Raw genomic sequence first — 72,089 nt, 5'->3', positions numbered from 1 at the left:
TGTTCAAAAGAAAAAAAATAAACGAAGGAGGGGCTTCGTCCTCATCTCCTTCTCCACGCATGGACGACAGCGAGGTGGCGTGCTCCCTTTCTCCCTCTCGCTGGCGGCCTGCCCTTGCTCGATGGTATGGCGTGGCGTGCTCCACCGCGCAGTATAAAACCCTGGACGAACCCTAGCTGCTCGTTTCTTCCTCCTCGTCACAATTTTCCCCATCCCGGAACCCTGGCTCCGCCAGACTTCATTACCGCCGGCGAGCGAGGCCTTCCCTATCCATGCCAAGCACACCACCGTGACCACCGTCCTCGACAAGCTCAGCCCACGGAAGGAATCGAGCTGAGGTGCCCGAGATCGACGCCGACGCCATCGTCTTCTCCGACACCGGCAACACCAAATTCCGGCAAGCCGGACTCCCCCGAGCTTCGCCGACCATACCGTCGCATTCCTGGTGAGCCTGTGGTGGGTTAGAGCTTCATTTCGCATCCGTTAGGCCCCTGTAGCCCATAATCCATCGATGGCCGGAGCCCGTCGCCGCAGGTGGTGATCTCCGGCGATGTTCCGGTGGTCTTCTGACAAGATCACCACCACCATCGTACTCACCACGTCGAGGGGAGTCAATTAGTGTTAGCCGCGCGTCCAGGGGAGCCAAAAATCGACGGCGCCGCCGCGCATAGACTCGCCGGCGTTTAAACGTCGGTAGGGGTCAACCCCACAGTCAACACCGATCTAGTCGTGCTCACGTGGCAGCCGACGTGGACTCGTCCACGGTCGATGACACGGGTAGAGGCCCAACCGGTACGAATAGTAATTCTAGTTATTTTAAAATTCCAGAAAATTGCTGCAACTTCAAATAATTGTAGAAAAATCATATTAACTCAGAAAAATAAATATAAGATATCAAAATGATCCTAAAAATAAAATCTATCCAATAAAAATATAATATGAAATTTTTATTTTTAATAAAAATTTAATTGTTTTAAACTTAATAATTAAGTCTTTTCTTTTAATTCTAAATACAATTAAAATTCAATAATTAGGAAAATCTTCCAAATTAAATAAAAAACAATAAATAAATAAAGAAAAACATGAAAAATAATTTTCTTTATTTATTATTTGTTCAATCATTATTAGAGAGATTTAAACCCTAATTAATAATTACCTTAATTATTAATTCATTAAAAATAATATAATGCCAAATTCAATATTATTTTTAATTCCAAGTTACTAATAACTTCAACTTTAAAATGAAGTTATTAAACAAACAACTACATGGTAAATAGCAAACCCTAATTCCATATTGAATGATAGTACAACCCTATCATTTCATGTGAAATCCTAAAACCCTAAATTAATTAGGAACCCTAGTTCCATTATTACATGTGAACCCTAAACTGCTTCTAAACTAAACCCTAGGTTAGAACATGTGATCATGGTACCTTTCTTCCAAATCATAGAACCATAGTAGCAACTAAATACTTGTCTTGTACACATAAAATGTAGAAGACCTATCACTAATATATGGGTATCCCATGTGTTCATTTTCATCAGACCTAAATAATCAAGTAGGGTTAATCAAGTAAAAACCCTAGATCCTATTACCAAATCCACCATCATTATTTATCCCTATTTCGCATCACACCATTGTGATGAACCCTAATAGCAACCATACCTACTATTTTACATTACATAACCCTGATCCATTAAACCCTACTAGTGTGTGATACTTATGAACCATCCTATTTAGGAACCAACTATTCTCTACTTAGAGATCCAATAGCTAATACAAGACAACCTCAACCCTAATTGATATACTTCTTATTATTTAAGAAGTATGTTCTTCAAAAGTTATTCCTTTAAAGAAAATAAGGAATCATCACCAACCCTGCTTATAAGAACCTATAAACCCTAGCTAGCAATCACCAGCCAGATGAATCAACCTTGATAGCAACTATGTATAAATACTTGCTTAGGATGCCTAGGCTTAACTCAGTCTTACCAGCCCTAGGTATTGATGAATCAAACTAGGTTGTGATCCATCTAATACTTACTCCAGAAACTAGATTAAACCATAGTCAACCATAGAACCCCACCAATCTAATTATCATACTTTCTTTATTCAAGAACATGTTCTTCAAAAGTTATTCTTTTGAAGTATATGATAATTAATCATTAACCATACCATATAATGCTAAAACCAACAATTGTTCTTTACATGTTAACATTATACCAAATGTTATAGTTGTGTACTATTAATATTATTGTTATGACATGTTGCAAAGACTCGTTTATGATACCATGTAACCACACCTGAATAAGAACCTTGTATGAAAATCATTCTAAAAGTGCAACACACCCTGAACTAATCATTACCACTCACTAATCCTAAATCATCGGGGTTAGGTCACGCTTAGAACGATTGCATCTCATACTTATGCATTATTGCATCCTTGCCAATCTTTTAAACATCGTCCTTACCGGACGATGATGCTATTTCAGAATTTGGAGTTATTGCGTATCGAAGACCTTGTCTGCATAATCTTGCAGTCAAGAAAGGCAAGTTCATCACTTGCTCATGTCATTTGAGTATTTCTATCAAATTACTTGCAAAGTACTATGGTTATCACTATTGCATAAAAACCAAAACCACTACTTTCATAACTATGAATATGACTATGTGATGGGCAATGGAACCATGGATTGTGTGGATATGGTGGAGGTTCCATTGCAAGGGTTTATATCCATCTAGGATTAAACAACAAATGTCGCCAGTGATTATTGTGCCGTAATACCCGTGTTAACCATAAGATCCGGAGTGGGACGGAGTAGTCAAAAGTGTTTCCACCTCTCGTTCATCAACGGATGCGCTTTACCGTAGACACTTGTATCTGTCGGTGGCAAGCGGTAGGCTGGGGAAGCCTTAAGTCCCCACGGCATAGTCCGTAGACACTTGTCGCTCGAAGAACAAGCGGTAGGCTGGGGAAGCCTTAAGTCCCCACGGTATTGAGGTCTATGATGGGTTGCAGCTACCGGCGTAGGAGTGTATGGTAGAGCCCAGCACTGTCGTCGTGGTCGGGGTCCACCTTGAAATCTACAGGAATAATGGGACCGGCGTGGACCCAGGGTCGGGGCATGCAACAACGGGTGGGTGTTCGAGGTAGCGGAGGAACATGATTGGCTAGACCTTATACCGGGCCTCACACCATAGGAAGTGTGGACAGGAATGTACACCTGGTTGGCACCAAGGTTAAGATCTCTTATGGGTAAAGCAACACACCTCTGCAGAGTGTAAAGAACCGTGACCTGTCACTCCCTGTTCCGGGATATGGAACTGCGAACGCTGCCGGAAAGGAGCTCAATGAAGTTCTAGTAAACCGGTGAAGGCTGACGGACATAGTTCTTCTGAATAAAAGCAACCTTTTGAAGAAATGGTTATGAAAACTTGCATTGGTATTAGACTTTCTGGTCTAATGCCGTAGCTAGTGCATTAAACACCTCTTTCCTATAATGAACTTGTTGAGTACGCTCGTACTCATCCCACTCTTAAATCCCCTGCTTAGATATGGAGGCATCGAAGGAGGGTCTACTGTGCAACTCGTAGAACGAGGAGTCAACAACTACTTCAAGATACAGGACCCTGTCAGAGGAGTCAGATACCACATCCATCAAGGAGAAAACCTAGTTTAGCCTTAGAAGGGAACTAGCTTCCTAAACCTAGCTCCTAATTAGCTAGAATCTATTCTTAGCCTCTGTAACTAGTTAAATACTCTACAAATAGAGTTCGTGATAAGATTAGACTACGAGACGTTCTTCTGGAGTTTATTTGCAGTTTTACCTCATTGTAAAGTAGGAGGCTGTGATGATCTTATGTAACAGAGTCGATGTTGTAATTCTATAGACAAACCTTGGACCCGCATATGTTTCTGTTGTACCACTCTGAGCGATATAATACTAGTGGAACGGTGTTTCATTGGTGTCATATCAGACTTGCATACTACACCATGCAGTGGTATGCCGGGTCTCCACAATATGCTTAGCGAAGCTCCGCCGGAGATCTCCATCGACACCGCCACCACGCCGTCGTGATGCCGGAATTCCGAGGAGGATCTACTACTTCCGCTGCCCGCTGGAACGGGGAGAAGGACGTCGTCATCAACACCGAACGTGTGACCGAGTACAGAGGTGCTGCCCGATTGTGGCACCGTCAAGATCTTCTACGCGCTTTTGAAAGCGGCAAGTGATCGTCTACCGCGGCAACGAGATCCTCCTCTTGTAGGCTTTGGAATTCTTCAAGGGTTAGTCTCGTTCATCCCCTCGTTGTTCCTATCTTCTAGATTGCATCTTATATGAATTGCATGTGATGTTAATCCTTTATGCATCTTATTTTGCTTAGATTGCGACTGTAGCATTATAAGATGATCCCTCACATTAATATCAAGATAATAAAGTGTTCTCCCCTCGTATGCACTGATACGTCCAAAACGTATCTACTTTCCCGAACACTTTTGCTATTGATTTGCCTCTAATTTGTGTATTTTGGATGCAACTAACACGGACTAACGCTGTTTTCAGCGTAATCGATTCGGTGTCTCGTTTTTGTGCAGAAATCCAACTTTCGGGAAAATCCTCGGAATTTATGCGAGAAGGCCCTATTTTCCCAGAATACGACGGAGCGTAAGGACAAGTAAGGTGGAGGCCCGAGGGCCCCACACCATAAGGCGGCGCGGCCTAGGGGGGGGGCCCGCGCGGCCCTATGGTGTGGCCCCCTCGGCCGGCCTCCGACGCCCTCCTTCGGACTATATAATGCCTTCGACCTAAAAACGCACGGGGAGAAGTCGAAGTCGCCAGAAAGCCTCCAGAACGCCGCCACATCGCGAAACTCCATCGCGGGAGCCAGAAGTCTCCGTTCTGGCACTCCGCCGGGACGGGGAATTGGAGGAGATCATCACCATCATCACCGCCAACGCCTCTCCATCAACCAGCCATGCTTCTCCCATCCATGTGTGAGTAATTCCCCCGCTGTAGGCCGAAGGGGATGGTAGGGATTGGATGAGATTGGTCATGTAATAGCATAAGATTGTTAGGGCATAGTGCCTAGTGTCCGTAATTGGTACTTTGATGATATTGTTGCAACTTGTTATGCTTAATGCTTGTCACTAGGGCCCGAGTGCCATGATCTCAGATCTGAACATGTTATTGTTTCATCATGATATTCATTGTTTATTGATCTTACCTGCAAGTTGTATACACATGTCGCTGTCCGGAACCGATGGCCCCGAAGTGACAGAAATCGGGACAACCGGAGGGAATGGTAGTGATGTGAGGATCACATGTGTTCACGGAGTGTTAATGCTTTGCTCCGGTACTCTATTAAAAGGAGTACCTTAATATCCAGTAGTTTCCCTTGAGGCCCGGCTGCCACCGGCTGGTAGAACAAAAGATGTTGTGCAAGTTTCTCATTGCGAGCACGTACGACTATAATTGGAACACATGCCTATTGATTGCTTTGTACTTGGACACCGTTTTATTATTATCTGCAAATGCCCTGCTATGATTGTTACATGAGTTTCTCTCATCCATGCAACGCCCGTCATCCGTCCCCGTGCCTACAGTATTTTAATCCTGCTGTTTACTATAATCACTACTGCTGTCTTTGTTACTCTGTTACTGTTATTTCACTACTGCTACTGCTATAAAACTGTTAATACTGATAAACTCTTGCGAGCAAGTCTGTTTCCAGGTGCAGCTGAATTGACAACTCCGCTGTTAAGGCTTCCAAGTGTTCTTTGTCTCCCCTTGTGTCGAATCAATAAATTGGGTTATACTACCCTCGAAGACTGCTGCGATCCCCTATACTTGTGGGTTATCAAGACCGTTTTCTGGCGCCGTTGCCGGGGAGCATAGCTTTATTTGGAAGTTCACTTGGATTGATATTGTTCGCTGCAAATTCTCCATCATGGGTAAAGCTCGCGATTCTAAAGTCGCCATATTACCATCCACTACAAGAAAAGGTACAACTGTGAGTACCTCTGCTACACTTGATTCACCATCTGTGATAAGTCAACTTGTTTCACCGCCACAAGCTGGTACGTCTGCTGAATCTAAAAATTCTCATAATATTGACAATGTTTCTGCTGTGCTTGATGATAGTGGTTCATTGGGATCCTTTCTAGATGCTACAATTGCTAGGTCTAGACAAATTGAAAATGCTGAAACTCCTGATGAAAATGCCACTACACCTGTTAATTCACCTGAACTTGATTATTCTAGTGATGATCCTGATGAAGATTATGTGGAGCTTAATGATGATTTTATTGATAAATGCAATTCTATTACTGATGCAAGAAACATTAAAAAGTTTCTCGCACAATATACTGTTAAACATAAGCTATCTCCTGATCTTAAATTTGCCACATCTCCTAAATGCATTAAGGATAAAGATTATGATTTTTCTCTTGATCTATCTCATATAGCTATTGTAGAGAAAGCACCCTTTTGTGGTACTGAAAAAGAAAGTGCTGTAGAACACATGAATGAACTTTCTTCTATGAGTAGTTTGTTTTCTGATGATATCAAGATGCGTACTTACTTTGTCATTAAAATTTTTCCTTTCTCATTAAAGGATGATGCTAAAACTTGGTATAATAATTTTCCTCCTGGTTCTATTAAAAGTCCAACTGATTTGCGTGATGTTTTCTTTCGAAAATACTTTCCTGCTAGTGCTCAACATGCTGCTTTACAGAGAATTTATAGGTTTGACCAAGGAGATGAAGAGAAATTGCCTGTGGCATGGGCAAGATTTTGTTCTCTTATCAGAGCTCGACCTGGACATGATTTAGAAAAGAATGATCTACTTGATATATTTTATAGTGGACTAACCATTGAATCTAGAGCATATTTGGATAGTTGTGCTGGTTGTGTTTTCAGGAAAAGAACTCAGACAGTGAAGAATTATTGGCTAGCATAAGCCGGAATCATGATGATTGGGAAACACCTGAACCAACTCCAACGCCAATATTGAAGAAGAGGGGTTTAATTGAATTGAATGATGAAGATATGCGGGAAGCTAAGAAGTCTCTCAAGGAGAAAGGTATTAAATCCGAAGATGTGAAGAATCTACCTCCCATAGAAGATATATGTGAGATAATTCCCCCTTCACCCATGATTGAGGTAAACTCCCTTCAACGCTTTACTAGGGAAGATATTCTGTATTCAAAACCTCCTGCGCAATGCTTAGATGAGTTTGATAATTATATTGTTAAGCAAGAAAATTTTAATATGAGAGTAGAGAATCATCTAATGGAAAATTCTCAAGCTATTAGCAATTTGCATGATATTGTGGAGAGAACCTCCAATGATGTTAAGGTGCTTGTTAAACATTTTCAAATGATTCAAACTCAAATTGATCAACTCACTAAAGTGCAAAATGACTTGCTAAATAATAATTCTAAAGAGAAACATGCTTATGAAGTAACAACTAGAGGTGGTGTCTCTACCCAGGATCCTCTATATCCTGAAGGGCACCCCAAAAGAATTGAACAAGATTCTCAACGCATTGAACCTAGTGCTCCTGCTAAGAAGGAAAAGAAGAAGAAACATAAAAATGTTGTAGAATCCTCTGAACCTGTTAATGATCCTAATAGTATTTCTATTTCCGATGCTGAAACTAAAAGTGGTAATGAACATGATAATGATAATGATAATAATAAGAATGATGCTTCTGATAAAGAAGAGGTAGAAGATGAACCTGAAAAGCATGATAAAAATAAAAAGTATACTAAAGAAGATTTTATTGCTAAGAAACATGGTAATGAAAGAGAACCTTGGGTGCAAAAGCAAATGCCTTTTCCTGCTAAGAAATTAAAATCAAAGGAAGAAGAACACTATAATAAATTTTGCGATTGGATGAAACCTTTATTCTTGTAAATCCCTTTGACTGATGCTATTAAACTGCCTCCTTATTCAAAGTATATGAAAGATATTGTTACTAACAAAAGGAAAATCCCCAATGAGGAAATTTCCACTATGCTTGCTAATTACTCTTTCAATGGCAAAGTGCCAAAGAAGTTGGGCGACCCAGGTATACCTACTATTCCTTGTTCTATTAAGAATAATTATGTTAAAACTGCTCTATGTGACTTGGGAGCCGGTGTTAGTGTTATGCCTTTTTCTCTTTATAAGAGACTTTACTTAGATAAGTTGATACCTACTGATATATCTTTGCAAATGGCTAATAAATCTACTGCTATTCCTGTTGGTATATGTGAGGATGTTCCTGTTCAAGTTACTACTAAGTGCTTGATATTAACTGATTTTGTTGTGTTGGAAATGCCTGAAGATGATAATATGTCTATTATTCTTGGGAGACCTTTTCTTAACACCGCAGGGGCTGTTATTGATTGCAATAAAGGAAAGGTTACTTTCAATGTTGATGATAAGGAGCATATTGTCTATTTCCCCAAGAAGATTGATAAAGTATGTGGAGTCAATACTATTTCTAATGTGAGAACTATCAAAGTTGGAACTATTGATTGTCCTATATATGAGCCTAAAGAAGGTTATCAAAATCTTATGATTGGATCCATATCAATACAATTCAAGGTAACATGATTGATTTGAGGTTTATTTCTTCTTATGCTATGTAAAAATTATTCGGTGGCAAGACTTGATCAACCTTGTTAACGAATACTTTTTATATGCATAGAGGCGGTAAACAACATCTCTTTCTCACTCCACTTGTCTTACTTGCTGTAGCACTTTTGATTTGCAAAGTTCCTTACTTAATTAGAGTTTTCAAAAAATTTCCTGGCCAGTAATAATAAACTTAATACCCAGAAATGTGCATTTTTCAAAGTTTTCAAAAATTCACAAAAATTATACCGTTGGTCCTATTTTTCGAAGAGGCACCTGGGAGCACCAGAGGATGACCTGTGGGGCACCCCAGGGTGCCACACCACCAGCCGGCGCGGCCAAGGAGGGGGGGGCGCCACCCTGTGGTGTGGGCCCCTCCTTGCCCCACTACTTCATCTCTTTCTCCCAGCATCTTCTCTCTCCTGAAAAAACTCGAACCAGCTTTCTCTCACTCGCGTTTTTGCTCAAGAGCTCAGGATTTTTCGATCTCTTTGCTCAGCCCAGATTTCTGTCTGAAATTTGGCACATTTGCTCTCCGGTATGTGACTCCTCCGATTATCCAAATAGAATTTTGTTTGGTTGAGTATATCTTGAATATTTTGCTGTTGTAGGTAACATGTTTAGTGAGCTTGCATGCTTGTTCTAAGTTGTATAAACTAGTTTTGATGCATGACTAGTACTCTAGCAAGTTCCTATAGTAGTTCCCCTTGATTATATGTCACCAAATCAAATTTTATATTGTTTGTTGAAAATTTCAGAAAATGGAGTGGAATAGATATCAACTAAACCAACAAGAATTGGAGGTCGAACAAGTCATGAGAGTGAACCGTGAAGAGGGAGTATACCCCTCTTACTACCCGTGCGCAGATTTCATGAGAAGCGCAGGAATATTGGAAGATGTTCAAAGTCTAATTTCTCGTGCAGGGCTGAGTGATTTTGTTGATGGAGAACCAAACCAATATGCAAAACTAACTATGTCTGTTGTGCAGGAATTTAAGTTCAACTGGTCGCGATCTAACCCCACGGTTCAGTATAAGATTTATAATAAAGCTGTCAACTTGCCATTCAGTGATTTTTGTGCAGCAATTTGAGTACCGCAATGGGGATCATGCGAGAAGATAAGGGGATCGCCGCAAGAACTCTTAAGCCTCTTCAAGATGATTTGCTATGGAAGGAGTTTCTCAGAGGATAGTGGTAAAATTACTAGCATTCAGCTCTCGGCTATCCGCTACTTTGCTTATTTCATTACTAAATGCGTTCTTGATAGAAGGATTGGTGGTAAACTATCTATCCCGGATTTAGCTTTTCTAGCTGCGGCACTGCAAAGTAGTAGGACTTATAATTTGGGGGCATTGATAGCTTATAGACTTGCTACTAACCGTGAGAAAGGTGGAATTTGTGGAGGTCTCATCGCCTCTCGTTTACTAGCTTTTCATAATGTAGAACCTCATCATCTTGATATTCCACTTTCCATAGAAAAACTTGACATAGCTTCTATGATTAAACATGAATTTGTTTCTGATTCCTCCAACTTGGGTAACCTGTTTTACAAGATGACATTTTATAAGAAAGTCTGGAGAATAACTAAGAAAACTGAGAAACTAGTAAGATTGCCTGCGCCTGTTCTGTCTAACCTTGATTCCAGGGAGGATTGGTCGGTCACAGAAGGTGCACTGGATGCACACATAGAGGGAGGAGGCCATCATGCAAGAGACAACGCGGAGGAGGCCGAGGAACACCTCGACTCATCATCCGATGCAGCAAGTTTCTCGCATCAACATGTTGGGTATGTGGAGCCTCCACGTTTTTCTTCTGCACAGGAACCTTACTATGACTACGCCATGCATTATCCACCGGCGAGGAACAGCGACCCTCGTTGGGGTTGAACTCCACTTAGGCCAAAAGCCTAAGCTTGGGGGGAGGTATACCGGCATCACTCATTCTTTGCATATTATGATTGCTGGATACTTGTATATACTTGTTTTATTTGTTTGAGTGGTTTTCTAATGAGAGGAAGATGATATTTGGGGAAGTGCTGCCTGAAAACAGATTCTGGACTGTTACCGAAAAAATTCCCAAAAATAGCCAGAACTGTATTTTGTGAAGCCAATTTTTGTGCATGTTCCCCAGGTTGTTATCTAACTTTCATTAGTTGAACACTTTTCTATTTGAGCATTGGAAGAATTTATTAAAAATCGGGTACTGTACTGCTATCAAGTTTGACGAATTTCTGCTGCTTTGTGTTTATGTGACTTTTCTAGTTTGCCGTTTCTTGTTTTTGCTTTGTTTCCTTCCCAAAACACAAAAAGAACAAAAATATTTCTGTTGTTTCTCTTCACCATTTGTTTGCTTTGGTTTCTTGCATTTGTTTCGCTTTATTTGCTATTGCTAGTTTGCTATAAGAAAACCCAAAAAGATTTTGCTTTGTTTGCTTGTTTCCTTTTGTTCTTGTTTCTAATTTGAAAACACCAAAAATATTTGTTGTTCTTCTTTGGGTTGTAAAGTTCATTATGAGTTCAATGGTCTTCGGTGGCTAGAGCGTGGTTTTCATTTCATATTATCCAAGCTACACAAGTGAAAGGCAATAATGACGATCTACGACAATTGGATTGTGGTGAGAGGCTGGTATGAACTCTATTTGTTTTAATTTTTGTACATATACTCATCCATGTGAGCATGCTTAGTTGGTTCATGTGAGGTATATGTTATTTGAGAAAGTCTAGTAGTTTATGATCTCTCATGTTTAGCTCCAATTTATTAATATGAGTAGCATGTCATGGATGTTTGCTTGCATTGTTTTATTCATAAGTAAGTATGGCATTGTGGTATCCTCCTCTGAATAATTCATTTATATCGACTTGGCACATGCTCACGCATGCATATGACTGAACCAAAGTCAATTAAGCCTCGATGATTTATATTGCTTCAGAGTTCTTGTATCACTTTTATGCCTCCGTTAATTTATTTTGCCGCAAGCATGATTATGACAGTTACTGCTCTCTTGATTTGTCGCTCCCTAGTCTTTTGCTAGCCTTCACTTGTACTGAGCGGGAACGCTGCTCGTGCTTCCAAACACCTGAAAACCAAGTTGTTCCAAAGTGTCCACTATAAATACCTATGCATGGCATTTCAAACCATTCCAAGTAAATTCTCATGCGCTACCTTTAAAACCTTCAAAATGCTTCTCAATTTGTGTTTATGTTTCATAGCTCATGAGGAAGTATGTGGTGTTTAGCTTTCAACCTTGTCATTTACTTTTGACGGACTCTCATATGGACTAGTGGCACATCCGCTTATCCAATAATTTTGCAAAAAGAGCTGGCAACGGGATTCCCAGTCCCAAATTAATTAACCTAAATAGACACTCCTCCATGGTTTGTGATTGTTGGACGGCACCCGAAGGATTCGGTTAGCCATGGCTTGTGTAAGCAAAGGTTGGGGGGAGTGTCATCATCATAATAAAACTAAAATAAAAAGGCACTCCTTCATGGTATGAGATTGTTGGCAGGCACCCGAGGATTCGGTTAGCCATGGTTTGTGTAAGAAAGGTTGGAAGGAGTGCCACATAAACATGCAAATAATTCATGGGAGCCGCTCTTGGGAGTCCGGTTGGCGATGTAGTTAGTGTACCCATTACCATTCGTTGACAACAACAAACACCTCTCAAAATAATTTTACTCCTGTTTTAAAAATGAAAAGCTCTAGCGCATGTTAATCCCTGCTTCCCTCTGCGAAGGGTCAATCTTTTACTTTTATGTTGTGTCTCCATTATTTCTTTGAGCACTATCTTGAGAGCACAACTGTCATTCTTAGTATAATATGCTTGTCTCAAAATATGATTGATTGTGGTATAACTTTGATGCTTTTATCTTTGACAATCACTACTTCTAGTCTTTCTATGAACTCCAGAGGTGCCTGGGCATTTATGTTTTGCCGATCAAATACGGGCAAGCGAGATACCACTTTATCATACTCTCTTATGAACATTGCAATCCTGCTTATATACATGATTCATGATGCTTATTATTAATTGTTGGTACCTCTCCATGATTGACATAGCTGTTAGATGATCTTATTTGCATGTATCTCATTATGAACTGCTTAAGTATTAGCCATAGCATGAGAATATATACATCATATGAGCAAATGTGTTCGTGAAAGTTCTTTTATCGCTCAGTTGTTAACTGAATTGCTTGAGGACAAGCAATAAGCTAAGCTTGGGGGGAGTAGATACGTCCAAAACGTATCTACTTTCCCGAACACTTTTGCTATTGATTTGCCTCTAATTTGTGTATTTTGGATGCAACTAACACGGACTAACGCTGTTTTCAGCAGAACTGTTCTGGTGTCTCGTTTTTGTGCAGAAATCCAACTTTCGGGAAAATCCTCGGAATTTATGCAGAAGGCCCTATTTTCCCAGAATACTGACGGAGCCAGAAGGACAAGTAAGGTGGAGGCCCGAGGGCCCCACACCATAAGGCAGCGCGGCCTAGGGGGGCCCGCGCGACCCTATGGTGTGGCCCCTGATACGTCTCCGACGTATCGATAATTTCTTATGTTCCATGCCACATTATTGATGATATCTACATGTTTTATGCATACTTTATATCATTTTTATGCGTTTTCCGGAACTAACCTATTGACGAGATGCCGAAGGGCCAGTTGCTGTTTTCTGCTGTTTTTGGTTTCAGAAATCCTAGTAAGGAAATATTCTCGGAATCGGACGAAATCAACGCCAAAGATCTTAGAATCCCCGGAAGCATCCAGAACACCCGAGAGTCGCCAGAGGGGGGCCACAGGCCCACCAGACCATAGGCCGGCGCGGCCTAGGGGTGGCCCGCGCCCCCCTATAGTGTCGTCGCCCCGTTGACCTTCTGACGCCGCCTCTTCGCCTATTTAAGCCCCCTCGACCTAAAACCTCGATACGGAAAAACCACGGTACGAGAAACCTTCCAGAGCCACCGCCATCGCGAAGCCAAGATCTGGGGGACAGGAGTCTCTGTTCCGGCACGCCGCCGGGACGGGGAAGTGCCCCCGGAAGGCTTCTCCATCGACACCACCGCCATCTCCATCAACGCTGCTGTCTCCCATGAGGAGGGAGTAGTTCTCCATCGAGGCTCGGGGCTGTACCGGTAGCTATGTGGTTCATCTCTCTCCTATGTACTTCAATACAATAATCTCATGAGCTGCCTTACATGATTGAGATTCATATGATGATGCTTGTAATCTAGATGTCGTTATGCTATTCAAGTGGATTTTACTTATGTGATCTCCGGAGACTCCTTGTCCCACGTGTGTAAAGGTGACAGTGTGTGCACCGTGTGGGTCTCTTAGGCTATATTTCACAGAATACTTATTCACTGTTATGAATGGCATAGTGAAGTGCTTATTTATATCTCTTTATGATTGCAATGTGTTTTGTATCACAATATATCTACATGCTACTCTAGTGATGTTATTAAAGTAGTTTATTCCTCCTGCACGGTGTAATGGTGACAGTGTGTGCATCCGTGTTAGTACTTGGCGTAGGCTATGATTATGATCTCTTGTAGATTATGAAGTTAACTATTGCTATGATAGTATTGATGTGATCTATTCCTCCTTTCATAGCGTGAAGGTGACAGTGTGCATGCTATGTTAGTACTTGGTTTAGTTGTGTTGATCTATCTTGCACTCTAAGGTTATTTAAATATGAACATTGAATATTGTGGAGCTTGTTAACTCCGGCATTGAGGGTTCGTGTAATCCTACACAGTTAGTGGTGTTCATCATCCAACAAGAGGGTGTAGAGTATGCATTTATCTATTCTGTTATGTGATCAAAGTTGAGAGTGTCCACTAGTGAAAGTCTAATCCCTAGGCCTTGTTCCTAAATACTGCTATCGCTGCTTGTTTCATCGTTTCTTTGCGTTACTACTGCTGCGTTACTACTGCTTGTTTACTGTCCTGGGCAAAGCACTTTTCTGGTGTCGTTGCTACTACTTATTTATACCACCTATATTTCACTATCTCTTCGCCAAACTAGTGCACCTATTAGGTGTGTTGGGGACACAAGAGACTTCTTGCTTTGTGGTTGCAGGGTTGCATGAGAGGGATATCTTTGACCTCTTCCTCCCTGAGTTCGATAAACCTTGGGTGATCCACTTAAGGGAAAACTTGCTGCTGTTCTACAAACCTCTGCTCTTGGAGGCCCAACACTGTCTACAGGAAAAGGAGGGGGGCGTAGACATCAAGCTATTTTCTGGCGCCGTTGCCGGGGAGGAATGGTAAAAGGCACTCATACTCCGGTTCAGTGTACGCATTTTCTCGGCGCCATTGTGTTTGTGCTCGAAGCTATTTCCTTTAGATCCTGCAATTGCATCTTTTTGTTTCTTGTTTACACTAGTTAGGCATAATGGAAAACAACAAAAATATGAGAGATCTTTATGAACTTTATCTTGAATTAGGACATGATGTGTTTGAAGAGAGAATTAAAAAACCCATGGAAATTCCTATGCATGCTAATGGGAATGTTATTAATATGAATGCTTTGAACACTATTGTTGCTAATGCTATGGAAAATTCTAAGCTTGGGGAAGCTGGTTTTGATGAGCATGATCTTTTTAGTCCCCCAAGCATTGAGGAGAAAATTTACTTTGATGATACTTTGCCTCCTATTTATGATGATTATAATGATAGTGGTCTTTTGGTGCCGCCTGTTATGGAGGATAAATTTGATTATGATTACCATATGCCTCCTATATTTGATGATGAGAATAATAATAATAGCTACTTTGTTGAATTTGCTCCCACTACAACTAATAAAATAGACTATGCCTATGTGGAGAGTAATAATTTTATTCATGAGACTCATGATAAGAATACTTTATGTGATAGTTATATTGTTGAGTTTGCTCATGATGCTACTGAAAGTTATTATGAGAGAGGAAAATATGGTTGTAGAAATTTTCATGTTACTAAAACACCTCTCTATGTGCTGAAATTTTTGAAGCTACACTTGTTTTATCTTCCTATGCTTGTCACTTTGCTCTTCATGAACTTGTTTACTTACAAGATTCCTTTTCATAGGAAGCATGTTAGACTTAAATGTGTTTTGAATTTGCTTCTTGATGCTCTCTTTTGCTTCAAATACTATTTCTTGCGAGTGCATCATTAAAACTGCTGAGCCCATCTTAATGGCTATAAAGAAAGAACTTCTTGGGAGATAACCCATGTGTTTATTTTGCTACAGTACTTTATTTTATATTTGTGTCTTGGAAGTTGTTTACTACTGTAGCAACCTCTCCTTATCTTAGTTTTGTGTTTTGTTGTGCCAAGTAAAGTCGTTGATAGTAAGGTTCATACTAGATTTGGATTACTGCGCAGAAACAGATTTCTTTGTTATCACGAATCTGGGCAAAATTCTCTGTAGGTAACTCAGAAAATTATGCCAATTTACGTGAGTGATCCTCTGATATGTACGCAACTTTCATTCAATTTGAGCAAGTCTGGTGCCTCAATAAAATTCGTCTTTACGGACTGTTCTGTTTTGACAGATTCTGCCTTTTATTTCGCATTGCTTCTTTTGCTATGTGGGATGGATTTCTTTGTTCCATTGACTTTCAGTAGCTTTGAGCAATGTCCAGAAGTGTTAAGAATGATTGTGTCACCTCTGAACATGTGAATTTTTGATTATGCACTAACCCTCTAATGAGTTTGTTTCGAGTTTGGTGTGAAGGAAGTTTTCAAGGGTCAAGAGAGGAGGATGATATACTATGATCAAGAAGAGTGAAAAGTCTAAGCTTGGGGATGCCCCGGTGGTTCATCACTGCATATTTCAAGAAGACTCAAGCATCTAAGCTTGGGGATGCCCAAGGCATCCCCTTCTTCATCAACAAATTATCAGGTTCCTTCTCTTGAAACTATATTTTTATTCGGTCACATCTTATGTGCTTTACTTGGAGCGTCTGTGTGCTTTTGTTTTTGTTTTAGTTTGAATAAATGCTTGTGTGGGAGAGAGACACACTCCGCTGGTTCATATGAACACATGTGTTCTTAGCTTTTAATTTTCATGGCGAAGGTTGAAACTGCTTCGTTAAATTGTTATATGGTTGGAATTGGAAAATGATACATGTAGTAATTGCTAAAATATCTTGGATAATGTGATACTTGGCAATTGTTGTGCTCATGTTTAAGCTCTTGCATCATATACTTCGCACCTATTAATGAAGAAATACATAGAGCATGCTAAAATTTGGTTTGCATATTTGGTCTCTCTAAAGTCTAGATAATTTCTAGTATTGAGTTTGAACAACAAGGAAGACGGTGTAGAGTATTATAATGTTTACAATATGTCTTTTATGTGAGTTTTGCTGCACCGGTTCATCCTTGTGTTTGCTTCAAACAACCTTGCTAGCCTAAACCTTGTATCGAGAGGGAATACTTCTCATGCATCCAAAATACTTGAGCCAACCACTATGCCATTTGTGTCCACCATACCTACCTACTACATGGTATTTCTCCGCCATTCCAAAGTAAATTGCTTGAGTGCTACCTTTAAATTTCCATTCTCCACCTTTACAATATATAGCTCATGGGACAAATAGCCTAAAAACTATTGTGGTATTGAATATGTACTTATGCACTTTATCTCTTATTAAGTTGCTCGTTGTGCGATAACCATGTTCCTGGGAACGCCATCAACTACTCTTTGTTGAATATCATGTGAGTTGCTATGCATGTTCGTCTTGTCTGAAGTAAGGGAGATCTACCACCTAATGGTTAGAGCATGCATATTGTTAGAGAAGAACATTGGGCCGCTAACTAAAGCCATGATCCATGGTGGAAGTTTCAGTTTTGGACAAATATCCTCAATCTCATATGAGAAAATTAATTGTTGCTACATGCTTATGCATAAAAGAGGAGTCCATTATCTGTTGTCTATGTTGTCCCGGTATGGATGTCTAAGTTGAGAATAATCAATAGCGAGAAATCCAATGCGAGCTTTCTCCTTAGACCTTTGTACAGGCGGCATAGAGGTACCCCTTTGTGACACTTGGTTAAAACATGTGCATTGCGATAATCCCGGTAATCCAAGCTAATTAGGACAAGGTGCAGGCACTATTAGTATACTATGCATGAGGCTTGCAACTTGTAAGATATAATTTACATGATACATATGCTTTATTACTACCGTTGACAAAATTGTTTCTTGTTTTCAAAATCAAAGCTCTAGCATAAATATAGCAATCGATGCTTTCCTCTGCGAAGGGCCCCTTTCTTTTACTTTTATTGTTGAGTCAGTTCACCTATTTCTCTCCACCTCAAGAAGCAAACACTTGTGTGAACTGTGCATTGATTCCTACATACTTGCATATTGCACTTGTTATATTACTTTGCATTGACAAATATCCATGAGATATATATGTTACAAGTTGAAAGCAACCGCTGAAACTTCATCTTCCTTTGTGTTGCTTCAATACCTCTACTATGAATTTATTGCTTTATGAGTTAACTCTTATGCAAGACTTATTGATGCTTGTCTTGAAGTACTATTCATGAAAAGTCTTTGCTTTATGATTCAATTGTTTACTCATTGCATTACCATTGTTTTGATCGCTGCATTCATTACATATGCTTACAATAGTATGATCAAGGTTATGATGGCATGTCACTCCAGAAATTATCTTTGTTATCGTTTTACTCGCTTCGGGACGAGCAGGAACTAAGCTTGGGGATGCTGATACGTCTCCGACGTATCGATAATTTCTTATGTTCCATGCCACATTATTGATGATATCTACATGTTTTATGCATACTTTATATCGTTTTTATGCGTTTTCCGGAACTAACCTATTGACGAGATGCCGAAGGGCCAGTTGCTGTTTTCTGCTGTTTTTGGTTTCAGAAATCCTAGTAAAGAAATATTCTCGGAATCGGACGAAATCAACGCCAAAGATCTTAGAATCCCCGGAAGCATCCAGAACACCCGAGAGTCGCCAGAGGGGGGCCACAGGCCCACCAGACCATAGGCCGGCGTGGCCTAGGGGTGGCCCGCGCCCCCCTATAGTGTCGTCGCCCCGTTGACCTTCTGACGCCGCCTCTTCGCCTATTTAAGCCCCCTCGACCTAAAATCTCGATACGGAAAAGCCACGGTACGAGAAACCTTCCAGAGCCGCCGCCATCGCGAAGCCAAGATCTGGGGGTCAGGAGTCTCTATTCTGGCACGCCGCCGGGACGGGGAAGTGCCCCCGGAAGGCTTCTCCATCAACACCACCGCCATCTCCATCAACGCTGCTGTCTCCCATGAGGAGGGAGTAGTTCTCCATCGAGGCTCGGGGCTGTACCGGTAGCTATGTGGTTCATCTCTCTCCTATGTACTTCAATACAATAATCTCATGAGCTGCCTTACATGATTGAGATTCATATGATGATGCTTGTAATCTAGATGTCGTTATGCTAGTCAAGTGAATTTTACTTATGTGATCTCCGGAGACTCCTTGTCCCACGTGTGTAAAGGTGACAGTGTGTGCACCGTGTGGGTCTCTTAGGCTATATTTCACAGAATACTTATTCACTGTTATGAATGGCATAGTGAAGTGCTTATTTATATCTCTTTATGATTGCAATGTGTTTTGTATCACAATATATCTACATGCTACTCTAGTGATGTTATTAAAGTAGTTTATTCCTCCTGCACGGTGTAATGGTGACAGTGTGTGCATCCGTGTTAGTACTTGGCGTAGGCTATGATTATGATCTCTTGTAGATTATGAAGTTAGCTATTGCTATGATAGTATTGATGTGATCTATTCCTCCTTTCATAGCGTGAAGGTGACAGTATGCATGCTATGTTAGTACTTGGTTTAGTTGTGTTGATCTATCTTGCACTCTAAGGTTATTTAAATATGAACATTGAATATTGTGGAGCTTGTTAACTCCGGCATTGAGGGTTCGTGTAATCCTACACAGTTAGTGGTGTTCATCATCCAACAAGAGGGTGTAGAGTATGCATTTATCTATTCTGTTATGTGATCAAAGTTGAGAGTGTCCACTAGTGAAAGTCTAATCCCTAGGCCTTGTTCCTAAATACTGCTATCGCTGCTTATTTACTGTTTTACTGCGTTACTACTGCTTGTTTACTGTCCTGGGCAAAGCACTTTTTTGGTGCCGTTGCTACTACTTATTTATACCACCTGTATTTCACTATCTCTTCGCCGAACTAGTGCACCTATTAGGTGTGTTGGGGACACAAGAGACTTCTTGCTTTGTGGTTGCAGGGTTGCATGAGAGGGATATCTTTGACCTCTTCCTCCCTGAGTTCGATAAACCTTGGGTGATCCACTTAAGGGAAAACTTGATGCTGTTCTACAAACCTCTGCTCTTGGAGGCCCAACACTGTCTACAGGAAAAGGAGGGGGGCGTAGACATCAGCCCCCTCGGCCGGCCTCCGACGCCCTCCTTCGGACTATATAATGCCTTCGACCTAAAAACGCACGGGGAGAAGTCGAAGTCACCAGAAAGCCTCCAGAACGCCGCCACATCGCGAAACTCCGTCGCGGGAGCCAGAAGTCTCCGTTCTGGCACTCCGCCGGGACGGGGAATTGGAGGAGATCATCGCCATCATCACTGCCAACGCCTCTCCATCAACCAGCCATGCTTCCCCCATCCATGTGTGAGTAATTCCCCCGCTGTAGGCCGAAGGGGATGGTAGGGATTGGATGAGATTGGTCATGTAATAGCATAAGATTGTTAGGGCATAGTGCCTAGTGTCCGTAATTGGTACTTTGATGATATTGTTGCAACTTGTTATGCTTAATGCTTGCCACTAGGGCCCGAGTGCCATGATCTCAGATCTGAACATGTTATTGTTTCATCATGATATTCATTGTTTATTGATCTTACCTGCAAGTTGTATACACATGTCGCTGTCCGGAACCGATGGCCCCGAAGTGACAGAAATCGGGACAACCGGAGGGAATGGTAGTGATGTGAGGATCACATGTGTTCACGGAGTGTTAATGCTTTGCTCCGGTACTCTATTAAAAGGAGTACCTTAATATTCAATAGTTTCCCTTGAGGACCGGCTGCCACCGGCTGGTAGGACAAAAGATGTTGTGCAAGTTTCTCATTGCGAGCACGTACGACTATAATTGGAACACATGCCTATTGATTGCTTTGTACTTGGACACCGTTTTATTATTATCTGCAAATGCCCTGCTATGATTGTTACATGAGTTTCTCTCATCCATGCAACGCCCGTCATCCGTCCCCGTGCCTACAGTATTTTAATCCTGCTGTTTACTATAATCACTACTGCTGTCTTTGTTACTCTGCTGCTGTTATTTCACTACTGCTACTGCTATAAAACTGTTACTACTGATAAACTCTTACGAGCAAGTCTGTTTCCAGGTGCAGCTGAATTGACAACTCCGCTGTTAAGGCTTCCAAGTGTTCTTTGTCTCCCTTTGTGTCGAATCAATAAATTGGGTTATACTACCCTCGAAGACTGCTGCGATCCCCTATACTTGTGGGTTATCATGCACCGTTGCACAGTTCGTCGTTTTGAAGCATCTCGTGATGATCGGATGTGATAGACTCAACGTTCACATATAACGGGTGTAAGCCATATTGCACACGCGGAATACTTGGGTTTGCTTGACGAGCCTAGCATGTACAGACATGGCCTCGGCACAACGGAAACCGAAAGGTTGAACACGAGTCATATGGATGATATGATCAACATGTTGATGTTCACCATTGAAGCTACATCATCTCACGTGATGATCGGTTTTGGTGTAGTGAATGTGGATCGTGTACCACTTAACAACTATGAGGGATGTTGTATTAAGTGGGAGTTCATTAGTAATTAGATTAAAACATCAACTAATTATCATAAACATAGTCTGAGTAGTATTTTGAATTATTTTGTAGTATTGGCATCCGTTTTCTACCATGCGCTAGTCTTGTAATTGAGATAGAAATACTGTTAAAATCTGACAAGAAACTTTATGGACTGGTACCGTATTGTTAAAGAATCAAGAAATGATTAAGTCATATTGAGAACTTTTAGTAAACCTCACATTGTTGATTCATAGAACTATGGTTTCAATTAGTACCTAAAGTTATCTTGTCTCCGTGAAACTTGAATTTCAAATCTGTTTGAAAAGTAAGGAGCTGAAAATTTAGTTTTCAGAAATAATCAAGGTATGAGATATATGTGATATCTAAAGACCTTATTGCAAGATGATAGAATATAATTTGGTGAGACTACATAAACTCATAAGTTTTATGGGAATGTACGAAAGGTTGAAGACGCAAGGCGTCCCAATCCTCCAACTATTGGGGCACTAACGATATTCGCATATCCATGAAGTAATTGTGCTTAGTATGCACCGTTGCTAAGACTCGTCGTTTCTAAGCATCACGTGATGATCGGGTGTTATAGATTCTACGTGTGCATACAACGGGTGCAAGGCAGATTTGCACATGCGAATACTGAGGTTAAACTTTACGAGCCTAGCATGTACAGACATGGTCTCGGAAAGTCGTCATGATATAATGGATAAAATTATGAGTGAAATTGTTCATCATATTACAAAGTTACTAATAGTGAAATCTGGAACACTTTTCATATGATGATCAACTTCAAAGTAAGAACCTCAAGGTTAATGGTATTTGACCAACAAACCTAGAAGTTAATGATGTTGAAGTGTTTTTCTGAATAATGAGGAAAGCTAAAAGAGAAACTGCAAAAGATATTTTGGCAGAAAGAAAGAAAAGACTATAAAGTCTAGCTCAGGTGTATATAAATGATATTATGTTCATCATTGGCATTCTATCTAGCCCTTAGAATTTATAATAAACAACTTAATAATTGTTATTTTGCTCTGGTCAAATGAAAACAATGAGTTGTTCAAATTATGACATTACTCCATGTACGGTGGATAAGTTATTATAAATCTTAATGGTGAAACACACACACATAATACTGACGCTAAAATGCCATAAGGCAAATGATTTGAATTCCACTTATTTGTGGAACCGCCATTTAGGTCATGTTGGAAAGGAACGCATGAAGAAACTCCATGCAAATGGATTATTGGACTCATTTGATATTTGAATCATTTGGCGCTTGCAAATCTCTTCTAAAAAGAATGACTAAAATACCGTTCATAGGCCAAGAGTTGAACGGGCAACTAACTTAGTGAAAACATACATGATGATGTTTGTGGTTCACTGGACATAGTTGTGTGCGGAAGATTCTTCTACTTCATAAAAACTTCAAACAATGAATTGAGTATATATATGGATATATTCGATAAGTAAGAAGTTTGAAACATTTGAATAGATTCAAATAAATTTCAGCACGAAGTGGAAATCATCGTAATAGAAAAGTCAAATATCTATGATTGGATCATAGTGGAAATATTTGAATTACTAGTTTTAGCGAACATCTAAGAGAGTTATGAAATTGTTCTACAACTCACATTTCTTGGAATATCATAGTGATGATGGAGTATCCGAGAGATGTATCCAAACTTTGTTGGATCAATGATGAGATAAAATATTTATGCCATTATATTTTTGTGGATTATGCTTTAGAGACTATCGCTTTTTACACTAAATAGAGCATCATCATGATTCATTGAAATGACACCATACGAGTTATGGCATGGGTATGAACCCTAATAGTCATTTCTTAAATTTTGGTATGCATAGCATATGTAAATAAGTTTACAACCAAAATCGGATAAATGTCTTTGTTGTTATCCTGCACTGGGAATTCTTCCCACTATGAAGTAAAAGACAAAAGTGTTTGTTAATGTTACTTGCTTATTTCCAAGAAATTGTTTTCTAGCGAAGTATTTGAGTGGGAGGACAATAGAACTTGATAAGGTTTATGAACCTGAGCATAATGATCAGAATAGCGCAGCATCGGAAATTGGTTCCGGAAGCAGCCACGACGATCATGGCTCCCATGACTACAAAGTGTTATAGCCATGGAGATCGAAGTACATATTGAACCTTGTAGGTATGGTTTACTTTGTGATCAAATAAATGATTTGTGGACAAAGGATTGATTTTGAACAATGATAAACCAACTACAAACAAAAGAAGTTATGATGGGCCCTGACTCCGTTAAAATGGCTATACGCCATGAAATCCAAGATAGATGAATACTTTTTGAAAGTAAGTGGATCTATAAAATTGATGGACTTGGATGAAATATCCTTGAATAAGCTTGACTTGTCGAAAAGTTGTTTACGACAAAGTTCAAAGAGTTGACTACGATAAGATTAGATCTTCCGTAGAAATGCTTATAGTCTATGTGGATTATTCTAGTAATCACTACATATTTCTTTTATGAGATATGCTAGTAGGATGGCAAAATACATTACTTAACAAAAGTGTGTATTAAAGGTGTATACAAGATACAACCAAGAGTTTTTGCTAGTCCGTGGAATACTAGATAGGTATACGAACTTCAATTGGATGAAGTGACTATCGCGGAGTTGGAATCTTCACCGGATGAAATAGTCAAAGAGTTTTTGATTTCATCAGAGACGATGAAGAGACTTGCATTTGCAAGAAATTAAGTGGGAGCATTGAGACATATTTATAATACTTATGTAGATGACAAATAGTTGGTTATAAATGATGTAATTATATACTTGATTAAAAGGTTTCATTGAGAAATTAACTTCAATGAAAGGATATGGACTGAAACAAATTTTGTGTCAAGATCTATGAAGATATAATGAAACACATAATAAGTTTAAGTCAAAGTACATAGAATGGATATTGAAATAGTTCAATATAGAAATATTAAGAAAATGTTCTTGTCATGTGAAGTTTTAACAAGACTTGAGCGTATCTGACACTCAATGAGTAAAAACACATGAGTGATTATAGATCACGAATAATATGTACACAATCAGATGTCCGGTGCTCTTAAAAGTGTTATGAGCGTGTACCAGAATGATTCATGTGATGATCATTGAAAAACAGTAAGAATATTCTTGAGTACTTAAGAAGAACCAAGGATATATATATAGTTTTGTATGGAGAAATGACAAACAAATCGCTGTAAGGTGTTGCACCGATATTTGTTTTGTCACATATAAAAAATAAAATTTCAATCTCAAATTAGACTAAGTGTTGTTTAAAAGGTAGCACAATGAGCTGGAAGTTGTCTATGCTAGATTTAGAAGAGTTCTAAATATTGTGACGGGTTCTACAAATGAAGGCAAAATATGTCATTGTTTTGAAAATGACTGAGGATGTTAAGTCAAAAGGTTCTTTGAGAACTTGGTGTAGTTCCGATAGTGTCAGAACTTTGAAGCTATATTGTCTATGACAATATTAGTGACATATTCAGACCGCGGAAATAAGGTTCCACCAGAAGACCAAACATATTTAATGCCGACTCATTTGGAAAATGAGTGATGCGTTGAGACGCAAATGAATTGCAAAATACATACGTTTCTGAGCATGTCAGAATCGTTGACTAAAACTTTTCCCGTGAGCAAAACATGATAAAGCACCGGAAGGCCAAGGTGTTATATCTTTACAAATGTAAACTAGATTATTGACTCTAGTGCAAGTGGGAGACTGTTGGAGATATGCCCAAGAGGCAATAATAAAATGGTTATTATAATATCTTTGAGTTTATGATAATGTTTACATACCATGCTATAATTGTATTAACCGAAACATTGATACATGTGTGTTATGTGAACAACAAGGAGTCCCTAGTAAGCCTCTTGTATAACTAGCTTGTTGATTAATAGATGATCATGGTTTCGTGATCATAAACATTGGATGTTATTAATAACAAGGTTATGTCATTATATGAATGATGTAATGGACACACCCAATTAAGCGTAGCATAAGATCACGTCATTAAGTTATTTGCTATAAGCTTTCGATACATAGTTACCTAGTCCTTTCAACCATGAGATCATGTAAATCACTTATACCGGAAAGGTACTTTGATTACATCAAACGCCACTGCGTAAATGGGTGGTTATAAAGGTGGGATTAAGTATCCGGAAAGTATAAGTTGAGGCATATGGATCAACAGTGGGATTTGTCCATCCCGATGACGGATAGATATACTCTGGGCCCTCTCGGTGGAATGTCATCTAATAGCTTGCAAGCATATGAATGGTTCATAAGAGACCACATACCACGGTACGAGTAAAGAGTACTTGTCATGAGACGAGGTTGAACGAGGTATAGAGATACCGATGATCAAACCTCGGACAAGTAAAATATCGCGTGACAAAGGGAATCGGTATTGTATGTAAATGGTTCAGTCGATCACTAAAGTCATCGTTGAATATGTGGGAGCCATTATGGATCTCCAGATCCCGCTATTGGTTATTGATCGGAGAGAAGTCTCAACCATATCTACATAGCTCGCGAACCGTAGGGTGACACACTTAAGGTTTGATGTCGTTTAAGTAGATATGGAAATATGGAATGGAGTTCGAAGTTTTGTTCGGAGTCTCGGATAGGATCCAGGACATCACGAGGAGTTCCGGAATGGTCCGGAGAATAAGATTCATATATAGGAAGTCATATTCCAAGTTTGGAAATGATCCGGTGCATTTATGGCAGGTTCTAGAAGGTTCTAGAAAAGTCCGGAAGAAGACACTATGGAAGGTGGGACTCCACAAGCTTGGCCGGCCAAACCCTAAGGGAGGAGTCCCAGGTGGGCTCCACCTGAGGTGGCCGACCACCCCACCTCAAGGAAAGGTGAGAGTCCCACCTTGGGTAGGACTCCCCCCTTGAGTAGGTTTCCCACCTTGGGGAAGTTTTGGTGTTGGGGTCTTATTCGAAGACTTGGACTACAACTCTTGGGGCTTCCACCTATATAATGAGGGACAAGGGGAGGGTGGCCGGCCACTCTTGCCTCCAACCTTGGCTGCCCCCCTTTGTGGCCGGCGCCCAAGGCACCCCCTCTCCTCAAACCCTAGCGCCCCTCCTCCACTACTTCTCCCGCATATGCTTAGCGAAGCTCCGCCGGAGATCTCCATCGACACCGCCACCACGCCGTCGTGCTGCCGGAATTCCGAGGAGGATCTACTACTTCCGCTGCCCGCTGGAACGGGGAAAAGGACGTCGTCATCAACACCGAACGTGTGACCGAGTACGGAGGTGCTGCCCGATTGTGGCACCGTCAAGATCTTCTACGCGCTTTTGAAAGCGGCAAGTGATCGTCTACCGCAGCAACGAGAGCCTCCTCTTATAGGATTTGGAATTCTTCAAGGGTTAGTCTCGTTCATCCCCTCGTTGCTCCCATCTTCTAGATTGCATCTTGGCTTGGATTGCGTTCTCGCGGTAGGAAATTTTTTGTTTTCTATGCTACGTATCCCAACAGTAGGCGGAACCTCATATCAATTTCCCAAATAAAAACTCATGCATAAAAATTAAACATGTAAATCTAGTGACCATAAATTTGAGCACATCATGGAGAAGTCGACCAAAGAGTCGGATGAGTTGTGTTGCATTGGTTGCTGTTTTGCTACAACAGTGTTCGAAATGTTGCAAACTTTTTTTTCTTAAGCTTTATAAATTTGCAAAAAAAATGTTGCAAACTTTTTTTCTCCAGCTTTATAGATTCGCAATTGTGCAACGAATGTTTACATCCTGAAGAACGTTTGCATGAAATTGTTTCGTTATTTGTGTATATACTATTCTTCTTAAACTGGATTTCATTTCCTTGCAATCTAGGGAAAAAAATTAAGGATCTGGATCTACGTGTATGGTTGCATCAGCATACAAGTTGCTACTTTGCACAGCACCCCCTTGTGATTTTTATTCTCTACAATATGACCAAACGTTCCCGGAGCAAGAAGTTTTCAATTTAGTACAGACGTAGGAACACTAGCTAATATGATGATGGTATTCAAATTGATAACAAAAAAAGGTGAGCTTATCCTTAACAAAAACATCGGCCACCTTGCACATAGAGAAGCTCATTTTGTAGTCTTTGACTTGCAGATCATGTGTTGGACTTGTCTTCCTCCTCTTTGTTCTCCTTCCGGGTCACAATCCGAACTTAATTTGGAGTTGGGCAGATAGTAGTAGATCACAAATTCAGCAGCAGTATCATGGAGACAGCCGGTCGGCCTTGGGTCTAAACAAATACTAACATGGTACAAGATCCCAATGAGGATCAGAAAGGTTGATCTCCTCTAGAATATCCCTGGTATAGAAGGCAAACTTTCCTTGCTCCTTGACCAAACAATTAACCAGACAACGAAAACAAGTGTGGTAATTCGAAGTACCACACAAGAAAGAAACTGGCAGAAAAAAAAGACAAGAAGAATTCGCCTCTTGGGAAACAGGAAAGAATTGTTGCAGAGTAGACGAAAACTTGGAGAAGAGAAAGGAACTGCCACAGAAGTGGGGAAGAGGATGGCTGAAGATGGATTTGACCACCGGGGCGGCACCAACGCCTCTTCCCCCTTCCCTCCTCCTAAATGGCGACATCCTCTCCAAATCTCGCCTCTTCCTCCTCATTATTCCAGCCTCGCCTCCTCCTCCCTCTCCGCCCCGGCCCCGCTCAAAACCCTAACCCTAGCGGCGGCGCCGCCGGCCACCATGGCCGCCGACTACCGCACCCCGGACAGGCTCCTCCCCTCCGCCGCCGCCGCCGCCACGGAGGAACCGTCCCAAGATCCGCCCAAGCCGGTCCTCGCCGCCGCGGGGCCGGCCGCCGCCGCGACCCACGACGGCCTGCGGTTCTGGCAGTACATGCTCGCCGGCTCCGTCGCCGGCGTCGTGGAGCACACGGCCATGTTCCCGGTCGACACCCTCAAGACGCACATGCAGGCCGCCTCGCCGCCCTGCCGCCCCACGCTCTCGCTGGGGGCGGCGCTGCGGGCCGCCGTGTCCGGCGAGGGCGGCGCGCTGGCCCTCTACCGCGGCCTCCCGGCCATGGCGCTCGGCGCCGGCCCCGCCCACGCGGTATACTTCTCCGTCTACGAGTTCGCCAAGTCGCGCCTCTCGGACCGGTTCGGCCCCAATAACCCCGCGGCGCACGCGGCCTCGGGGGTGCTCGCCACCGTCGCCAGCGACGCCGTGTTCACGCCCATGGACACCGTCAAGCAGCGCCTGCAGCTCACCAGCAGCCCCTACTCGGGCGTCTCGCACTGCGTCCGCACCGTCTTCCGCGACGAGGGCCTCAGGGCATTCTTCGTGTCTTACCGGACCACGGTGCTCATGAACGCGCCCTACACCGCAGTCCACTTCTCCACCTACGAGGCGGCCAAGCGTGTCCTTGGCGACATGGCGGCCGATGAGGACTCCCTCGCTGTGCACGCCACTGCGGGTGCTGCGGCCGGTGCGCTCGCCGCCGCGTTAACCACGCCGCTTGATGTTGTCAAGACGCAGCTGCAGTGCCAGGTGAGGATATTATGCAATTGGCTTGTGCATCGCTCAAAGACGCAATCTTTAATGACGTACATAGCTGATTTGAGTAGGATCTTATGCAACTGGCTTGTGCATCGCTCAAAGACACAATCTTTAATGACCCACATAGCTGATTTGAGTAGGATCTTATGCAATTGGCTTGTGCATCGCTCAAAGACACAATCTTTAATGGCGTACATAGCTGATTTGAGTAGGTTTGTGTGGCTTGCTCAGCAGAAGGAGATATTTGTATGCCTCTGCTGTTGTTTCTTTCCATCTCCAAGATTATTGGAGTGGCTCCATAAAAAAAACAAATTTATGGAGTGACATTTTGAACAGTAAAAAAACTAGCTGCTCCGTTTCTTTACTCTGTTAGTGACTCAGTGGTGATCACTGTTCTTATGCAATTGACTTGTGCATCGCTCAAAGACGCAATCTTCAATGACGTACATAGCTGACTTGTGCATCCGCTCAGAAGAAGGAGATACTTGTATGCCTTTGCTGTTGTTTCGTTCCATCTCCAAGATTATTGGAGTGGCTCCATAAAATAAAGATTTATGGAGTGACATTGAACAGTAAAAAATCTAGATGCTCTATTCCTTTGGTCTTTGTAGTCACTCAGTGGTGATCACTGCTCCTATAGGGTGCTCTGTACTATTAATGTTAAAGCGTAGTACTAATAATATATGGAGAAACTTTACAGTCGTGCTAAGTGCTAACAAGCCAGTTAGATTGTAGACGACTCCAGGCTCAGGACTTCCATATCACTAGTGTGGACTGCTAGATATAGCGTGCGCTAAACATGGCCTCCCTAAATCTGCAGTCTTTTCACCGTGGATTTTCTCTTACAAACTTTTGGATCTGGGGTGTTATCTGTCTGAAGTGTTGTGGCACTTTCTGCTAGGAAAAATCGAAGCAGATTAGTATGAACTCAAGGCGTAATTCTTTTGCCACCTTATCCTGGTTGTAATGATATATCACCAGCCAGCTGCTGACCTCTCAAGGATTTGAAATTTTGCTGAGAAGTTTAAATGGTTGGTTGCAAACGTTAATAATTGTAGTCATGGATTGCTTGAACCCTACTGTTAATAATATCTTAGTATACTCAGCTCCTCACTATCATTTGTAGTAGTATGCTAATAATTGTGTAGTTGTCAATTGCTTGAATCTTAGTGCTAACTTAGTGTAAAAATCAAAACATATTAGTGTAAACTCGAGGTGTAATTTTTTCGCCCTGGTTAAACGACATATCCACAGTGAACTGCTCACCTCACAATTTTTTGTTGAGAACTTCAAATTGTTGGTTGCGCACATGAATAATTTAGTAGTCATAACTTGCTCTGAACCTTAGTGCTAATGATATCTTGATATCCTAAGCTCCTCAGTATCATCTGTAGTACGTTAATAATTTTGTAGTTGTCAATTGCTTGAACCTTAGTGCTAATAACATCTTAATATCCTCTGCACCTCACTATCATCTGTAGTAATTCTGTTTGACATGGCAAGCAAATTATCTTGCACATACTTATGTGTTTGTAGATCGAGTGTCATATCGATCTACCACGGGTAGTTCGGGTTATCGATTTTTTACCTTTATTAATCGTATGATGGGTTAAGACTATTGATAACTCACTTTAAAGTGTTATTCTTATGTTATATACATGTATTCTATTGGGTTTCATATCTAGCCTACCCCAACTTGCTTGGGAAAAAAGGCTTTGATGTTGTTGTTGCGAGTGGGAACTTTTGGAGCGCAGGTGACATAGAGCCCTTTTTTTATCAATTAAAAAATGGTGTTTTGAAATTTCAAAAAATTCTGAGCAAAAATTCTGTATGTAAATAATATAATCTACCAACATGAAAAAATCTCTAACTCAAAATACTTTGTATTTGGGCTGCACAAAATGACAAAATCTGACCTCTAAATTAGTGAACAGGGCATTAAACCTCAAAATTCTTTCGGATTTTTTCATTTTTTAAAGCCCAGAATATTAGGTACTTCTGGTTGAGATTTTGTATGTCGGTAGAGTACATCATTATCTACGGCCAGAAAAAAATTCATTTATTTTTGAAATTTTGAATAGGTTTCCAAATTTTGAACAAAAGGGGTCCATGCTGCCTGAGCTCTGAAGTGAATTTTGTTCTTGTATGTTACATCAGAGCAATTATCAGTAATCTTCTCCATCTTCGGGAGAAACGGCTTATTAGATTCACCCTCTATGTGTTCGACTAATCGCTGTTTACCAATATGAACCTCAATGGTCTACAGTGGTCCTGTCAGCCCACAACAAAGAGAGAAACACAAAAGATTATACCAGATGGAAGATGCAATTCATAGCCACCTTCAAATCTTCCCAGAACCTTGCACTTCTTGGCCATCATGAGACCTCGGTGGGCTGTATTTATTGTTTAAATACCGACGGTATATTGTAGGCCATTTGGTACAACCATACAATAATGTCCTGAAACTCTTTTTATGTAGCTTACAGATCAGGTTAATTATACTTTGAAACTAGATTTGCTAGTGATACTACTACACTTGTTCTCATCAGCTAACTATAAGTAGTGTACTGAAACTCTTCTTATGTGTGATCCAGTATACAGTTGCTTCTATATGTATGACGGAAATATCGTTGACCAATAATGCTGTGCATATTGTCCCCCCCATATTTTCAACTTCACTTTGAACATATTCTTTATATTTTTAATGTGAATATCGTTGGCCTACTTTCAAGGAAGTAACAGTGATCTTTGTTGTCCAGGGTGTATGCGGTTGTGAACGCTTTGCTAGTAGCTCTATAGGAGATGTGTTCAGAACAATTATAAAGCGTGATGGATATATTGGGCTGATGAGGGGATGGAAGCCAAGAATGCTGTTCCATGCACCTGCAGCTGCCATATGCTGGTCCACATACGAAGCCTCGAAGTCATTCTTTGAAAGATTCAATGAGAAAAGGAGAAAATAGTTGGAGCATTCTTTGAGGGTGTGTATTTTCCTTCGAAGTCAAGTACTTCCATACTGCGCTGTGCTTCCGCAGCTGACAGAAAGAGGCAGCGCCTGGACGAAGCTGTTGTGTGCAAGCAGAGGATCCGCGTGGAATGATGCGGTGTGCATCGAGATCTGCCTAACGACGATCTGTCTGTACCTTGTATTTCTTTTCAGCTAAGTTATGTGTATCATTTTTCCAAGCCCGGTCTGGGGATAGAAGATGCTAGAAATAATTTTGCCCGAGTTTGATCTCAGCATATTGTTATGGCTTGCTTTGTGCCAGATTATTCATAAAATGAAAGGAGATTTTTGTTCTTGTTTTTTCCCACGGCCATATCTTGTGTTGAACTTTGATGTTTCTGAGATTGTGGCTTGATGTGTGTCTGAATAGTGGTGAACTTTGCTGTGTCTGAATAGTGATGAACTTTGATGTTGAGTCTGAATACTCAGACAGATTAGAGGCACAAATGCTTATAAATTGGTTACTCAACTGTCTCATCAAAGCACCAGTGGTCTAGTGGTAGAATAGTACCCTGCCACGGTACAGACCCGGGTTCGATTCCCGGCTGGTGCATTTTTTGCAGTACAGCTTTTGCGGGCTTTTGCGGGTTTAATTAAGCTAAACTATTTCCCCGCAGCTCGTTTGCCTGGCGCAGGTTAAGTCAACGCGTTGGGAGCACGTCATATGCACATGGAATCTTATCATCCAAATGTATATGCATATTTGTATAGAGCCGTGATCGTGGCAGGCCAGGCTAAGCCGTTATTCCCGGTCAATACGCTGAACAAGAAATTCCTCGGAGATTGCATTGGTTGTAAAGGCAATTCCTCGAAACAAAGCTTAATTACCTTATAAAACTCGTGAAATGGTCGCTACACGAAACTACAAGCCCTTCGTTCATCGTCTACGGAATGATTGCATCAATATGGAAACGGAATTGCCAGTTTCTCAGTAGACTGGGAACAAAGCTGATGTTCAACACTCTTTGTAGCATGGGTTTACATTATGAATTTATGATTCATGTATGTAAGTTGTAAGTTGGGTTGTAACTTAGATTTTTTGTTGTTGTAAGTGAAGTTACAACTACAAAGAATATCTATGAACTGTTAGATTTACTTCATGATCCATACTAATGGTGAGTTGCAATATGGGTTGCAACTAAAATTCGATAATGTCATTATAGTGAGAAAGAAGTTAGATTTTAGTAGACTGAAAACTAGTCACACTCATACGAAAATGTATGTGCCTATTCAGAGCCATGATATGGCAGGCTATGTTAAGTTGTTGGTCTCGCATTCTCGTCAATATACCTAGAAGAACAAGAAACTCCTCGGGGATCAGTCAAAATGAAGGTAACTTCGTGCAGCGAGGCTTTTTTTAAGGATGTGATTAATTTTCAGTCCAAATAAAAATTATTTTAATTCTCACTTAGCCGATGTCATCTTATAATTTTGTACTATGTGAATAACAATTTTTTTACTTTGCGAATTCTTTTTGGTACTGAAACTATTTTTCAGTTGCAACTCTATTTATAATTGAGAAATCTTAGTTGTAAGACTTGTAACCTTACTTGCAATTATTCTTTTCAGTTATATATATCCTTATTTGCAACTAAAAAAAAAAAGGTGTAACCCAACTTGTAGCTTCTAAGACGTATTAATTGTGCTACAAATTTAACTGTTCTGGAACTGAATGAGCTCTAACTTAATTTTCAGTCCACTGAAATTTAGTAAAACCATATATTCAAAATCTTTGAAAACGGCCGCTTCTCTTTCCGTGGACGCTAGCTTCACGAAACTACATTTGGTCGTCACAATCTACATCGGCTACCTATATCGAGGGAGTATTATATATGGCCTTAGACAAGGGTAAGAGCAGAAGCGATTACCGTATGCTTGTACTGTACGTTCGTTACGTTCCCATAGGTCGGCCGTCGAAGCAGCATGTCGTGAGCTAGCTGCGACTCTGCGACTAACTAATTCCATCGACGCGTTTTCTTGGTCAACTGAACTAGCTGGTGTCTTCCCGTGTGATTTTACTAATCACGCGATAATATCAGAAAACATTTCCTTCGCAATCATTCAACAACGATTGAAACAGTACGTGGCACCGTACTGCAGTATATATACAGATGATCAAGTGTTCATCGTTATCAACGCAAGTACACCTGGAAGATGTACACAGAAGAAGGAAGCAGAAGAAATCAAGGCTGCCATGTAAATCCTAGTATCAGAAGCAGAGACGGAGCCAGGAATGAAGTATAAGGGGGACAATTTTAGTATGAGGGGGGGGGGGGGGGCCGAACTAGCTAAAATCACATAAATAAGGAGCTGTCATGGCTTATGTTCAAATAAAAATCATGACCATAGGGGGGCGCTCCCCCCCTCGTCCCCCTTGTCTCCATCCCTATTCAGAAGCAAAACCCTATCTTCAAAAACTCTGGAAACGGTCGCTTCTCTTTCCGTAGACGGTAGTTTTTTTTTTTTGTCGTCACAATCTATTCGGACTTGCATATAGGCTGATAGGTACTTACTATAATTTATATATATATATTCCCTACGATAAGAGATAAGATGGAGTATGTATTGCAACAAGGTAAGTAGTTGGTGAATGAAGATATGGTCTCATCAGTTCTTGCCATTCAAAAGGGTCAGAGCAGAAGCGTCGTACTGTACGTCCATTACGTCCCATAGATCGACCATCGAAGTAGCATGTCGTTAGCCAAAATTTGATAAAATTTTCAAATTCTTAGGAAAAATGAAAAAGTTTCTGCAATTAAAAAAACATGAACTAACAAATCTACTTCCTCCATCTCATGAAACTTGTTTGATCTTCCCGTATAAAAGTTCTCCTTTTCTGAGATTGGGCAAATTTAATGAAAATTTTCATTTAAAAAAAAGGAAAACAAAACTAGTAATTGGAGCATAAGTAAACCGAAAAGGTTTGACATAATTTAGAGAAGCAAATTATGTACAAGATAAAGTTGAAGAGTTAAGCATATTGATCCTAGATTTGGATCCTTATACAACAGATTTTATACGGTGTTTGTGTTTTGTGCAAAAATATGGAATATTTAGTTCGTGCAACAGAGACACCAATAGTAAATGTCTTGTGCAATTTCCTCCTTAACTAGCTGCGAGTCTCCTAGTAATACCATCAAAGACCTGTTTTCATGGTGAACGAACCACTCGCGGTTTTCTTCCCGTCTGATTTTACTAATCCCACGATATTACCATAAAGGGTATAACTATTCCTTAGTTGACTGAGAACTAACTTCATTCCCAGTCAAATTATGTCATTAAATTTAAATTACAACTCCTGTTGCAACTAATGACTAGCACAAATCATGAAGCAAATCTAACGATTCGAATATTTTTTCTTATGGTTGCAAGTGAAGATACAACTAATCACAATGCAATTAAATGGTGCAGGATTTAACTAAACACGAACTAAGTTGTCAGCTCAGAACTAGCAAATCCCTACCAGAAAACATTTCGTTCGCAATCATTCAACAACGATTGCCATATAATAGTGGCATGGTACTGCAGTATATATATACAGATGATCAATTTTGCATCGTTATCAACGCAAGTACAACTGGAAACATATACAGAAGAAGGAAGCAGACGAAATCAAGGCTGCCATGTACGCGACCAAGCCGCTGTCTCTGTTCAAGAGCCACCCGGATACGGCGTCCCAGCCGCCGCCGGAGGGCCCGAATTCGGGCTACATCGTGGTGAAGGGCGACGACGACGGGGAGGACGGTGAGACGTGCTGCTGGGGGCAGTGCGGCGGGACGCGCGTGCGGGACCTCCCGTTCCCGCAGGACCGCGTGCTCACGCTCCGCTACACGGAGCACCACGGGGAGAGTAGCTCCACCTACACCGACTCCGTCGTCTTCGTTCCCGTCCCCGACGCGCCCCTCGCCTCCAACCGCTACTACGCCGTCATCGCCACGGGGAAGCACAAGGGGCTCGTCAGGACTTGCTCCAGCGAGGAGGACATGGCCGCGTGCTGCTTCTGCCGCTGCATCAGCGACGTGGAGCCGCGGCCGTTCGACCCGGCTGACGTCTACCAGCAGATCGAGATCGTCCAGCGCCGTCGCGGGCGGTTCACGGCCAGGGCCGTGGCGGCCGACGGCTTCCCGCACTTCCTCTACCGAAAGAAGTACTGGCGGGTGTACGCCTCCAAGGCCAAGAACCACTTCGACCTCGGCGACGCGCCGGGCATCAACGCGGCGCTCCGGTCGCGCCAGCTCGCCGACGCGAGCCTCCCGACGGCGATGCCAACGGTTGTCGGGAAATGGTACTGCCCGTTCTATCTCATCAAAGAAGACTGCATGTCCCGGTCGGAGCAGATGGACCGCGGAGTGTTCTACGAGGTGGTGCTGGAGCAGCGCTGGGAGACGGTCGGGGACGAAATCCATGGAGGATCGAGGCTGCACAGCACGAGGGTGCTCTACGGCGGGGACGTGGAGGCGAGAGGCGCCCACCTGCACACCGACGGTTACGTGTTCTTCAGGGTTGGGCCCGCGCTGAGCGTGATTGTGCACGCGAGCTTGTGGGACAGGATGCGATGGGAGGCGTACAGGGGAGGGTGGGTCGACGAGGAGGAAGAGGCCGGGAAGTTGGCCGGCCGGTCGGTGCTGGTGGAGAGATTCGTGGTGAAGAGGATGGACGGGAGCGTGGTGGCGAACTTTGACTTCCTGCACTTCAACAAGGTCAGATCGAGGAAAGCAGAAGTGACATCCCTGACTGCAGAAGTTTAGAGTATGTATGCACCCGTCAGAAAAAATCTTAATCTTGTTTTGTGTGATATAAGTACGTACTTTTTTTTTTCCTAACGCTAGCTGTGACATGTTCCGCGAAAAAAGAAAATTCAGATGTGGGTTTCGCTGTTCAGACACGTTTTCAGTTTTTCTTACTTTTTGGAAGGAGTTGTTTGTATGTAAATTAAGATTTGTGTACTTGTGTATCACATAAATTCAGCAATGTTTCTCCCAAAAAAAAGATCAGCATTTTTTTTTTTACTTTGAAACACAAGCGATGAAACCACACCAATGGACATGAAAACCGATAGAATCCTAGAAGATCCGTGCGACGCACAACTCCACACCCCCTCTGCCGACGCGAGACGCGCAACCGGAGCGAGGATAGGGCATGGATGATCTTATGCCGATTTCAAGATGTAGCCGGCGCCTCATCATCTCGAAGAATACATTGAAAAATAACCTAAACAAATAATGGGAACCCTCCTGCCAGTGCTGTGGTCTTCCACGCATCCAAGGCCCCAAGGCCACGGGAGGCAGTGCTGGCAGGCGGTGTCGCCGGGGAGGGGGATAGAAACCTAGATGAGCTTTACTTCACGATCGCTTCGCTCGGTCTCTCTTGCATCACGTACCAGTTTGGTCATGGCATTCTTTTTTTTTCACGTATGTTATGTACCATTTTACCGAGCCTGGTATGGGGATAGCAAATACTAGGAATAATTTTGCCTGAGTTTGACTCAGAATATTGTTATGGCCTTCTTGTGCCAGGTTATTCATAAAAAATGAATGATACTTTGTTTTTCGTTTTTCCCACGGCCAAATCTTTTGATGAACTCTGAGATTTTGGTGTTATGTGTGTACTAGTAGTGATGAACTTTGATGTGTGTGTGTGTGTGAATAATGTTAAACTTTAATGTTGTGTCTGCATACCGTACCCAGCCAGAATACATAGCACAAATACAAGACAAAAAAGGGACCGTGGCAACTCACAAACATTCAACTAGTTCCTTTAAGATATTAGAAGTGGCATCCTTACTGTAAACTAGTAATGTAATTACGAAATATTCACATGGAAGCACCAGTGGTCTAGTGGTAGAATAGTACCCTGCCACGGTACAGACCCGGGTTCGATTCCCGGCTGGTGCATTTTATTTTATATCTGTGCTAAACTGCCACTACCTGGGCATCTAATTTGTTGGATAATGGAAAGAAAATTTTAATGTTGGAATCATGAACATGCGCCAAGGATGTTGGAATTTTAATGGTTCCGTGAACTTGTTCTCTGTGCTGCTGTGCGCTCTTATTTTTCTCCAGCTCGTTTGTAAGGTGCAGGATAGAGCCAACATCAGGCGTACCCACATTAAACTAGCAGGTGTCACATGACACTGGGTAAATTCCATTTTATTTGATGTATTGTGTAGATTTCCAGTGCATGACACCCTCAGCTATAGGTGAAAAATCTTTGTGCTTCATACAATGACACCGGGTTGATTTTGCTCTGGATCCACCCCATGGGATCGGATCATGGAAATGTATGTTGCATGTGCATATCGTGCCGTGAGCATGGCAAGTCATGTTAAGCTGTCTATAAAAAAACGTTGATCAACGAAGAATGATCCCTCCCTTGGCTATATGTTGTTAGGTAGGATGAGTAGCAGATGGACGCTAGGATAATAACCTGGTTTAAAATTCGCCCCTCCCTACGAAATTACCGATGTTAAGCTGTCTATAAGCTGAACAAGAAACACCTCGAAGATGCCAGCGATCAAAATAAAGGTAATCCATGAAAAAAAAACTTATCTTTCGATACTCTGGAAACGGTGGCTTCTCTTTCCGTAGAAGCTAGCTTCACGAAAGAAGCTTAAGAGAAGAAGCAGTGACAATACCGTACACTTTACCTTACGTTAATTATTATGTCCCATAGATCGACCGTCAAAGGAGCACTCCTTCCATTCATCAATAAACTTCTAACTTCATTTTAGATTAAAATTTTAAAAAATTAGGAAGAAAATGTGGCAATATATATGATAGTAGTTTTATATCACTAGATTCGTCTCAAAAAGTAGTTTATGATATACCAATAAGTATTCCCTCCTTAACTGGTTTTCATCAAAGTCAAACTTGCGTTAACTTTGAAAGGGGTGAAGCTGGAGCAAAGGTCTCTCTGATGCATATGTATACAATTTTCAACGTTTGAACCCTTGCTAGCTTGAATTATTGCCTCCCTGATGCACCTTTCTTTGTCTACCCTGATGTGTAGGTCCTATTAAGCTCATATGCGGGACTAAAATAATTCTTTGACCCTGATGCTTGTGCATCAGGTATAGACTGTTGAGAGCTCCGCCCATGAACTTTGACCAATTTTATTGAGAAAATTATCTATATCTACAATACAGAATGTATGATATATTAAAATATACTTCATTATATTTTTAGTGGTAATTGTTTGATATCTTAGATGTTTATATTTTCCATATAAACTTTGTTAAAATTTACACTGTTTGAATTTGAATAAATATAATACACATTATATTTGGCATAAAGGTAGTATGTTAATACTTATTGTTATTAGGTTAGTTAGTCCCTTGACGTGGGCACTACCCTTCGGGTAACCGACATTGCCCTATCCTGTATTGACTAATTGGAGGCCCATGAAGACACCTGAAGGCGAGATGGGCCACCTGGACGGCGTGCCAGAGGAATCCTTGACGAGCAAGACAAGGAAGCAGCCGAACAAGGAAAGATTAGATCTAAAAATACTGTAAACCTAGTCGTACTCGGTTAGGACTCTTGAGACCTGTCCTCCTATATAAAGGCCAGGAGAGGGGCTGCCGAGGGACACACGATCAATCTTAGCAATCTTAGCCAGCAAAAGCTTAGAGCTAGGTCACCTTAGCAATAGCCATCTCGACGAGATCTCAGCCGAACTATTCGGCACCCCATTGTAACCCATTATCATCATAATCAAGAACAGACATGAAGGACGTAAGGGTTTTACCTCATCGAGGGCCCCGAACCTGGGTAAATCGCTCTCCCCGCTTGTCTGTGAACCGATGTCTCGTGTCAGCTTGCATGTCTCGTGTCAGCTTGCAGGATTCCATCAACCCTAAGCCCCTATCTGAGGGCATTGAGCGAGGAGTACCCTCGACAATTGGCGCCGTCTGTGGGAACCCTGTCGGCACAAGATCGGACATCGGCTGAACCCGTCATGTCATCGGCAGCTTCATCAACACCGTCATCGCCTCGTCTGGGAAGCCCGATTCGTTTCGGCTCCTACGAGTTCACCCCACATAGCGATCCGTCTCGCTCGACTTTCTCCGGTCTACAAGGCAACATGGAGATGGCCTTCAGGAGCGTCCACTACAACGTCAACTCAGAAGGAATTCTTCGGCTGCTGGAGTCTCCCATCTCCAGGCCGACGAGTCCAAGCGCATCGTCGTCACTGGACCTTTCGGCTGGCCTGACAAGCCCGTCAAGTCCGCTCGCGCCTTCGACTCCCCGTTCAGCGTCCTCCATGTCGGTCGGATCCGACGATCCCGCGTCCTCGGAGCTAACCTCGTACTATTGCATGAACTGCGACACCAGGCGCGAGCTAGGGTCGAGCGACACGCCGTTCATCTGCAATGCCCACTATTCGTCGGGAGAGGACAACATCGACAGCATCACCCAAAGAGACACCCGAAGAGTGGCGCCCCTCCAAGTTTATGTTGCTAACAGGGGAGATGGAGATCGCACCCCCCGTTCCAGTAGGCGAGCTAGTTTTGAGAACAGCGCCAGCAACAACAACAGCGATCACACCATCGCAGAAGAAGAGTGGGCAGCAGCCAGGGCAGCCGTGCTTAACAACACACCACTTCCGGCGGGAACCACGGTTGGCACTCTCAATGCTTACCGCTCCATATTGGAGAAAAATCGGGAGCGCCTATCTAAGGAGCAAGCCACCCTCGAGAGACGCCTATCTGCGGCAGACCGATCCAGCGAGCGACGAAGGGGCTCGCAGGGAAGTGCCTCTCGAAGTACTCACGGAGGAGGCAAACATCGATCAAGAATGTCCAGGCTTTCGGAAGATGATGCAAGGGAGATAACGTCAAACTTGACCAAGTCCTTTATGACTACGGACACTGCGGGCATGCCACGGCCAAAAACCGTTGCGGGAGCAACAGCCAACCTTGCAGCGTACCTCATTAACCAGCGTCCTGAAGGATCCATGGCTCAGGCTCACCGTGGTGCCTTAGAAAGTCTCGCAATATTAGGAGATAATCTAGTTCCACGGAAGGAAAAGCAGAAGGAATCGATGCGCGCATACATCGGGAGATTCACCAAGCTCCTGAACGCTGCGGAAGACGTATCTGTCGACAGAGCAATCGACGCCTTCAGTGATTGCATCCGACGTGAAAGCTATATAGAAGAACTTGGACGCAAGAAGCCGAAAACCATAACCAAGTTAATGGAAATCGCCAACAGCTGGGCCGATGGCGAAGACAACGTTCGAAAGCCACGACAAGAGCTAGCCGACGATTTAAGAAGATGACCAGCCGAAGCATGATTCGGGTGGTCGAAGGGATCGCAACAAGAGAAGGAAGAACCGCAGCTACGATGACAACAACTTGGTGGCCGCAGGCTACTCTGATCGGCAGGATGATCGGTACAATGACAGGCGAGACGATCGACAGGACGGCAATCGGAACAACTCTGAGAACCGTGGCAACTATAAAGCACGACAACAGAGAACACCCGAACTACCCTACGCTGAGCAGATCAACGCCCCATGCTACCTGCATTCATATACCGATTCCAAGGATGGTAAAATAAAGTCTAGCCACCTGCTCAGGGACTGTCGGCAGTTCATCGATATGCATAAACTCATCCAGCAGGCAGGCCAGCAACAGCTACCGCCACCACCACCACCACCCCCACCGCAACATCAGGTCCAGCAAGCTCAACCTCATCAACCCAACGAGGCATTTCCACCACCACGTGGGCAGATGAGTATGATACATAGGACAGGCATTTCAAGGAGAGAAATGAAGAAGCTCACCCGAGAAATCAACCTGGCAGAAAGCATCATGGCGAACATCCCTGAGTATGTCGAGTGGTCGTCTCAGAACATCACGTTCAGCCGAGCGGATCACCCGATGACTATACCAAAACCAGGACACGCTGCCCTAGTGGTCGAAGCACAGATAGGAGGGTTCAAGATGAGCAATGTCTTCATGGACGGAGGAAGTGGACTCAACCTGATATTCCTTGACACAATCCAAAGTATGGGGATCACCATGAGAATGCTAGAAGAATCAGACACCCGCTTCCATGGGATCCTCCCTACTTCGCCAGCGTACTCTCTTGGCAAAGCGTACCTGAACGTCGTCTTCGACAAACCCGACAATTTCAGGAAGGAGAAGATCGAGTTCGAAGTCGTGAACTGGGAATCACAGTATCACGCCATACTCGGGAGACCAGCTTATGCCAAGTTCATGGCTGTGCCGCACTACGCATACCTCAAGCTGAAAATGCCTGGGAACAACGGGACGAACATCACAGTCCATGGAAGTTTCTCACGCTCGGACAATTGTGATCGCGACTTTCAAAGGATTGCTGCAAAGTTTGGGCCTCAACGAGAAATTGTCGACCCTCCGCCCAAGCTGACGATACGAGAAATCAAGGAGGAAAAACATGACAGGGAAACCAAGAAGAAGCCAGCCAACCTTGCCCTTGAAGCCTCAGCGGCAGAAGCTCCGGCAACAAAAGCTTCGGCAGAGGACGGCATAGAGGGCACAGGAAACAGCAAGACGCTGGCAATCACTGCCCAGACCCCTGGCGACATCAACAACGCTGCAGCGACCACTAGCATGGCGAAGAAGTCAGAAGATGCTGTCGAAGATGAGAAGAACCCCTTCCTTGATTAAGCACTTCCTTAGCCTTTAAATTTTTTCCCTTTACTTTACACAGGGCCTCCTTTTTTCGCCCTCTAGTTTCGCATTTACCCTATTAATGAGAACTTAAGTTTCGATTCCTTGTTGAGCATTGTAGTAATCTAAAGCATCTATGACCGCGCCACCGTGAACCTTGCTTACAAGCAACGGTATAACGTAACGCGCGGCAGAGGATCGCGCCCCAAGGGAAAAGCCTCTACGAGTGCTGCAAAGAAAAACAAGGACATTAATCCTTCCCTCTGCTTCAGATGCCTCTACGAGTGCCGTACAAAGCAAGAGTTTGGAAAATATAAATGCAACCCACGTTCGATATTTTACTTATGGAAATATCAAAGAACAACAGGCTCATCGGCAGAATCATTGCACCCAAAATATTCGGGAGTGACTGCCGAAACTTACAATCAGTTGAAAGCAAAGTTGCGCATACAACAGGTTTAGCAAAACCTGCAACACGAGCTGATCACTCATAATGATTTGCTGACCAACTAGTATACATCTAACGGGCAATTAAGATTTGCTCCTTCAAAAATTTGCCAACGGCACGGTAAAAGTACATATTCATGTATTTACCAAATAAAAAGTTTCGGCTTAACAATCCTAACACTTGGATGGACTAGCCAATGCAATTCATTTTACAAAAATGACTTTACACCCTGATATCACCCTTGCGGAGTTTCCCTTCCTTCAGGTACCTTTGACTCCTCTTCAAGCCTGTCGACAATTATATTAGCGGGCAATAATACCTTCGGGTACAGTTCTTCAAAATCACCAGTTGCGTTGGCAATAGATAGCAAACATGCCGAGGGATAACAAGCAAGCACAAGGGCAAGCGTACACTTGGCCCCTGCAAAAACTTGAGCTCGTACTAAGTCCCAAATCTTCTTGGCGTTTCCAAACTCGGACATCAAAGTCAAAAGCGTAGGGGGAATTGCATTTAAAGGAAACATCGTCTTCCAAACCACCCTCATAGCTTTGTAGCACTTGTCAAAGAATTGGTGGACTTGTTGGACCCGATACTGAAATTTCGCGACAGCCGAAGCCTTCGAGTGATCCCGCCAGAAAATCTCTTCGGATGAGGAAAGTTGGGTTAAAGCATGCACTCGCTCGTGTATCCGCTTGTTCTCTTCCGCACGGTTCAAAGCTATGACTGGCAAAAGAATCAATAAAGAGTCAGACAAGGCGTTGTTGACAAAAGGGCAAAGGAATCAGGGAACTTACAGTTCAAACTCTCGGTAGCTTTATGCAGCTCAGTAAGAGTGTACCGTTCCACGTCGGCTGCAATCTCGCTCTTCTTATTGACAATAGCAGCTAAGGCTTAAGTGCTGCGCAGGTCCTTTTCCATCTGCGTAATCCGATCCTTCATACGCTGGATCCGATCACTTTCAGGAAGAGCACCCGAAGAGTCGTCAACAAATGAGGACACTGGGAAGACCTGCAGGAAACACCGTTACAAAAGGATGATGGATATGGTACAGCTGAGCATCCGAAGTAACTCCCATCGGGAGAAGTACAAGAAAAAATATTATAACAAAAGTGTGCTACCAACATTGCTAGCACGGAGTTTATTACAAGCATAAGTTTTGCGGCAGAACAATGTTTCACATCAGCTCAAGCATAAGTTTGCTACAAAAATTAAGGGGCTTGGGTCTGAGTCGATAAACTGGGTCCAGCCGACGACTTCCTTGATGAAACCAGTTCAAGGAGCTGGCGAGCACAAGTAAGGGCATACGATTTAAAGGCGCTTAAGTCAACAAGCTGCCCGTCTTGCTCTTTCGGCAGCTCCTTAGTCATCTCTTCGATATCACCCTTAAAGCCGTAACCCATCATAAGCTGGAAGGCAAGGACAACACCATAAGTGCGCGATGTACGCTTGAATACCTCGATAACCTCCTTGGTGTCAACCGCGAAGGCATCGATCAGTTGCCCCAGGGTCTTGTCTTGCTTGATCTTGGGGAAAATCATCAAGTGCATCCGCGCCAGGGCACCCTTCCCCTTTACAAGAAGCTCCCGCGTAAGCTGGCGAGAGGCAAGAATCATCGACATAGCGTTTGCCGGAGAATTGTTTGGAACTCTGTCCAGGGCATCAGCAGGGATGTTCGCCGCTTCTGCAGGGGAAAGAAAGAAAAAATACATTGGCAAAAGGATCGAATCCATAAGTGCATCAATCGACAGAGGTGTATAAAAATTACCAAGTAAGGCCAAAGAAGACTGACGAAGGACTTCATCCTTTTCGGCTGCCCGAGCTTCAGCAGCCAGCCTGGATGCTTCTTCCTCCTTCAGCTTCTCCTTCAGCTTGCCCAGTTCCTCCTTCAAAGAGTCGACTTCTTGGCGAGCCTCAGCAGCTATCTTGACTGCGCCATCCAATTTCGAGGAGAAAGATTTGACTTCCTTGTGTAGCCGAGCCTTGTCAGCTTCCAGAGAAGTGAATTGGGAGGCGAAGGCCTCCAAAGAGGAAATAACGCCTCGCGGGTCCTTAAGAAAGAAGGATGTTTTACCAGAAATTGTTAAGCAAAGCACGCTCCAAGAGATTTGCATCACAATTAGAAAAGGACTTACAGAAGAAGGAGTCGCGGCGGCAGCAGTTGGAGAAGCATCTTTCCCCTTGGAAAGAGAAGAAGCTGTCGATGCTTGAGCCGTAGGGGCTGCCTTAGGAGCCGAAGCTTCGGAAGCTACTACGACCGGCGGGGCAGCGTCAGATTTGGCTTTCTTAGTTTGAGGCTCGATAAAGCCTTCGTCGCTGCAAAGATGAATGCTTGGCAATGGTTACAAAAGGAGTATGAAAAATAAAAGGGCAAATGTAACTTCAGAAAAGAAATTGCTTACATGTCGAAAAGATCATCTTCATCGGCAAAACCGCCGGTTGATCTCTTCGCAGGTGAAGTCCTGGCCCCCTCCGCAGCTGCATTAACAAAGGCGTCAAGATCAGTGTCGTCATTACGCACTGATTCATCTGCGTCGCAAGCATCATCGGCTGAGGAAGGAAGGTCGGTGTGAGCAATTTCAAAATCTATCGGACCATTATATTCGTCCTCTGGGCCTGTGTGCTCGATAAAGGTGAAAATCTACGGGGATTGAGGAGCCTCTCCCCTCAGAAGTATCATCCGGCGAATCATGCATGTTTCCAGAAACTATGGGAATCTGTCAAAGAGAATAACAAGTAAGAACAATGGAAACTATGTCGGCTAAGTAAAAGCATCATAATGGGGACGTGAAGAAAGAAAAATACCTTTGATGGTGGATGGTCAGCGTCAAGAGGAACATAAGAAGAAATCAACGGAATCGAATCTTCCTGGCTAAAGGAAGTAAGGCGACGGACTTCGTCAAGCAACTCCTTTTCCGACAAATCGGCAGCATTAATCCTGGTTTCGTCCTTTGGACCAGAGTACAACCACATCGGGTGAACTCTGGCCATAGCTGGTTGGACTCGACGTTTCAAGAATACCGCTGCCACCTCTGTGCCGATCATAGTTTGGCCGTCGGCCTCTTTGATTCGAAGGAATTTGGCAAATAGTTCTTCGGCTGTTACTCTTTCGTCGGGTGAGAGGATATTCTTCCAGGAATTCCTGGGCTTGGCTTCGGAGACATCGGCAAAACAAGGAAGCTGCGATTCGGGTGACAGGGACTCCTTGATATAAAACCATTTCAGCCTCCACCCTTGCACGGACTCTCTCATTGGGAAATTGAAGTAATTGACCTCCGAACGGGCTACAAACCCCACTCCAGTAACAAAGTATCCATTACTACTACTGTATCTCTTCACGTAGAAGATCTTTTTCCACAGCCCGAAATGAGGTTCGATACCCAGAAAAGCCTCGCAAAGGGTGATGAACATAGCAACGTGGAGGATTGAGTTGGGGGTAAGTTGCCATAGTTGAATTTCATACGTTCGCAAGAGATGGAGGAGGAATTCGTGAGTGGGAAGCGAAAGGCCTCGATATAGGAAAGATAAGAACATCACGGTAAAGCCAGCAGGGGGATCAGGCCGAGAAATCGCACCTGGAAAGATCACGTTTCCCTCCTCAGAAGATATTAATCCCAGGCTTCGGGATCTCTTCTCGTCACGCTTGGTGGCGGTTGATGCTACCCAATCTCCGGGCTTGGCCATTGAGCTCGATGGCGCTGGCGGCGCCGGAGCTGGGGGAGGAGCGTTCGAAGCGCTCCCCTTCGGAAGAGAAGAGGAGGACTTGGTGGTGGCGCCTCCGCTGGTGGAACTGGCGGCGGCGGCAGGATTCTTCTTTTTCACCATTGTGAGATCTGATGAAGATTGGAAAAGCAGTGGTGGCGGCGCAGCAACGGCAAAGGAAGGAAGAAGGGGAAGAATGAGGAGATGCTACGGAAAACATGGAGAATGTTAGGGATTTTTCGCCCTTTGGAGATTTTGAGGAGAAGTTAAGAGCTGTGTAAGCACGTGGCGCTTGAAGAAGGAGTGGAACCGGCGGCCCATTATTCCCACGTTGTGCGAAAATCGAGAAGACACCTCGATCACCACGCGTGCACTGGTCAAGCCCTAAAAACTGCCCGCGCAGAGCTAGGGTGGGCCCGTCAGGTCAAGTCCTGTCCATCAGCCCACAGCAGTTACACGTCAACAGTGACGTCATAAAAAAAGCTAGAAGCATTCGAAGGAAAAATGGAAAGTTATCGGATGAGGGACTCGAGTCTACGCACGGATTGCAAGCATCCGTACCTAGACTCGGGGGCTACTCCAATCGGGAGCGCTGACGCGCACCCGATAAAATGAAGACTCGAAGGAAAAATGTTTTGGAGGAAGAGATAATTGCTCGACTTAAGTCTGCACCCGGCTGCAAACACCCGCGCCCAGACTCGGGAGCTACTCCCATCGGGAGTGCGTGATGCGCACCCGACAGAATGAGCAGTCGAAAGGAGAAGGGATTGAAGAAAAATTGTTTGAATAGCTCGAGTCTGCACTCGGTTACAAGCATTCGCACCCAGACTCGGGGGCTACTCCCATCGGGAGCACGTGACGCGCACCCGATAGAAGTTTTTTGCACTCCAGGATCATGCCCGGGGACTTGATTCTGTGTAGGGTAACGTTGTTTTGCCATCGGCAGTTAACCAACAAAAGTTGGGCACGTTACTCATTATCCTTTGCATAAAGAAAATATATCGGATGACCTATGAAGACCTGCGAAAAACTTCAGCAGAATGAAATATTCGAGTAGTACAACTTGAGTCTACGCACGGATTGCAAGCATCCGTACCTAGAATCGGGGGCTACTCCCATCGGGAGCGCTGACGCGCACCCGATAGAAGAAGGTGAAGCAGATTCAAGATAAACAAAGACAATGAAGGAGAAGAACATCAGGAGGAAACGAGTTTTAGTCTCTACCCGAACTATCTTCGGCTAGACACTCGGGGGCTACTGACGTGGGCACTACCCTTCGGGTAACCGACATTGCTCTATCCTGTATTGACTAATTGGAGGCCCATGAAGACACCTGAAGGCGAGATGGGCCACCTGGACGGCGTGCCAGAGGAATCCTTGACGAGCAAGACAAGGAAGCAGCCGAACAAGGAAAGATTAGATCTAAAAATACTGTAAACCTAGTCGTACTCGGTTAGGACTCTTGAGACCTGGCCTCCTATATAAAGGCCAGGAGAGGGGCTGCCGAGGGACACACGATCAATCTTAGCAATCTTAGCCAGCAAAAGCTTAGAGCTAGGTCACCTTAGCAATAGCCATCTCGACGAGATCTCAGCCGAACTATTCGGCACCCCATTGTAACCCATTATCATCATAATCAAGAACAGACAGGCAGGACGTAAGGGTTTTACCTCATCGAGGGCCCCGAACCTGGGTAAATCGCTCTCCCCGCTTGTCTGTGAACCGATGTCTCGTGTCAGCTTGCAGGATTCCATCAACCCTAAGCCCCTATCGGAGGGCACTGGCGAGGAGTACCCTCGACAATTGGCGCCGTCTGTGGGAACCCTGTCGGCACAAGATCGGACATCGGCTGAACCCGTCATGTCATCGGCAGCTTCATCAACACCGTCATCGCCTCGTCTGGGAAGCCCGATTCGTTTCGGCTCCTACGAGTTCACCCCACATAGCGATCCGTCTCGCTCGACTTTCTCCGGTCTACAAGGCAACATGGAGATGGCCTTCAGGAGCGTCCACTACAACGTCAACTCAGAAGGAATTCTTCGGCTGCTGGAGTCTCCCATCTCCAGGCCGACGAGTCCAAGCGCATCGTCGTCACTGGACCTTTCGGCTGGCCTGACAAGCCCGTCAAGTCCGCTCGCGCCTTCGACTCCCCGTTCAGCGTCCTCCATGTCGGTCGGATCCGACGATCCCGCGTCCTCGGAGCTAACCTCGTACTATTGCATGAACTGCGACACCAGGCGCGAGCTAGGGTCGAGCGACACGCCGTTCATCTGCAATGCCCACTATTCGTCGGGAGAGGACAACATCGACAGCATCACCCAAAGAGACACCCGAAGAGTGGCGCCCCTCCAAGTTTATGTTGCTAACAGGGGAGATGGAGATCGCACCCCCCGTTCCAGTAGGCGAGCTAGTTTTGAGAACAGCGCCAGCAACAACAACAGCGATCACACCATCGCAGAAGAAGAGTGGGCAGCAGCCAGGGCAGCCGTGCTTAACAACACACCACTTCCGGCGGGAACCACGGTTGGCACTCTCAATGCTTACTGCTCCATATTGGAGAAAAATCGGGAGCGCCTATCTAAGGAGCAAGCCACCCTCGAGAGACGCCTATCTGCGGCAGACCGATCCAGCGAGCGACGAAGGGGCTCGCAGGGAAGTGCCTCTCGAAGTACTCACGGAGGAGGCAAACATCGATCAAGAATGTCCAGGCTTTCGGAAGATGATGCAAGGGAGATAACGTCAAACTTGACCAAGTCCTTTATGACTACGGACACTGCGGGCATGCCACGGCCAAAAACCGTTGCGGGAGCAACATCCAACCTTGCAGCGTACCTCATTAACCAGCGTCCTGAAGGATCCATGGCTCAGGCTCACCGTGGTGCCTTAGAAAGTCTCGCAATATTAGGAGATAATCTAGTTCCACGGAAGGAAAAGCAGAAGGAATCGATGCGCGCATACATCGGGAGATTCACCAAGCTCCTGAACACTGCGGAAGACGTATCTGTCGACAGAGCAATCGACGCCTTCAGTGATTGCATCCGACGTGAAAGCTATATAGAAGAACTTGGACGCAAGAAGCCGAAAACCATAACCAAGTTAATGGAAATCGCCAACAGCTGGGCCGATGGCGAAGACAACGTTCGAAAGCCACGACAGCGCAGCGACGACGAAGAAGATGACCAGCCGAAGCATGATTCGGGTGGTCGAAGGGATCGCAACAAGAGAAGGAAGAACCGCAGCTACGATGACAACAACTTGGTGACCGCAGGCTACTCTGATCGGCAGGATGATCGGTACAATGACAGGCGAGACGATCGACAGGACGGCAATCGGAACAACTCTGAGAACCGTGGCAACTATAAAGCACGACAACAGAGAACACCCGAACTACCCTACGCTGAGCAGATCAACGCCCCATGCTACCTGCATTCATATACCGATTCCAAGGATGGTAAAATAAAGTCTAGCCACCTGCTCAGGGACTGTCGGCAGTTCATCGATATGCATAAACTCATCCAGCAGGCAGGCCAGCAACAGCTACCGCCACCACCACCACCACCCCCACCGCAACATCAGGTCCAGCAAGCTCAACCTCATCAACCCAACGAGGCATTTCCACCACCACGTGGGCAGATGAGTATGATACATAGGACAGGCGTTTCAAGGAGAGAAATGAAGAAGCTCACCCGAGAAATCAACCTGGCAGAAAGCATCATGGCGAACATCCCTGAGTATGTCGAGTGGTCGTCTCAGAACATCACGTTCAGCCGAGCGGATCACCCGATGACTATACCAAAACCAGGACACGCTGCCCTAGTGGTCGAAGCACAGATAGGAGGGTTCAAGATGAGCAAAGTCTTCATGGACGGAGGAAGTGGACTCAACCTGATATTCCTTGACACAATCCAAAGTATGGGGATCACCATGAGAATGCTAGAAGAATCAGACACCCGCTTCCATGGGATCGTCCCTACTTCGCCAGCGTACTCTCTTGGCAAAGCGTACCTGAACGTCGTCTTCGACAAACCCGACAATTTCAGGAAGGAGAAGATCGAGTTCGAAGTCGTGAACTGGGAATCACAGTATCACGCCATACTCGGGAGACCAGCTTATGCCAAGTTCATGGCTGTGCCGCACTACGCATACCTCAAGCTGAAAATGCCTGGGAACAACGGGACGAACATCACAGTCCATGGAAGTTTCTCACGCTCGGACAATTGTGATCGCGACTTTCAAAGGATTGCTGCAAAGTTTGGGCCTCAACGAGAAATTGTCGACCCTCCGCCCAAGCTGACGATACGAGAAATCAAGGAGGAAAAACCTTACAGGGAAACCAAGAAGAAGCCAGCCAACCTTGCCCTTGAAGCCTCAGCGGCAGAAGCTCCGGCAACAAAAGCTTCGGCAGAGGACGGCATAGAGGGCACAGGAAACAGCAAGACGCTGGCAATCACTGCCCAGACCCCTGGCGAAATCAACAACGCTGCAGCGACCACTAGCATGGCGAAGAAGTCAGAAGATGCTGTCGAAGATGAGAAGAACCCCTTCCTTGATTAAGCACTTCCTTAGCCTTTAAATTTTTTCCCTTTACTTTACATAGGGCCTCCTTTTTTCGCCCTCTAGTTTCGCATTTACCCTATTAATGAGAACTTAAGTTTCGATTCCTTGTTGAGCATTGTAGTAATCTAAAGCATCTATGACCGCGCCACCGTGAACCTTGCTTACAAGCAACGGTATAACGTAACGCGCGGCAGAGGATCGCGCCCCAAGGGAAAAGCCTCTACGAGTGCTGCAAAGAAAAACAAGGACATTAATCCTTCCCTCTGCTTCAGATGCCTCTACGAGTGCCGTACAAAGCAAGAGTTTGGAAAATATAAATGCAACCCACGTTCGATATTTTACTTATGGAAATATCAAAGAACAACAGGCCCATCGGCAGAATCATTGCACCTGAAATATTCGGGAGTGACTGCCGAAACTTACAATCAGTTGAAAGCAAAGTTGCGCATACAACAGGTTTAGCAAAACCTGCAACACGAGCTGATCACTCATAATGATTTGCTGACCAACTAGTATACATCTAACGGGCAATTAAGATTTGCTCCTTCAAAAATTTGCCAACGGCACGGTAAAAGTACATATTCATGTATTTACCAAATAAAAAGTTTCGGCTTAACAATCCTAACACTTGGATGGACTAGCCAATGCAATTCATTTTACAAAAACGACTTTACACCCTGATATCACCCTTGCGGAGTTTCCCTTCCTTCAGGTACCTTTGACTCCTCTTCAAGCCTGTCGACAATTATATTAGCGGGCAATAATACCTTCGGGTACAGTTCTTCAAAATCACCAGTTGCGTTGGCAATAGATAGCAAACATGCCGAGGGATAACAAGCAAGCACAAGGGCAAGCGTACACTTGGCCCCTGCAAAAACTTGAGCTCGTACTAAGTCCCAAATCTTCTTGGCGTTTCCAAACTCGGACATCAAAGTCAAAAGCGTAGGGGGAATTGCATTTAAAGGAAACATCGTCTTCCAAACCACCCTCATAGCTTTGTAGCACTTGTCAAAGAATTGGTGGACTTGTTGGACCCGATACTGAAATTTCGCGACAGCCGAAGCCTTCGAGTGATCCCGCCAGAAAATCTCTTCGAATGAGAAAAGTTGGGTTAAAGCATGCACTCGCTCGTGTATCCGCTTGTTCTCTTCCGCACGGTTCAAAGCTATGACTGGCAAAAGAATCAATAAAGAGTCAGACAAGGCGTTGTTGAAAAAAGGGCAAAGGAATCAGGGAACTTACAGTTCAAACTCTCGGTAGCTTTATGCAGCTCAGTAAGAGTGTACCGTTCCACGTCGGCTGCAATCTCGCTCTTCTTATTGACAATAGCAGCTAAGGCTTAAGTGCTGCGCAGGTCCTTTTCCATCTGCGTAATCCGATCCTTCATACGCTGGATCCGATCACTTTCAGGAAGAGCACCCGAAGAGTCGTCAACAAATGAGGACACTGGGAAGACCTGCAGGAAACACCGTTACAAAAGGATGATGGATATGGTACAGCTGAGCATCCGAAGTAACTCCCATCGGGAGAAGTACAAGAAAAAATATTATAACAATAGTGTGCTACCAACATTGCTAGCATGGAGTTTATTACAAGCATAAGTTTTGCGGCAGAACAATGTTTCACATCAGCTCAAGCATAAGTTTGCTACAAAAATTAAGGGGCTTGGGTCTGAGTCGATAAACTGGGTCCAGCCGACGACTTCCTTGATGAAACTAGTTCAAGGAGCTGGCGAGCACAAGTAAGGGCATACGATTTAAAGGCGCTTAAGTCAACAAGCTGCCCGTCTTGCTCTTTCGGCAGCTCCTTAGTCATCTCTTCGATATCACCCTTAAAGCCGTAACCCATCATAAGCTGGAAGGCAAGGACAACACCATAAGTGCGCGATGTACGCTTGAATACCTCGATAACCTCCTTGGTGTCAACCGCGAAGGCATCGATCAGTTGCCCCAGGGTCTTGTCTTGCTTGATCTTGGGGAAAATCATCAAGTGCATCCGCGCCAGGGCACCCTTCCCCTTTACAAGAAGCTCCCGCGTAAGCTGGTGAGAGGCAAGAATCATCGACATAGCGTTTGCCGGAGAATTGTTTGGAACTCTATCCAGGGCATCAGCAGGGATGTTCGCCGCTTCTGCAGGGGAAAGAAAGAAAAAATACATTGGCAAAAGGATCGAATCCATAAGTGCATCAATCGACAGAGGTGTATAAAAATTAGCAAGTAAGGCCAAAGAAGACTGACGAAGGACTTCATCCTTTTCGGCTGCCCGAGCTTCAGCAGCCAGCCTGGATGCTTCTTCCTCCTTCAGCTTCTCCTTCAGCTTGCCCAGTTCCTCCTTCAAAGAGTCGACTTCTTGGCGAGCCTCAGCAGCTATCTTGACTGCGCCATCCAATTTCGAGGAGAAAGATTTGACTTCCTTGTGTAGCCGAGCCTTGTCAGCTTCCAGAGAAGTGAATTGGGAGGCGAAGGCCTCCAAAGAGGAAATAACGCCTCGCAGGTCCTTAAGAAAGAAGGATGTTTTACCAGAAATTGTTAAGCAAAGCACGCTCCAAGAGATTTGCATCACAATTAGAAAAGGACTTACAGAAGAAGGAGTCGCGGCGGCAGCAGTTGGAGAAGCATCTTTCCCCTTGGAAAGAGAAGAAGCTGTCGATGCTTGAGCCGTAGGGGCTGCCTTAGGAGCCGAAGCTTCGGAAGCTACTACGACCGGCGGGGCAGCGTCAGATTTGGCTTTCTTAGTTTGAGGCTCGATAAAGCCTTCGTCGCTGCAAAGATGAATGCTTGGCAATGGTTACAAAAGGAGTATGAAAAATAAAAGGGCAAATGTAACTTCAGAAAAGAAATTGCTTACATGTCGAAAAGATCATCTTCATCGGCAAAACCGCCGGTTGATCTCTTCGCAGGTGAAGTCCTGGCCCCCTCCGCAGCTGCATTAACAAAGGCGTCAAGATCAGTGTCGTCATTACGCACTGATTCATCTGCGTCGCAAGCATCATCGGCTGAGGAAGGAAGGTCGGTGTGAGCAATTTCAAAATCTATCGGACCATTATATTCGTCCTCTGGGCCTGTGTGCTCGACAGTGTGAAAATCTACGGGGATTGAGGAGCCTCTCCCCTCAGAAGTATCATCCGGCGAATCATGCATGTTTCCAGAAACTATGGGAATCTGTCAAAGAGAATAACAAGTAAGAACAATGGAAACTATGTCGGCTAAGTAAAAGCAGCATAATGGGGACGTGAAGAAAGAAAAATACCTTTGATGGTGGATGGTCAGCGTCAAGAGGAACATAAGAAGAAATCAACGGAATCGAATCTTCCTGGCTAAAGGAAGTAAGGCGACGGACTTCGTCAAGCAACTCCTTTTCCGACAAATCGGCAGCATTAATCCTGGTTTCGTCCTTTGGACCAGAGTACAACCACATCGTGTGAACTCTGGCCATAGCTGGTTGGACTCGACGTTTCAAGAATACCGCTGCCACCTCTGTGCCGATCATAGTTTGGCCGTCGGCCTCTTTGATTCGAAGGAATTTGGCAAATAGTTCTTCGGCTGTTACTCTTTCGTCGGGTGAGAGGATATTCTTCCAGGAATTCTTGGGCTTGGCTTCGGAGACATCGGCAAAACAAGGAAGCTGCGATTCAGGTGACAGGGACTCCTTGATATAAAACCATTTCAGCCTCCACCCTTGCACGGACTCTCTCATTGGGAAATTGAAGTAATTGACCTCCGAACGGGCTACAAACCCCACTCCAGTAACAAAGTATCCATTACTACTACTGTATCTCTTCACGTAGAAGATCTTTTTCCACAGCCCGAAATGAGGTTCGATACCCAGAAACGCCTCGCAAAGGGTGATGAACATAGCAACGTGGAGGATTGAGTTGGGGGTAAGTTGCCATAGTTGAATTTCATACGTTCGCAAGAGATGGAGGAGGAATTCGTGAGTGGGAAGCGAAAGGCCTCGATATAGGAAAGATAAGAACATCACGGTAAAGCCAGCAGGGGGATCAGGCCGAGAAATCGCACCTGGAAAGATCACGTTTCCCTCCTCAGAAGATATTAATCCCAGGCTTCGGGATCTCTTCTCGTCACGCTTGGTGACGGTTGATGCTACCCAATCTCCGGGCTTGGCCATTGAGCTCGATGGCGCTGGCGGCGCCGGAGCTGGGGGAGGAGCGTTCGAAGCGCTCCCCTTCGGAAGAGAAGAGGAGGACTTGGTGGTGGTGCCTCCGCTGGTGGAACTGGCGGCGGCGGCAGGATTCTTCTTTTTCACCATTGTGAGATCTGATGAAGATTGGAAAAGCAGTGGTGGCGGCGCAACAACGGCAAAGGAAGGAAGAAGGGGAAGAATGAGGAGATGCTACGGAAAACATGGAGAAGGTTAGGGATTTTTCGCCCTTTTGAGATTTTGAGGAGAAGTTAAGAGCTGTGTAAGCACGTGGCGCTTGAAGAAGGAGTGGAACCGGCGGCCCATTATTCCCACGTTGTGCGAAAATCGAGAAGACACCTCGATCACCACGCGTGCACTGGTCAAACCCTAAAAACTGCCCGCGCAGAGCTAGGGTGGGCCCGTCACGTCAAGTCTTGTCCATCAGCCCACAGCAGTTACACGTCAACAGTGACGTCATAAAAAAAAGCTAGAAGCATTCGAAGGAAAAATGGAAAGTTATCGGATGAGGGACTCGAGTCTACGCACGGATTGCAAGCATCCGTACCTAGACTCGGGGGCTACTCCAATCGGGAGCGCTGACGCGCACCCGATAAAATGAAGACTCGAAGGAAAAATGTTTTGGAGGAAGAGATAATTGCTCGACTTAAGTCTGCACCCGGCTGCAAACACCCGCGCCCAGACTCGGGGGCTACTCCCATCGGGAGTGCGTGATGCGCACCCGACAGAATGAGCAGTCGAAAGGAGAAGGGATTGAAGAAAAATTGTTTGAATAGCTCGAGTCTGCACTCGGTTACAAGCATTCGCACCCAGACTCGGGGGCTACTCCCATCGGGAGCACGTGACGCGCACCCGATAGAAGTTTTTTGCACTCCAGGATCATGCCCGGGGACTTGATTCTGTGTAGGGTAACGTTGTTTTGCCATCGGCAGTTAACCAACAAAAGTTGGGCACGTTACTCATTATCCTTTGCATAAAGAAAATATATCGGATGACCTATGAAGACCTGCGAAAAACTTCAGCAGAACGAAATATTCGAGTAGTACAACTTGAGTCTACGCACGGATTACAAGCATCCGTACCTAGAATCGTGGGCTACTCCCATCGGGAGCGCTGACGCGCACCCGATAGAAGAAGGTGAAGCAGATTCAAGATAAACAAAGACAATGAAGGAGAAGAACATCAGGAGGAAACGAGTTTTAGTCTCTACCCGAACTATCTTCGGCTAGACACTCGGGGGCTACTGACGTGGGCACTACCCTTCGGGTAACCGACATTGCTCTATCCTGTATTGACTAATTGGAGGCCCATGAAGACACCTGAAGGCGAGATGGGCCACCTGGACGGCGTGCCAGAGGAATCCTTGACGAGCAAGACAAGGAAGCAGCCGAACAAGGAAAGATTAGATCTAAAAATGCTGTAAACCTAGTCGTACTCGGTTAGGACTCTTGAGACCTGGTCTCCTATATAAAGGCCAGGAGAGGGGCTGCCGAGGGACACACGATCAATCTTAGCAATCTTAGCCAGCAAAAGCTTAGAGCTAGGTCACCTTAGCAATAGCCATCTCGACGAGATCTCAGCCGAACTATTCGGCACCCCATTGTAACCCATTATCATCATAATCAAGAACATACAGGCAGGACGTAAGGGTTTTACCTCATCGAGGGCCCCGAACCTGGGTAAATCGCTCTCCTCGCTTGTCTGTGAACCGATGTCTCGTGCCGGCTTGCAGGATTCCATCAACCCTAAGCCCCTATCGGAGGGCACTGGCGAGGAGTACCCTCGACATCCCTCATTTCATAAAAGCATGTCCCAAAGCTTTGTCTAAATTTACATGTATGTACACCCTATAACACTTAAGATACACGTATATTTTGACAAATTTAGGATATTTGGAGGTAGTATTAAATTTAAAAAGTTTCACTGGATTTCCTGGATAGAGAGAGTATGTCGTCATCTAGCTCACTAGCTGCGACTAGTCCCATCAAAAGACGCGTTTTCTTGGGTCACTTGACAACTCATGCGAACTTTCTTCCTGCGATTTGACTAATCAGCGCGATAAGATCAGTGAAGATCGATTTTCATACGATACTGGGACCGTACCGCAGTATATATACACATGATTAACTGCTCATTGTTATCCACGCAAGTACACCTGGAAGACATACACAGAAGAAGGAAGCAAAGGAAAGCAAGGCTGCAATGTACGCGACCAAGTCCCTGTCCCTCTTCAAGAGCCAACCGGAGGCAGCATCCCGACCGCCGCCGGAGGGCCGGAACTCAGGCTACCTCGTGGTGAAGGGCGACGAGGACGGGGACGCCGACGAGACGTGCTGCTGGGGGCAGTGCGGCGGGACGCGCGTGCGGGACCTCCCGTTCCCGCAGGACCGCGTGCTCACGCTCCGCTATACGGAGCACCACGGGGAGAGCAGCACCACCTACACCGACTCCGTCGTCTTCGTTCCCGTCCCTGACGCGCCCCTCGCCTCCAACCGCTACTACGCCGTCGTCGCCACGGGGAAGCGCAAGGGGCTCGTCAGGACGTGTTCGAGCGAGGAGGACATGACCCCGTGCTGCTTCTGCCGCTGCATCAGCGACGTGAAGCCGCGCCTGTTCGACCCGGCCGACGTCTACCAGCAGATCGAAATCATCCAGCGCCGTCGGGGGAGGTTCACGGCGAAGGCCGTGGCCGCCGACGGCTTCCCGCACTTCCTCTACCGCAAGAAGTACTGGCGCGTGTACGCCTCCAAGACCAAGAACCACTTCGACCTCGGCGACGCGCCGGGCATCAACGCGGCGCTCCGGTCGCGCCAGCTCGCCGACGCGAGCCTCCCGACGGCGATGTCAACGGCTGTCGGGAAATGGTACTGCCCATTCTATCTCGTCAAAGAAGACGGCGTGTCCCCGTCGGAGCAGATGGACCGCGGTCCCTTCTACGAGGTGGCGCTAGAGCAGCGCTGGGAGCAGATCCACGCCGGCTCGAATCTGCACAGCACGAGGGTGCTCTTTGGCGGGAGCCTGGAGGCGAGGCAGGTGGTGTCGAGCGGCGCCGAGCGGCACGGCGACGGCGACGGCTACGTGTGGTTCAGGGCAGCGGCCGGGCAGAGCGTGGGTGTGTGCGCGAGCGTGTGGGAGAGGATGAGGTGGGAGGAGTACAGGGGCGGGTGGGTCGACGAGGAGGAGGAGGCCGGGACGGTGGCCGCCGGCCGGTCGGTGCTGGTGGAGAGGTTCATCGTCAAGAGGATGGACGGGAGCGTCGTGGTGGCCTTTGACTTTATGCACCTCAACAAGATCAGAGGAAAGCAGGAGTGACATCACTTACTGCAGAAGCGCACAGTATGCACCCGTTAGAATATCTTCAGTTAATTTTGTGTGATAGTACTAGTACATATTTTTCCGAAAGTTGTTAGTTGTTCCAAAAAAAAAAGAGTATTTTTTTCAGATATTCTTCCTATTTTTGAGGAATTTATTTGGATGTGAAAAAAGGAGTAAGATTTATGTTTTTGTGTACATAAATTCAGCAATGTATTGTCACCTACATGTCCGATTTCGGGAACAATGTGTCATTTGGGTTGCCTGGACATCATTTTCTCAATCGGCTTATGTTCATATTTAACGAGTTCAGCACAAAACCATGAGCATATCGTTAAAGAAATGCATAAGTCATAGTACATGTTCAGACTCAAATTAACCGTGTCGTTCATCAATCCGGTACCAGCATGATCATAAATGATACACAAAAACAAATCGGACATAGAGTTCTCAATTAGTGCGAGAATTTTTTTTTGGCATAAACTTATTCATACCACAAGCCTTCCTAATATCGTCCATGATAATTTGTGGACCAACATTACATTGGCCTCCTCGGTGAACAACTTGAGATCACATCCTTCACATTCATTGTCGCTCTCAACATGTCGGTTGAGGCCTTTTTCTATTTCTCAATCACTGCCTTCTCGGCTTGTACCTCTATGAAGCTCTTGAAGTGTTTATATTCCTTTTGCTCCCTCATCTCACCTTTCTTTCCACTTGACACCTCCTAGACACATCATTTCAGCCAAGGATTCTTGAAATGAGCTTGATGTAGTAACACATTTTTCAGCATGTTTCTCAAACTTCCTTCCCATCAGGCCAACTGCATGCTTCTCCCCAGGGGCGGCATCTTAATCTATATTGCTTGTTTGGGAGAAATCATTGTTTGCACGCTTCTTTTCATAAGAATTTTCATTGGTGGCTTGGAGTTGAGTGAAGCGACGAGATCTTTTCACTTGGGACACATATGAATCCTTGTCCAACTATGTATCAAGGTCAAGACTTTGTTGTTGTGCATCTTCTTGAAGAGAGATGAACCCATGGTCTCATATAGGAAAAAATAAATGGATGACAACATAGGTAACAACTATAACATGGTCAATAAATGTAAACCCTACTTGGTCTGTCACTCCTATGCCACTCGTGGGCTTACTCTTTTTAAGGGTTTTTTTAGTAATTTTTACTATCATTAGGGAGGGATCAGTATAGTCTATCCCAAGCTTTGATTATATTCATACTACACCCGGGTGTAGTTACACCCGCGCGTGTTTCTCATAATATAGAGAGTATCTATCATACCGGAGAGTATGTACATGTAATATGAAGTATATAAGATTATTTCGGTAGTATATATATTGTTGGCCTTATGCCGGACCCCTATGTCGGTTCCGACAAAGTATGTCGGTCTTTGTTCCTTAGCGCCTTTCGAGCTAACCGAGTTAGGCCAAGTTTAGATCTTCCCGCCATGGCCTACCGACATAGGTATGTCGACAGGGTATGTCAGCACGGCTAACCCAGTCAGTTTAACCTTTACCCGCAAAATAAGGTTTCCCCGACTTACCCATGTAAGTCGGTCACACCGAGTTTAACCTAGTCGTTTAGGCCACCATCTTAGCCTACTGGGGGTCATCCCCTGACAAGCTACAAGGCTTTGTCAATAAGGTGGTGACATCGCCAAAGTTGTTCAAAATTTGCGCAAGGTTGGAGATATCCGAATGAATGGGGCCATGAAAAAGGACACATCATTGGCGTAAATGGAGGTCCAAAACCTAGCTCCTCTGCAGGGGAGGTGGCTAAGAAGAACATGCTCGGTGGCGACTTCAAGAATGTGTTGGATGGGGTCAATAGTGATTTCGAAAAGCAAGGAGGAGAGTGGATCCCCTTGCCGTAAGCCGCGTTCATGCTTGATAGGGTCATGCCATCGAGGAGAACTCTTGAAGAAGAGTTGCAAAATAGGGCTGTGAGCCAATAGCTGAAGTGTGGTGAAAATGCAAGGCGTTGAAGGAGTTCAAGAATATAATCCCAACATACATGGTCAAAAGCCGTCCTAATTTCGAGCTTGAAGAGGAGGGCCGCTTTTTTCCTACGGCGAAGCCGCCTAGCGTAGTTACAGGCAAACATGATGAAGCTGTCATGGAAGTTTCTAAACTTGATGAATACACTTTAGACATGGGAGAAAATATCGTTCATTCCAGGGGCCAAACATTGAGATAGGATTTTGGCCACAATCTTGACAAAGCTGTGGATGAGGCGCCTTTGGATCTACGAAATTGGATGTTGGAAAAGTATACGCATGCCCACATAACGCCGTGATGGCGTGATCGTGACAGGCCACTAGGCTAGTTTTGAGCAGCTGTTTCTTCGGTCAATATTAGGCAAACACAAGAAACTCCTCGGAGATTCCAGTAGTGTGGTCAAACCAACGGTAATTCCTTGGAACAATCTAAGGATTTGCACAGACAGAGCCGCACAGGTGTGTGGTGTAGGAGTAGCAATTCTTGCTATCGAAAAGGATAAGAGCATCCACAGCCGTTGGGGCTCCCCAGGCCGAAATCCGGTGTTATTTAGCGCCGGATGGATGTATTTTGTGGCCTAGGGCTGCGAGCCCATGGTCGCCTTCTAACGCGCACCCACCGCGTGCATAGCGACTGTGCAGTCACCGGGAAGGGCAATCGTCGGAGTGCCCTCGACGCATTGAACCGTCGCGAAGTGGTCTGGAGAGCCCAAACGACTCGTCTGGAACGGTCGAAGTGGCCTCGATGCGAGAACCGCCGTAATGGAGCACGAACTCCGCGGAAGAGCAACCGCCGCTCTCTTCGTCGAGAGACCTACATATACGGTTTCCGACGGCCGACGCCATTCATCTGTTCTCTCCTCACCATCCTCCGTCAACCATGAGCGATCTCTCTTGGCCATCGGACACCGACAACGAGGGGAAGCCGCCTGGATGGCGCCATTGGTGGGATAAAGCTGCATCGTCCAGCAGCGACGATTCCCCCCCGCTGGCCAGCGAGGACGAATGGGTTGACGACGAGGAGGAGGACGCATGGGATGACGACGAGGAGGAGGACGAAGAGGCCGAGGAGCAGGCCGAGGAAGAGGCCGAGTAAGAGGAGGAGGAGCAGTAGGAGGAGGACGACGAAGAGGCTGAGGACGCTGACGAGGAGGAGGACTCAACTTCCTCCGACGAGGAGGTGACGAGCCGGAAGCGTCGCCGCCACGACGATGAGGCGGGGCCATGTAGGAAGAAGTAGTTTAAGTTTGTTTTAAAGTTTTTATATGTAATTTTTATGTTTATTCGAATTATATTCGAAATATGTAGAATCTATCTATGTTGCACCACTTGAGAGTTTAAAGCTTTCGTTCGACGAGGGTATTGCTGTAGATCGGGAAGACGAGGGTATTGCCGTAGATCGGGAAGACGAGGGTATTGCCGTACAAACCCAGGCCATTGTCGCCGACAAGTTGGGGCCACGCGCGCTTTTGTTTCGTCCGGAGTCCCCGAAAGCTCCCCGGGGGCCGGGGATGGCGTGGGATCGCCGGATGAATATAGGCCCAAATCCGGACGAAGACGAGGAACCGGGGGCGCGACTGGGCCGAATTACGTCGTCCGAATGGAAAAAACGTCGTTCGGGGATCTCGTCGGGGAGACGAGTGGAGATGCTCTAAGAGCTGAAGTGGTAGTTAACATGTGTGCACTTTGTACGCTACGCCCAGCGATTGCTAGCTGCGACTAATCGCATCAAAGATGTGTTATCTTGTTCCGTGAGTAACTCATGCGAAACTTTCCTCCTATCAAATTTTTCGATAAAGGAAATATGTTAATATCAGAAGATACTAATTACATCCGGTCTATGCAACAACATAATATTCTAATAACATTATGGATCCACACAACAAAAAAAAGAGAAAAAAATAAGAAATAAAAGTTCCGCTACAGTATCCCAGTCCTAACAGTAATACGTTCACCACCAAGACAACATATAAAATTCAAACTCTTCAAAAGCAATGCCTCCAAGAAGGAAACAATGCACCAACACCGTCGTTGTCCGATCAAAGATCTTATGCTTTCACCCTGAAAATAATCTCCGCTCACAAAACAATACCTTCAACAAGGACATTGCCAAGCACAACCAGTTAAGGCTAGACCTTGGGTTTTCACCCTGAAAGGTAAGACTCCGAACTTAACATGTGCTGCCACCCCCACTTTCATACCACTATTGCGAAGCCCGGAACACAAAGCAAGCCCCAGAACAGCGCAAAGACTTGAACCTCCCTTGGCTAGTCCTCTAAATCTGGCCTTCATGATATACTCTTCTTCTGACTTCACCATGGATCAGCTGTCACTTGGTGTCAACACAGAAAAGAGCTTCGCACAACACCCTCTAAAACCAAACGGTCGGAATAAAAGCATGGATGCGCACGACCGAATACACCGATCCAGCAAACTCCAGGCAATAGAAGCACTGTTACATTCGCCGTCGGCGCCTTCTAGAACTCAACACTCCGGCAAGATCATGAATGGCAGTCCTCCGGCAGGTCTTCATCTTCGCCCAAGAGAGACCCTAGGACCACCGCCTTTATTCAGGTCGCCCCCCACGCCGGCGACCATTCCAGGCTGGCCATGGTTGCCGCCGAAGACACCAAGCATATCGCGTAGTCCGAAGACACCGCACGCGCCTGGGCACTACCGCAGCCGAAAGCCAGCCCTCCACAGCTGGCCGCCGAGAGGCGAGGAGAAGGGGACCTAGGGTTTCCCCTTGCAGCCAGCCTTCACCCCTCCCTCCACCGCCGGCAGGGCACTCCACCACCTCGCCGTTCGTCATGGTGTCCCTGGGCCAAGGCCTGGCGCCGCCATCGAGGTCCCTGACGAACGGGCCTCGCTCGGGCCCGAGGAAGACAACCCACGCCCGACCTTCTCACGCGAGATGACGTAGAATCCCCACCGCCGCCGGCCGGCCTTTGCCAGACCGCACCACCTGGCGGCAGCGAGGGAGGGGAGGGGGAGAGGGGGGAGACGGCGACGACGAGGTAGAGTTCCCCCCGGCCGCCACGCGGGGGCGGCTCGGGAGGAGGATGGGAGGAGGACGCCAGATCTCCCTACGATAAGATCAGAAAACATTTTCTATCATTCAACAAATTTTTTCATATAAGTATTAGCACAGTGTGTACATAAAGGATCAAGAAATTGGTCATTGTTATCAACGCAAAGACATATACAAAGGGTGTCATGTACTCTAGCAAGCCGCTATCTCTCTTCAAGAGCCACCCAGAGACGGCTGCCCGGCCACCGCCGGAGGGCCGAAACTCAGGCTACATCGTCGTGAAGGGAGACGAGGACGAGGACGATGACGACGAGATGTGGTGCTGGGGGTCGTGCGGGGGGACGCGTGTGAGGGGCCTCCCGTTCCCGGAGGACTGCGTGCTCACGCTCAGCTAAACGGAGCGCGCTGATGCGTGTGGTTGGCACGTCCGTTGGGAACCCCAAGAGGAAGGTGTGATGCGCACAGCGGCAAGTTTCCCTCAGTAAGAAACCAAGGTTTAATCGAACCAGTAGGAGTCAAGAAGCACGTTGAAGGTTGATGGTGGCGAGATGTAGTGCGGCGCAACACCAGGGATTCCGGCGCCAACGTGGAACCTGCACAACACAACCAAAGTACTTTGCCCCAACGAAACAGTGAGGTTGTCAATCTCACCGGCTTGCTGTAACAAAGGATTAACCGTATTGTGTGGAAGATGATTGTTTGCGTAAAAACAAGAGAACAAGTATTGCAGTAGATTGTATTTCAGTAAAGAGAATTGGACCGGGGTCCACAGTTCACTAGAGGTGTCTCTCCCATAAGACGAACAGCATGTTGGGTGAACAAATTACAGTTGGGCAATTGACAAATAAAGAGAGCATGACCATGCACATACATATCATGATGAGTATAGTGAGATTTAATTGGGCATTACGACAAAGTACATAGACCGCCATCCAACTGCATCTATGCCTAAAAAGTCCACCTTCAGGTTATCATCCGAACCCCCTCCAGTATTAAGTTGCAAAGCAACAGACAATTGCATTAAGTATGGTGCGTAATGTAATCAACAACTACATCCTTAGACATAGCATCAATGTTTTATCCCTAGTGGCAACAGCACAACACAATCTTAGAACTTTCTCATCCTGTCCCTGTGTCAATGCAGGCATGAACCCACTATCGAGCATAAATACTCCCTCTTGGAGTTACAAGCATCTACTTGGCCAGAGCATCTACTAGTAACGGAAAGCATGCAAGATCATAAACAACACATAAGCATAACTTTGATAATCAACATAACAAGTATTCTCTATTCATCGGATCCCAACAAACGCAACATATAGAATTACAGATAGATGATCTTGATCATGTTAGGCAGCTCACAAGATCCGACAATGATAGCACAATGGGGAGAAGACAACCATCTAGCTACTGCTATGGACCCATAGTCCAGGGGTAGACTACTCACACATCACACCGGAGGCGACCATGGCGGCGTAGAGTCCTCCGGGAGATGATTCCCCTCTCCGGCAGGGTGCCGGAGGCGATCTCCTGGATCCCCCGAGATGGGATCGGCGGCGGCGGCGTCTCTGGAAGGTTTTCCGTATCGTGGCTCTCGGTACTGGGGGTTTCGTCACGGAGGCTATTTGTAGGCGGAAGGGCAGGTCAAGAGGCGGCACGGGGGCCCCACACCACAGTTCGCCCCTCTTCGTCTCTCCTTCGGACTTCTGGAAGCTTCGTGGAAAAATAGGCCCCTGGGCTTTGATTTCGTCCAATTCCGAGAATATTTCCTTACTAGGATTTCTGAAACCAAAAACAGCAGAAACAAAGAATCGGCACTTCGGCATCTTGTTAATAGGTTAGTTCCAGAAAATGCACGAATATGACATAAAGTGTGCATAAAACATGTAGATAACATCAATAATGTGGCATGGAACATAAGAAATTATCGATACGTCGGAGACGTATCAGCATCCCCAAGCTTAGTTCTGCTCGTCCCGAGCAGGTAAAACGATAACACAGATAATTTCTGGAGTGACATGCCATCATAACCTTGATCATACTATTTGTAAAGCATATGTAGTGAATGCAGCGATCAAAACAATGTATATGACATGAGTAAACAAGTGAATCATAAAGCAAAGACTTTTCGTGAATAGCACTTCAAGACAAATATCAATAAGTCTTGCATAAGAGTTCACTCATAAAGCAATAATTCAAAGTAAAGGCATTGAAGCAACACAAAAGAAGATTAAGTTTCAGCGGTTGCTTTCAACTTGTAACATGTATATCTCATGGAAATTGTCACCATAGAGTAATATAATAAGTGCAATAAGGAAGTATGTAGGAATCAATGCACAGTTCACACAAGTGTTTGCTTCTTGAGGTGGAGAGAAATAGGTGAACTGACTCGACATTGAAAGTAAAAGAATGGACCTCCATAGAGGAAAAGCATCGATTGCTATATTTGTGCTAGAGCTTTGATTTTGAAAACATGAAACAATTTTGTCAACGGTAGTAATAAAGCATATGCATCATGTAAATTATATCTTATAAATTGCAAGCCTCATGCATAGTGTACTAATAGTGCCCGCACCTTGTCCTAATTAGCTTGGACTACCGGATCATCACAATGCACTGTTTTTACCAAGTGTCACAAAGGGGTACCTCTATGCCGCCTGTACAAAGGTCTAAGGAGAAAGCTCGCATTGGATTTCTCGCTATTGATTATTCTTCAACTTAGACATCCATACCGGGACAACATAGACAACAGATAATGGACTCCTCTTTTATGCATAAGCATATAACAACAATTAATAATTTTCTCATTTGAGATTTGAGGATTGTTGTCCAAAACTGAAACTTCCACCATGGATCATGGCTTTAGTTAGCGGCCCAATGTTCTTCTCTAACATATGCATGCTTAACCATAAGGTGGTAGATCTCTCTTACTTCAGACAAGACGGACATGCATAGCAACTCACATGAAATTCAACAGTGAATAATTGATGGCGTCCCCAGTAAACATGGTTATCGCACAACAAGCAACTTAATAAGAGATAAAGTGCATAATTACATATTCAATACCACAATAGTCTTTAAGCTATTTGTCCCATGAGCTATATATTGCAAAGGTGAATGATGGAATTTTTTTAAAGGTAGCACTCAAGCAATTTACTTTGGAATGGCGGAAAATACCATGTAGTAGGTAGGTATGGTGGACACAAATGGCATAGTGGTTGGCTCAAGTATTTTGGATGCATGAGAAGTATTCCCTCTCGATACAAGGTTTAGGCTAGCAAGGCTTATTTGAAACAAACACAAGGATGAACCGGTGCAGCAAAACTCACATAAAAGACATATTGAAAACATTATAAGACTCTACACCGTCTTCCTTGTTGTTCAAACTCAATACTAGAAATTATCTAGACCTTAGAGAAACCAAATATGCAAACCAAATTGTAGCATGCTCTATGTATTTCTTCATTAATGGGTGCAAAGCATATGATGCAAGAGCTTAATCATGAGCACAACAATTGCCAAGTATCACATTACCCAAGACATTTATAGCAATTACTACATGTATCATTTTTCAATTCCAACCATATAACAATTTAACGAAGGAGAAACTTCGCCATGAATACTATGAGTAGAAACCAAGGACATACTTGTCCATATGCTACAGCGGAGCGTGTCTCTCTCCCATAAAGTGAATGCTAGGATCCATTTTATTCAAACAAAGCAAAAAAACAAAAACAAACCGACGCTCCAAGAAAAAGCACATAAGATGTGATGGAATAAAAATATAGTTTCAGGGGAGGAACCTGATAATGTTGTCGATGAAGAAGGGGATGCCTTGGGCATCCCCAAGCTTAGACGCTTGAGTCTTCTTGATATATGCAGGGGTGAACCACCGGGGCATCCCCAAGCTTAGAGCTTTCACTCTCCTTGATCATGTTGCATCATACTCCTCTCTTGATCCTTGAAAACTTCCTCCACACCAAACTCGAAACAACTCATTAGAGGGTTAGTGCACAATATAAATTGACATATTCAGAGGTGACACAATCATTCTTAACACTTCTGGACATTGCATAATGCTACTGGACATTAGTGGATCAAAGAAATTCATCCAACATAGCAAAAGAGGCAACGCGAAATAAAAGGCAGAATCTGTCAAAACAGAACAGTTCGTATTGACGAATTTTAAAATGGCACCAGACTTGCTCAAATGAAAATTCTCAAATTGAATGAAAGTTGCGTACATATCTGAGGATCATGCACGTAAATTGGCTTAATTTTCTGAGCTACCTACAGGGAGGTGGACCCAGATTCGTGACAGCAAAGAAATCTGGAACTGTGCAGTAATCCAAATCTAGTACTTACTTTTCTATCAACGGCTTAACTTGGCACAACAAAACACAAAACTAAGATAAGGAGAGGTTGCTACAGTAGTAAACAACTTCCAAGACACAAAATAAAAACAAAGTACTGTAGGTAAAAACATGGGTTGTCTCCCATAAGCGCTTTTCTTTAACGCCTTTCAGCTAGGCGCAGAAAGTGTGCATCAAGTATTATCAAGAGACGAAGTGTCAACATCATAATTTGTTCTCATAATAGAATCAAAAGGGTACTTCATTCTCTTTCTAGGGAAGTGTTCCATACCTTTCTTGAGAGAAAATTGATATTTTATATTACCTTCCTTCATATCAATAATAGCACCAACAGTTCGAAGAAAAGGTCTTCCCAATATAATGGGACAAGATGCATTGCATTCAATATCTTGTGGAGCTCTTTCCGTGTGCCATTCAGAGTAATTGATCATCATATTATCAAGAAGCTTTGTTGCTTCACCAAGAGTGATGGACATAAAGGTACCTCCAGCAGCTGAATCCAATAAATTCCGTGAAGAAAAATTTAGTCCTGCATAGAAGGTTTGGATGATCATCCAAGTAGTCAGTCCATGGGTTGGGCAATTTTCAACCAGAGATTTCATTCTTTCCCAAGCTTGAGCAACATGTTCAGTATCTAATTGTTTAAAATTCATTATGCTACTCCTCAAAGATATAATTTTAGCAGGGGGATAATATCTACCAATAAAAGCATCCTTGCATTTAGTCCATGAATCAATACTATTCTTAGGCAGAGATAGCAACCAATCTTTAGCTCTTCCTCTTAATGAGAAAGGGAACAATTTTAATTTTATAATGTCACCATCTACATCTTTATATTTTTGCATTTCACATAATTCAACAAAATTATTAAGATGGGCAGCAGCATCATCAGAACTAACACCAGAAAATTGCTCTCGCATAACAAGATTCAGTAAAGCAGGTTTAATTTCAAAGAATTCTGCTGTAGTAGCAGGTGGAGCAATAGGTGTGCATAAGAAATCATTATTATTTGTGGTTGTGAAGTCACACAACTTTCAGCGTTGGCCATTTTAGCAACAGTAAATAAAGCAAACTAGATAAAGTAAATGCAAGTAAACTAATTTTTTTTGTGTTTTTGATATAGCAAACAAGATAGCAAATAAAGTAAAACTAGCAACTAATTTTTTTGTATTTTGATTTAGTGCAGCAAACAAAGTAGTAAATAAAACTAAGCATGACAAAAACAAAGTAAAGAGATTGAGAAGTGGAGACTCCCCTTGCAGCGTGTCTTGATCTCCCCCAAGAACGGCGCCAAATTTGCTTGATGCGTGTGGTTGGCACGTCCGTTGGGAACCCCAAGAGGAAGGTGTGATGCGCACAGCGGCAAGTTTCCCTCAGTAAGAAACCAAGGTTTAATCGAACCAGTAGGAGTCAAGAAGCACGTTGAAGGTTGATGGCGGCGAGATGTAGTGCGGCGCAACACCAGGGATTCCGGCGCCAACGTGGAACCTGCACAACACAACCAAAGTACTTTGCCCCAACGAAACAGTGAGGTTGTCAATCTCACCGGCTTGCTGTAACAAAGGATTAACCGTATTGTGTGGAAGATGATTGTTTGCAGAAAACAGTAGAATAAGTATTGCAGATTGTATTTCAGCAAGAGAATTGGACCGGGGTCCACAGTTCACTAGAGGTGTCTCTCCCATAAGACGAACAGCATGTTGGGTGAACAAATTACAGTTGGGCAATTGACAAATAAAGAGAGCATGACCATGCACATACATATCATGATGAGTATAGTGAGATTTAATTGGGCATTACGACAAAGTACATAGACCGCCATCCAACTGCATCTATGCCTAAAAAGTCCACCTTCAGGTTATCATCCGAACCCCCTCCAGTATTAAGTTGCAAAGCAACAGACAATTGCATTAAGTATGGTGCGTAATGTAATCAACAACTACATCCTTAGACATAGCATCAATGTTTTATCCCTAGTGGCAACAGCACAACACAACCTTAGAACTTTCTCACACTGTCCCTGTGTCAATGCAGGCATGAACCCACTATCGAGCATAAATACTCCCTCTTGGAGTTACAAGCATCTACTTGGCCAGAGCATCTACTAGTAACGGAAAGCATGCAAGATCATAAACAACACATAAGCATAACTTTGATAATCAACATAACAAGTATTCTCTATTCATCGGATCCCAACAAACGCAACATATAGAATTACAGATAGATGATCTTGATCATGTTAGGCAGCTCACAAGATCCGACAATGATAGCACAATGGGGAGAAGACAACCATCTAGCTACTGCTATGGACCCATAGTCCAGGGGTAGACTACTCACACATCACACCGGAGGCGACCATGGCGGCGTAGAGTCCTCCGGGAGATGATTCCCCTCTCCGGCAGGGTGCCGGAGGCGATCTCCTGGATCCCCCGAGATGGGATCGGCGGCGGCGGCGTCTCTGGAAGGTTTTCCGTATCGTGGCTCTCGGTACTGGGGGTTTCGTCACGGAGGCTATTTGTAGGCGGAAGGGCAGGTCAAGAGGCGGCACGGGGGCCCCACACCACAGGGCCGCGCCGCCCTAGGGTGTGGCCCCCTCGTCGCCCCTCTTCGTCTCTCCTTCGGACTTCTGGAAGCTTCGTGGAAAAATAGGCCCCTGGGCTTTGATTTCGTCCAATTCCGAGAATATTTCCTTACTAGGATTTCTGAAACCAAAAACAGCAGAAACAAAGAATCGGCACTTCGGCATCTTGTTAATAGGTTAGTTCCAGAAAATGCACGAATATGACATAAAGTGTGCATAAAACATGTAGATAACATCAATAATGTGGCATGGAACATAAGAAATTATCGATACGTCGGAGACGTATCACGCGCCAAGGTGAGAGAAGAAGAACCTACACCGATTCCGTCGTGGTCGTGTCTGTTACCGACCAGCCCATCGCCTCCAACCGCTACTACACCGTCGTCGCCACGGGCAAACGCAAGGGTCTACTCAGGACGTGCTCCAGGGAGGAGGACATGACCCCATGCTGCTTCTCCCGCTGCATCAAAGACGTGAAGCCACGGTCGTTCGACCCGTCTGACGCCTACCAGCAGATCGAGATCGTCCAGCGCCAGCGCGGGCGGTTAATAGCCAGGGCCATCGCCACCGACGGCTTCCCATCCTACCTTTACTGGCAAATGTACTGGCGCATGCAGCGCTTGCCATTATTTGGTCAATATGTTTATGTATAAATGACAAGGTTTTTAATGATGATTTTTTCTCTTATGCAAGTTGTTTACAAGTGCTTAGCTACGCTCCATTTATGATCATGTCTACATTGTGTGGAGAAACATGACATATTTATGAAGGTGTCTCCACGGTTAGAGAACATGGCTATGGATAACTTTATCCAACATGGATGGCAGGGTAGTTAGCAGATTTGCCCTCTATCCCATAGGCGGTTGTGCAGTTGTTGTGATGTTTACTTGTATTGCGCTTTTCCACGTGTTTTTGGTTAATAATTTTGGTCCTAAGTGGCTTGTGTGTATCTTAGTTATGCAGAATCCGAATGTAATGATTAAACCGTTTAAGTAATAAAGTGTCCCTTGTCGAAAAAAACAAAGTGCACACAATATGTGCAATTCAAGAGATGATCCTGATGTGTTGGGATCATGTAGAAGCAATGTACTTCTGCATTGCACTAGGTACAATAGACGACCCCTTGAACTAAATTGTGACACAATTTAATCATCACCATTGCACCAATGTCAAAACAGAGTGAGGTAGTGCTTCATATGTGCAATGTTCGTGGAAAGAC

The 72,089-nt window shown here is 44.5% G+C and overlaps 4 protein-coding genes and 2 non-coding genes across 6 annotated transcripts; all 6 read left to right on the top strand.

The window, feature by feature from the left end:
* The first annotated feature begins 27,830 nt into the window (after positions 1–27,830).
* Positions 27,831–32,342, top strand: LOC127295769 (uncharacterized mitochondrial carrier C8C9.12c). The gene is made up of 2 exons (XM_051325766.2): positions 27,831–29,021; positions 31,790–32,342. Exons 1-2 carry the CDS (start codon positions 28,032–28,034, stop codon positions 31,991–31,993), a joined length of 1,194 nt encoding a protein of 397 aa, XP_051181726.1. The 5' UTR covers positions 27,831–28,031; the 3' UTR covers positions 31,994–32,342.
* Positions 32,343–32,519: 177 nt separating this feature from the next.
* TRNAG-GCC (transfer RNA glycine (anticodon GCC)) lies at positions 32,520–32,590 on the top strand. The gene has a single exon. It is a non-coding gene; the product is annotated as a tRNA-Gly (tRNA).
* A 3,030-nt stretch (positions 32,591–35,620) lies between these two features.
* LOC127348972 (uncharacterized) lies at positions 35,621–37,086 on the top strand. The gene has a single exon (XM_051374815.2). The coding sequence runs from the start codon at positions 35,661–35,663 to the stop codon at positions 36,783–36,785; it is 1,125 nt and encodes a 374-aa protein (XP_051230775.1). The 5' UTR covers positions 35,621–35,660; the 3' UTR covers positions 36,786–37,086.
* A 774-nt stretch (positions 37,087–37,860) lies between these two features.
* TRNAG-GCC (transfer RNA glycine (anticodon GCC)) lies at positions 37,861–37,931 on the top strand. The gene has a single exon. It is a non-coding gene; the product is annotated as a tRNA-Gly (tRNA).
* Positions 37,932–57,680: 19,749 nt separating this feature from the next.
* LOC127295767 (uncharacterized) lies at positions 57,681–59,175 on the top strand. The gene has a single exon (XM_051325765.2). It carries the CDS (start codon positions 57,762–57,764, stop codon positions 58,869–58,871), a length of 1,110 nt encoding a protein of 369 aa, XP_051181725.1. The 5' UTR covers positions 57,681–57,761; the 3' UTR covers positions 58,872–59,175.
* Positions 59,176–64,101: 4,926 nt separating this feature from the next.
* Positions 64,102–71,523, top strand: LOC127347718 (uncharacterized). Its single transcript, XM_051373881.1, has 2 exons — positions 64,102–64,293; positions 71,224–71,523. The coding sequence occupies exons 1-2, from the start codon at positions 64,102–64,104 to the stop codon at positions 71,521–71,523; spliced, it is 492 nt and encodes a 163-aa protein (XP_051229841.1).
* The last annotated feature ends 566 nt before the right edge of the window (positions 71,524–72,089 follow it).

The sequence above is a fragment of the Lolium perenne genome, chromosome 4, assembly GCF_019359855.2.
Source record: "Lolium perenne isolate Kyuss_39 chromosome 4, Kyuss_2.0, whole genome shotgun sequence".
NCBI classification, from domain to species: Eukaryota; Viridiplantae; Streptophyta; class Magnoliopsida; order Poales; family Poaceae; genus Lolium; species Lolium perenne.
Note: the sequence above shows the minus strand (reverse complement) of the source record. Positions and strands in the feature narration are given on the sequence as shown.

What these genes read in the sequence shown, in the direction of transcription:
- LOC127295767 (XM_051325765.2), top strand. Translation starts at nt 57,762, where the DNA reads ATGTACGCGACCAAGTCCCTGTCCCTCTTCAAGAGCCAACCGGAGGCA.
- LOC127295769 (XM_051325766.2), top strand. Translation starts at nt 28,032, where the DNA reads ATGGCTGAAGATGGATTTGACCACCGGGGCGGCACCAACGCCTCTTCC. An exon ending in AGACGCAGCTGCAGTGCCAG is followed by an intron (nt 29,022 to 31,789) that starts GTGAGGATATTA and finishes TTTGTTGTCCAG; the next exon opens with GGTGTATGCGGTTGTGAACG.
- LOC127347718 (XM_051373881.1), top strand. Translation starts at nt 64,102, where the DNA reads ATGTACTCTAGCAAGCCGCTATCTCTCTTCAAGAGCCACCCAGAGACG. An exon ending in TCCCGTTCCCGGAGGACTGC is followed by an intron (nt 64,294 to 71,223) that starts GTGCTCACGCTC and finishes GTTACCGACCAG; the next exon opens with CCCATCGCCTCCAACCGCTA.
- LOC127348972 (XM_051374815.2), top strand. Translation starts at nt 35,661, where the DNA reads ATGTACGCGACCAAGCCGCTGTCTCTGTTCAAGAGCCACCCGGATACG.